Here is a 72,089-nt window from a genome sequence, read left to right as displayed (position 1 = left end):
CACGTTCAGGACTTTGTACGCAAATAGCGTACAAAGTGCGTAGCACGTGTAGTCAGTTTAGCAGCTCCACGGTAATAGGGTATCTCTAGAGGTATAGCTTTGCAGTCTAAGGTAATATCGACATTATCAGGCAGTTTACGTATGCCACCGTTGTTACATTGCCGACTGAATCAGGACAGGTAGACCTCGAAGGTGGTATTCCGCCTGCAGAAGGCCGTTGTAAATGGCTCTTAACTCCAGAACGTTTATGTGGAGACAAGTTTCCTGGCTTGACCACTTTCCCTGGAAACTTCTTCCCCGTGTGACTGCTCCCCAGCCTCGGAGACTTGCATCCGTGGTTAGCAGGACCCAATCCTGGATCCCGAACCTGCATCCCTCTAGATGGTGAGGACTTTGCAGTCACCACAGGAGAGAAATTCTGGTCCTGGAAGATAGACTTATTATCCCGGTGCAGGCGAGACCCGGACCATTTGTCCACCAGGTCCCACTGAAACACTCGTGCACGAAACCTGCCAAACGGAATAGCTTCGTAAGCCGCATCCATCTTCCCTGGCACTTGAGTGCATTGATGAATCGACACTCTTGCCGGTTTCAGAATCTCCTTGACCATGCATTGGATTTCCAGAGCATTTTCCGCCGAAAGAAACACTCTGCAGTTCCGTGTCCAGGATCATGCCCAAGAAAAGCAGCCGAGTTGTCGGAATCAACTGAGACTTTGGCAAATTTAGAATCCAACCATGATGTTACAGAACAGTCAGGGAGAGTTACACATTTCTTAGCAACAGCTCCTTCGATCTCGCCTTTATCAGGAGATCGTCCAAGTACGGGATAATTGCGACACCCTGCTTGCGTAGGAGTACCATCATTTCCGCCATCACTTTGGGCTTTCCACGGCCCGAGGGTCTTCACCAAACGGCAACGTCTGAAATTGGTAATGATAATCCTGCACCACAAATCTCAGGAAAGCCTGATGTGGAGGATATATCGGGACGTGCAAGTAGGCATCTTTTGTGTCAAATGACGCCATAAAATCCCCCCCTTCTAGACTGGAGATCACTGCTAAATACAGATTGAGGGATTTTAAGTTCAGGATCGGTCTGACCGAGCCGTCCGGCTTTGGCACGACAAAGAGGCTCGAATAAAACCCTTCTCCGATACCGGGACAATGACACTCTGGAGACACAGCTTTTGTATCGCAGCATTCACTACCTCCCTTTCTGGGATAGAAACTGGCAAGGCTGACTTGAAAAATCGGTGGGGGGGGCACCTCCTGAAACTCCAGTTTGTACCCCTGGGACACTGTTTAACACCCAAGGATCTAGGCCCGAGTGAAACCAGACCTGACTGAAGAGTCAGAGACGCGCCCCCACCGGCAGGGACTCCCGTAGGGGAGCCCCAGCGTCATGCGATTGTTAAAGCCTACTGATTTATCCTATATTAAACACTCTAAAAGGTTAAGAGACTCAGTACGCTATTGGAGTATGTGGTACCGTAAGGGTACGCACTTAGCATAGCGGACGCTTAGCCGTGGACGAGACGCACGAGCGGCACGTTCGCTCACGGCTTAATGCGTAGAGGCAAGCACGCTATAGGCTGCCGACTACCGTAATGATACGCTACCAGCGTAGCGGACGCTCGAGACCACGAGGAGATCACAAGCGGCGCTGACGCTCACAGAATTAAACCTTAATAACTATACCATAAGTAATGTACTTATACTGTAAACCTTTGTGCAGTGATAAGGTGTAAATGTAACGCAGTGTAACCTTGTTAGTTTAAAAGCTGTATGAGCGTCCGTGACGCTCTGAGAACACTTAGCAATATAATAAACACTCAAATACCGGTCTAAGGTTCTAACACCTTTTAAGGGAGAGAATGAACGTTCAATTGCAAAAGAATACACAGTACAATTTATACACTACCAAACTAACATAAACACCTAACAGAATTACTACACGCTAAAATACAATAGCAACACTATTACATTTAAGGGGAAGGAGAGAGAGAATGGCTTACAACAAATAGGAGGTAAAATGGCTGCAGAGAACTTACGCACAAGGGGAAACAATCGCAAGCGCCTTCCTGGATATCGAGCTCCCGATTATCAGTGATGAGAACCGTTGAGAAGAGTAGAGTGGGGCTGGCCCAGGTCGGCTTGTCTTTATATACACTTACACACAGTACAGTACAATGGTCCCTACATTCTTATTGTTCATTGGACACAGGAATCCGTCTCCGCATTACAACAAAAGGTCATAGGTTGATTCATACAGGTGGGCTGTGACTATTTCAAACTGCTCAAGTGGGAGGGAAACTCAGGTTTCCCGCCGCATGGGTAATAAACTGCAAATATAGTAAATGTCCATAAACTTCTTATAGTCATAACTATACGCACGAGCGATTAATCCGTTTCTAACCAACACCGGAATATTGCTAATTATATACCCTTCCGATGGATACTAAACACCACTGTGTAACCCCTGTCTGACCCTTCGTATCCAACAAAGAGGGATCTCTTTGTCTCTGAACATGCTACATTAACTAAACTTTCAGATTCTATCAAAGGGACCATAATCTACAAGATACATTATATGACTAAAATATGTAACGATTGAGTCACCCGCTAGACGCACACAAACTCTACCGTAAATGCGCATACCGTGCACATGCGAGTGCACGCGACTGCGAGTATATGCACGCACGGGAGGGCTCATGCACGTGCAGCGGGCACACGCATGAGGTGCATATATTGCAATGTGCAGCGTGATATTTTTCTGACTTTGAAAGTCACCAATAACTGCCACTTCCTAAAACAGTTCAAAAAGAGAAAAATATATGTCATATATAAATACATTTCTATGATTGGGTAAGGGAGAAGAGAAGAAGGTGGGAAAAAGGTATGACCTAGTGAGATAGTAGAAGCATGTATGTATGAGTCCATGTTTGAGGGGTCATGTATCATCGTGCCGTACGTGTTTTAAATCAAGCTTCGAGGTATTGCGAAGTATACATTTGAATTCCTTCTTATCCCGTGGTACGGGTCTGTGGATGGGCTGTCAAACTTTACCGAGCTCTTTTCGGCTTTTGGTTGCAACAAAATGGGGGAGCACATTTTAGTTGATGATACATGAATGGGGGGGATATGTGAGTGCTGATATCTGTGCCTATATTCCCTATCAACTATGTGTGTCATTACCTGAAGGTTGTAGAGATGAAGATAAGGAGCAATTATGGTAAATGCAGTCATAAACTATGTGAGTTTAATATACATTTGTTGATTGAAGTCTTGTCTGGTGTCTTGTCTTGATGTACATGTTGACTGTAGTCTCCCGATGCTTTTGCTATAATTGCTTGAGCAAAAAGCTTTCTCAATGTCCATAGACTTACAAAAGTGTTGGGCTATCGTAAAATTTTAAAATCGCTAGGGATATTGGGGGTCTATGGCATTGTCCATCAATGGTCTGTGTAAAAGGTTGTCAAATTCTTCTTCCAAGCGGATGTCTTTTTACCTTGGAGGAAAACAAAGGAGAAACGGGTGAAAGAAACGGACCGTGGAATCACATTTTCATCACAACATTGTCTCAATGGTTGGGTCGTAAATCAAATCAGTCGTTGTTATTACAGTATCTTCACTTCTTAAACTCATCACTTGGGCGCTACGTTTACACTTTGTTAAAACCCGAATGCATCTAAATATCAGACCGACCAATATGATGACACCCAGAATACACAAAAGAAAAGAAATTTACCTACATCCATTATAATTCCTTGAGCCCATTCTCCTAAACCAGAGAACCAATTTCGTGGGTTCAACCATGACACCCAAACGGTCAGCTCATTACCCACAGCAGTAAGGGTGAGATTGTGTTTCCTTCGGAACTCCCATTTTAATTGCAAAATGTCATCCATCTTTTGGTCTATGACCTCGGCTGGGTCCTCAGTGCTGTTTGTAATATACGTGCAGCACTTTATTCCATACTGATTCGCTAGGGTAACACAATACCCGCCTGTCACAGCCGTGAGATAATTGAGAATCATCCTATGCTGAACCAGTTCTGTTTTGTAGGCTTGTAACTCTCTCCCAGTATACCTGAATGTGTCATCATACATTTCAGTGATATTGTCTAATAAATTTGCAAGCGCAGATATATATTTATAATTTATCACTCCTCTGGCGGTACGAGTGATATCTAACGCGATTAGGAATTGAATCCCGGTGGATTCATGGATCAGGTCAGAAGCCGGATGCTCTGTTCTTACTATCAGGTGCCGTTTAAAGATGTGCTCGTAATGAGTGTGAGTATAAGGAGCTTGGGCACTGCGGTAAATATCTTTCATTTTAGTGTGGGATGCAGTCATTACCTCAGGCAATACTTTTCCAATATAACACAATCCCTCTGAGTTTGGGGCAAGCCACTTATATGCCTTTCTCCCGCATATGAAATATGCATCATCGGGGAGAACATATGGGACTGAATATGTTAGAACCATGTTACAAATCTTCCATGTGAACCCTCCTAACCCTAATTCTCCCATCTGTCTAGTACACGTATCCGGTTGTATGATATGTGCACAGTATCCTGGTGATACTTCTCCAACTCTCATGGGCCTACTTCCTAGGGTATACCTATATCGGAAATATTTTCCACTATCGGCTATGTGGCGTATAAGCTCTGTATCTGTAGGCATTCTATCGGCTCTATATGAAAAGGTCATGGTTTTGTTATTCCATGACACTTCCCAATTTCCCGGCTTTCGGGGATTGGAAATGTTAAAGCACACTAAGGACCTATCCACATGGTATTGGTGGAGCTTCAAACTAGGAGGACTAGAGATATTAAACCTCTTGTCCACCGGCCTCCCACCACTTAACTCAAGTACCTCCCCTATCGTTAAAGGAAATGGTACTAGTCCTGACTTGCTGTGACCTTGAGGTACTTGAGAGCATACCCAACAGTCTGTTTGGTTTAACACCTTACCCACTAATGAGTGATAGCCACCCAATGGATGCCGGTCCATGTTAATGTTAAAATTGGACTGACATTTCTTGATGCACCCATCCTCAACTAAGTTATCACAATGCCTACAGATGCAATTCTCTTTAGCTAACAATCCTTTACAATGTTTACGAATAACATGGCTGCTAGATCGTTTTCCGGTACTCGCCTTTGCTCGGTGATTGTGTTGTTATTGGAAATTTACACCTCCGTCTCAGTCATCAGAAACCCATTCTGGATCCTTTCTCGACCTCACTGGTACTCTCACCGAAACAGACTGCTCTGGTCAACATCATGGTCAACAGGAAAATCCATATCACAGTCTCTTGGGGCAAGTCCATCTTACAGGAGGAGAAAAGGAGAAATTTGTAATGGGGGTACAGAAAAACAGTTTGAGGGGGAGAGAAACTTGTTACGATAATTAGTTCTCTAGTCTTGTTGTTCTTCTTGTTCTGCTGTCATCTCAAAGATGCTGTCTCTCAGTCTTCTAATCATTCTGGTGATACAATATTCCTTCTAGCTCAGTGCTCTTTCTGTAAGGAGAATAAATCTTGCATTACCATTTATCCAACTGATGTGTGACATACCATCTGTAAAGTATGAGAACATGAGAAAGAAGAAAAAAAAACAAAAGAGAGAGAGAACAATTCATATATATATGTTACATAAACCAACAATAAACAACAGGAAAAAAAACATTTTCAGGAAAAAAAAAAACATTGTCAGATCTTCCGTTCACCATCCGGCTGTCACATCTACACGCCCAATGGTATCTTTGCATAGTCTCTCCCACCAGTATTTCCATACTCCACCCTTTGTATCTGGCCAGGATACATCAATGCTGGTAGGTCATACTGGGGTTTGGTAGACTTCTGAAAAGGTCAGGTAGTCAGGTGATGTTGGAGCTGTTGTGGTGAACGTCAGAGATGGGGAAAAAGAAACATTTTACAGATACATTACAAATTTTTACCCGGTCATTCCTGTGTCTTCAAGGAATGACCTCCCAATTTATTAACTGTTACCTCAGGCTTTATCAAGGTTAATGATCAACTTTCCTAATCATAAATTATATGTGTGGACCAAAATTTGACATGTGTGATACCTGATTATACTTCCGAGTGTCGTAACTCTGCTCGTGTTTCTGTCTAGGGGGTCTGACTTTATGTGGGCTGTTGCAGTTGTTGGCATAATGCCCTTCTCTTTTACAAAGATAACAAACCCTTGGCTTCCTCCATGTGCCAGCGGCCTGGGGTTTTGGTTGATTTGATGCCTCCTCTACTGCTTGGATGCTCATCACCATCAACCGCTCTCCCTGTGCTTCCCTGGTTGACTATTATGGTCATGTCGTTGTCTAGGGGGTGTATATACCTTGTGTGTGTTTTTAGACCTACAATCTCGTGCAACATGACCTTCCCTTAAGCAGTTGTAACACCTTCTTACTTTTGACCTATTCACAGGGGTTTGTGGCTTGCTTTTGATGTTCCGGTCATGATTAATAGCGGACTCTTTCAAATCGGCCACTGAGATATCTCTCCAGTTAGGTAGAGAGGCTTGTATATTCGTTCTTAATACTTCCTTTAAACCATTTATTAACAAATAAACTGCTACTTTCCTGTAGTGTACATTTGTTTTAATATATTGTGTTCACCCTGACAGGATTTTGTTCCATTATGCTATTTTGTGTTAACTCTTTGGTGTAAGATGCATTTGTCTGTGAGTAACATACAATACCGTACTTACCTGTTGACACGACCTCACCTGACCCTCCGTTAGGGGGTTCTGCTATTGCCTTTACCAACTTGGCCGTGTCCCTCTGGGTGTCTCGTATGATGACTGCTGGGTAGAGTGTTGACATCGTGTTGGTTTCACCTTCTCGCTGGTAATCCTGAGGGGAGTTTAACATGGGGTGCGACTTGCACGGGATAACATTTGTAATTTTGACACTTTCATTTTTATAAACATTATTGCATTTGTTACTTTCATTCTTAATACAGTTACTAAGTGCATTTTTATCGTACACCATCGCGCCATTCTCTGCAGCCATAATCCTCTCCATTGCCATGTCTCTCTTCCCAAGATGAGAGTCAGATATGTAAGTTAAATTTCTTTGCATTTCACTTTCCCGTTGCCACAATTTTAAATAGTCATAATGTCTAATACGCCTTTTTGAAGATTTAATCAGGCAAACTCTTCTCTTTACATTCTGTAACACTTCTGGGTTAAAAGTACCTACCCGGGGAAACTTCTCCCCGTCATCCACAGTCATCCTTTCCCATTCATTGCACAACATTTCTGTGTGATGACCATATTTCTCACACGATATACCTTGCCGACCCGATTGGTCAGTTTACCAAATCAACCTGAACCTCGGTTGATCGCCCCTTACCTGAACAACTGGCCCCCATCTTTGCAGGTGCTGCTTTCACTACCTCTGACTTCAAATCAGGGTCTTCGGCAACCCTTACAAAAACCAAGATGCCCGGGGTAAGGCTGCGGTGGGGGTTTTGCCTCGAGGTCCGCCCACTTAACTCCGCCCACGCTGGCCAATACGGCGACCAAAGTTCCCAGAGGTTCCGTACCCAACCTAGGGCCCCTATGAACGTCTACTTGCTCGGGCGTGTGGGAGTAGGTTACCCTCCCCAGCAAGTATCAGTCGTTGGAATGTCCCTGAGTGATCAGGCTACTTCCCTTAAAATAAAAAAATTACACAAATCACGTTAACAATGTGCAAGTAGCGTTCTTATGAATATTCAAGACACGCTAATGCACATAATCACATGCGGAACAATCGTATCTGCACACAAGCAACTAATCTTATGTGCGGAACGATCAACGGAATTGAAAATTTCGGCTGCAAATTCCTTCAGCAATGAGCTTTGTTGGCCTATATGGGTCTCGCACCAACCCTCTTCGGTTGTGCTCTCTACTTCTAGTCTACTGTACCTGAACCTCCTGGTTCGTGACCTCCTGATCTGTTATGTACAGCGGACTCTACAGCTCTTTATATGTCGAGACTAACAAGGGACGCCTCCCAAGCCACCCCGCGCTATCACTTTCGCTGGTGTACCTCTTTCTAATTTCCTATGGTTCCCACGTCCGTAAAAAGAGAGAAATCTTATATATACACACTCTTACATTCGAACACTCTTATTTCTGTACAGAATTCCTTTCATTCAGTAATAGTCTAACCCAGAAGAATTGCAACAGAGAAAGTTTTTCTTTTAACTTTAACTTTTGGATTTGAGATAGATTTGCATTATTATCGCGTTACTTCCTTATCGCCTACTAAAACAATACTATCGTGCGGTTTGTATTATGTGGGCGTATCCGTACGCTCCGTTGCGTAATATACGCTCCGTGCGTCGACCCTTGCGTCGTGTACGCCCCGCCCTTGTAAGGACACGTGTACACAAACCAAGTACGTCCACAGTAACACAACTACACGTTTATCAATGTAAATGATTTTTAACTGTAATCATTCACTGAACACCACCCAAATCTCCCTTGTATTTCTAGGCGAGACTGTGTGCGTGCCTTTACAATTATTCCCTTAAATATAACTTTTTATCTTTTAACTATTAATAACAACAAATCTCTCAGCACGTTGTCACTAGTATGTGGCAATCAGGAGAATGAGATACGGACAAATACTACTAAGCAAGAAATACAGGAGTGTGTGCTTATGCGTACGTACGCAAAACAGAAACTAAACAGTTATAAAAGACAATAACGTACTGTTCCTACCTTCCGGTTCCGGATTCCATCAGCACTCCTTACTAAGCGAAGCAGACGCTTATCTGATCAGCACTGCGAGGGATACCACCTTCCCGCCCTTTGCTGACCGATAATGTCTGCTAAATTTACCTAGTGCAGATATGTGAAGAGCGGCCGAGCCCCCAATTGTTAAAGCCTACTGATTTATCCTATATTAAACACTCTAAAAGGTTAAGAGACTCAGTACGCTATTGGAGTATGTGGTACCGTAAGGGTACGCACTTAGCGTAGCGGACGTTTAGCCGTGGACGAGACGCACGAGCGGCACGTTCGCTCACGGCTTAATGCGTAGAGGCAAGCACGCTATAGGCTGCCGACTACCGTAATGATACGCTACCAGCGTAGCGGACGCTCGAGACCACGAGGAGATCACAAGCGGCGCTGACGCTCACAGAATTAAACCTTAATAACTATACCATAAGTAATGTACTTATACTGTAAACCTTTGTGCAGTGATAAGGTGTAAATGTAACGCAGTGTAACCTTGTTAGTTTAAAAGCTGTATGAGCATCCGTGACGCTCTGAGAACACTTAGCAATATAATAAACACTCAAATACCGGTCTAAGGTTCTAACACCTTTTAAGGGAGAGAATGAACGTTCAATTGCAAAAGAATACATAGTACAATTTATACACTACCAAACTAACAAACACCTAACAGAATTACTACACGCTAAAATACAATAGCAACACTATTACATTTAAGGGGAAGGAGAGAGAGAATGGCTTACAACAAATAGGAGGTAAAATGGCTGCAGAGAACTTACGCACAAGGGGAAACAATCGCAAGCGCCTTCCTGGATATCCAGCTCCCGATTATCAGTGATGAGAACCGTTGAGAAGAGTAGAGTGGGGCTGGCCCAGGTCGGCTTGTCTTTATATACACTTACACACAGTACAGTACAATGGTCCCTACATTTTTATTGTTCATTGGACACAGGAATCCGTCTCCGCATTACAACAAAAGGTCATAGGTTGGTTCATACAGGTGGGCTGTGACTATTTCAAACTGCTCAAGTGGGAGGGAAACTCAGGTTTCCCGCCGCATGGGTAATAAACTGCAAATATAGTAAATGTCCATAAACTTCTTATAGTCATAACTATACGCACGAGCGATTAATCCGTTTCTAACCAACACCGGAATATTGCTAATTATATACCCTTCCGATGGATACTAAACACCACTGTGTAACCCCTGTCTGACCCTTCGTATCAAACAAAGAGGGATCTCTTTGTCTCTGAACAAGCTACATTAACTAAACTTTCAGATTCTATCAACGGGACCATAATCTACAAGATACATTATATGACTAAAATATGTAACGATTGAGTCGCCCGCTAGACGCACACAAACTCTACCGTAAATGCGCATACCGTGCGCATGCGAGTGCACGCGACTGCGAGTATATGCACGCACGGGAGGGCTCATGCACGTGCAGCGGGCACACGCATGAGGTGCATATATGGAAATGTGCAGCGTGATATTTTTCTGACTTTGACACGGTGGACTTGGCAGAGGCCGGGGAGGACTTTTGGTCCAGGGAGCCTGACACAGCAGGCGACATTTTTCCCCTTCCTCTGCCTTTTGAAGCAAGGATGGACGAGCCTCTTCCTTTTTTGTATTTATTAGGCCGAAAGGACTGCATCTGATCAAGGGTTGCCTTTTTCTGTTGTGCTGGAACATAAGGAAGAAAAAATTACTTACCCGCTGTAGCGGTAGACACCAGGTCAGCGAGGCAGTCACCAAACAAGACACTACCTTTATAAGGGAGAGCTTCCATAGCTTTCTTGGAGTCGGCATCAGCATTCCATTGATGAATCCACAGCGCTCTCCTGGCCGAGACTGCCATGGCATTGGCCCTTGATCCCAAGAGGCCAATATCCCTCGCCGCATCCTTTAGGTAAGCTGTAGCGTCCCTAATATAAACAGAGAGTCAAAAATAAGATTTTACTTACCGGTAAATCTATTTCTCGTAGTCCTTAGTGGATGCTGGGGACTCCGTAAGGACCATGGGGAATAGACGGGCTCCGCAGGAGACATGGGCACTTTAAGAAAGAATTTAGATTCTGGTGTGCTCTGGCTCCTCCCTCTATGTCCCTCCTCCAGACCTCAGTTAGAGAAACTATGCCCGGAAGAGCTGACAGTACAAAGGAAAGGATTTTGGGAATCCAGGGTAAGACTCATACCAGCCACACCAATCACACCGTATAACTTGTGCTAACTTTACCCAGTTAACAGTATGAACAATTACAGAGCATCAGATAAACCCTGATGCAACTATAACATAACCCTTATTTAAGCAATAACTATATACAAGCATTGCAGAAGAAGTCTGCACTTGGGACGGGCGCCCAGCATCCACTACGGACTACGAGAAATAGATTTACCGGTAAGTAAAATCTTATTTTCTCTAACGTCCTAGTGGATGCTGGGGACTCCGTAAGGACCATGGGGATTATACCAAAGCTCCCAAACGGGCGGGAGAGTGCGGATGACTCTGCAGCACCGAATGAGCAAACACAAGGTCCTCCTCAGCCAGGGTATCAAACTTGTAGAACTTTGCAAAGGTGTTTGAACCTGACCAAGTAGCTGCTCGGCAAAGCTGTAATGCCGAGACCCCTCGGGCAGCCGCCCAAGAACAGCCCACCTTCCTCGTGGAATGGGCCTTAACTGATTTAGGCAGCAGCAAACCAGCCGCAGAATGAGCCTACCGAATCATGTTACAGATCCAGCGAGCAATAGTTTGCTTTGAAGCAGGCGCCCCAAGCTTGTTGGAAGCATACAGGATAAACAAAGATTCTGTTTTCCTGACCCTAGCCGTTCTGGCTACATAAACCTTCAAAGCCCTGACCACATCAAGTAACTCTGAATCCTCCAAGTCAGTAGTAGCCACAGGCACCACAATAGGTTAGTTTATATGAAAGGATGAAACCACTTTTGGCAGAAATTGTGGGCGGGTCCGCAATTCTGCTCTATCCGCATGGAAAACCAGATAAGGGCTTTGATGTGACAAAGCCACCAATTCTGACACACGCCTAGCCGAAGCCAAGGCTAATAGCATGACCACCTTCCACGTGAGATATTTTACTTCCACCGTTCTGAGTGGTTCAAACCAGTGTGATTTCAGGAAACTCAACACCACGTTAAGATCCCAAGGTGCCACTGGAGGCACAAAAGGGGGCTGAATATGCAGCACTCCCTTTACAAACGTCTGAACTTCAGGCAGAGAAGCCAGTTCTTTTTGAAAGAAAATGGATAAGGCCGAAATCTGAACCTTAATGGAACCCAATTTAAGGCCCAAAGTCACTCCCGACTGTAGGAAGTGAAGAAAACGGCCCAGCTGGAATTCCTCCGTAGGGGCATTCCTGGCCTCACACCAAACCACATATTTTCGCCATATACGGTGAAAATATTGAGCTGTCGCATCGTTCCTAGCCTCTATCAGCGTAGGAATGACCTCATCCGGAATGCCTTTTTCTGTTAGGATCCGGCATTCAACCGCCATGCCGTCAAACGCAGCCGCGGTAAGTCTTGGAACAGACAGGGCCCCTGTCTTAGAGGCAGAGGCCACGGGTCCTCTCTGAGCATTTCTTGCAGATCTGGATACCAAGTCCTTCTTGGCCAATCCGGAACAATGAGTAATGTTCTCACTCCTCTTTTTCTTATGATTCTCAGCACCTTGAGGAAGAGGAGGAAATACATAGACCGTCTGGAACACCCACGGTGTCACCAGTGCGTCCACAGCTATCGCCTGAGGGTCTCTTGACCTGGCGCAATATCTCTGCAGCTTTTTGTTGAGGCGGGATGCCATCATGTCCACCTGTGGCAGTTCCAACCGACTAACAATCTGCGTTTAGACTTCTTGATGAAGTCCCCACTCTCCCGGGTGGAGGTCGTGCCTGCTGAGGAAGTCTGCTTCCCAGTTGTCCATTCCCGAAATGAACACTGCTGACAGTGCGCTTACGCGATTCTCCGCCCAGCGAAGAATTCTGGTGGCTTCTACCATCGCCGCCCTGCTCCTTGTGCCACCTTGGCGGTTTACATGAGCCACTGCGGTGATGTTGTCTGACTGAATCAGAACTGGTTGGTCGCGAAGCAGGGACTCCGCTTGACGTAGGGCGTTGTATATGGCCCTTAGTTCCAGGATGTTGATGTGAAGGCAAGTCTCCTGATTTGACCACAGCCCTTGGAAATTTCTTCCCTGTGTAACTGCCCCCCACCCTCGGAGGTTTGCATCCGTGGTCACCAGGACCCAGTCCTGAATGCCGAATCTGCGACCTTCAAGAAGGTGAGCACTCTGCAGCCACCACAGGAGAGACACCCTGGCCCTGGGTGATTAACCGATGCATCTGAAGATGTGATCCGGACCATTTGTCCAGTAAGTCCCATTGGAAGGTCCTCGCATGGAACATGTCGAAGGGAATGGCCTCGTATGATGCCACCCTCCTTCCCAGGACTCGAGTGCAGTGATGCACTGACACCGGTTTTGGTTTTAATAGATTCCTGACCAGTGTCCTGAGCTCTCTCTATCGGGAGATAAACCCTTCTCTGGTCTGTGTCTAGGATCATGCCTAGGAGAGGCAGATGAGCTGTAGGAACCAACTGCGACTTTGGAATATATAGAATCCAGCCGTGTTGCCGTTACACTTCCAGAGAAAGTGATACGCTGTTCAGCAACTGCTCTCTTGATCTCGCTTTTATGAGGAGATCGTCCAAGTACGGGATAATAGGGACACCTTGCTTCCGCAGGAGCACCATCATTTCCGCCATTACCTTGGTGAATATTCTCGGGGCCATGGAGAGACCAAACGGCAACGTCTGAAATTGGTAATGACAATCCCGTACCGCAATTCTGAGGTACGCCTGATGAGGTGGATAAATGGGGACATGAAGGTATGCATCCTTTATGTCCAGAGTCACCATAAAATCTCCCCCTTTTAGGCTTGCAATGACCGCTCTTAGCGATTCCATCTTGAACTTGAACCTTTTCTGGTATATGTTCAGGGATTTTAAATTCAATATGGGTCTGACCGAACCGTCCGGTTTCGGGACTACCACATGGTCGAATAATAACCCCCTCCTTGTTGAAGGAGGGGAACCTTGACCACCACCTGTTGAAGATACAATTTGTAAATTGCAGTTAACACTGTTTCCCTCTCGTGGGGGGAAGCCGGCAGGGCCGTCGGTGAGGGGGCATCTCCTCAAAGTCCAGCCTGTATCCCTGAGACACAATATCTATTGCCCAGGGATCTAACAGGGAGTGAACCCACTTGTGGCTGAACTTACGAAGGCGTGCCCCCACCGGGCCTAGCTCCGCCTGTGGAGCCCCAGCGACATGCAGTGGATTTTGTAGAGGCCGGGGAGGACTTCTGTTCCTGGAAACTAGCTGTGTTGTGCAGCTTCTTTCCTCAGCCCCTGCCTCTGGCAAGATAGGACGCACCTCGGACTTTCTTGTTTCTTTGTTCGAAAGGCTGCATTTGATAATGTCGTGCTTTCCAAGGCTGTGGAGGAATATAAGGCAAAATATCAGAATTACCAGCTATAGCTGTGGAGACCAGGTCCGAGAACCCTTCTCCACACAATCCTCAGCCTTCCATATGCCTCTTAAGTCGGCATCATCTGTCCATTGCATATTCTACAGGACACGTCAAGCAGAAATCGACATAGCTTTGACTCTAGGACCCAGTAGACTCATGTCACTTTGGGCATGTTATATATATATATATATATATATATATATATATATATATATATATATATATATATATATATATATATATATATATATATACACATACACATACATACACACACACACACACACACATATATACGTACACACACATACATACTAGGGTCTCAATCTCTGCTGATAAGGTACCTGTCCATGCTGCCACAGCGCTATAAACCCATGCCGACACAATCGCCGGTCTGAGTAGTGTACCAGAATGTGCACGCTATCTGCAGGATCCCTGAGGATAGCGGTTACATCAGGGCTACCTTTTGGGCAAACATGACACCCTAGGGGAAGATTCCCATCGTATCCTGGCCCTAGTAGGGAAAGGATACTCCCTGAGAATTCTTTGTGGGAAACTGCAGTCTCTTGTCTGGAGATTACCACTCTTTTTCATCATGAGGAGAGGGAAATTTACCTCAGCTTTCTTCCCCTTAAACATGGGTACCCTTGTGTCAGGGACAGATGAGTCATCAGTGATATGCAAAACATTTTATTACAATAATCATATATTGAATACTTTTCTGCTATTTTGGCTGTAACTTTGCATTATCGTAGTCGACACTGGAGTCAGACTCCGTGTCGATATCAGTGTCTATTATTTTGGATAGTGATCATTGAGAGACTCTGAAGGTCTCTGCGACATAGGGACAGACATGGGTAGATTCCCTGTCTGTTCTCTAATCTTTTGTGCAATAAATTCACCTTAGCACTCAATTACACATATCCAAACAGGTGTCGGCGTTGTCGACGGAGACACCCTCTCACACACATATATTTGCTCCATCTCCTCCTTAGGGGAGCCTTTTACCTCAGACATGTCGACACACCACACACTCAGGGAATGCTCATCTGAAGACAATTCCCCCATAAGGCCCTTTGGGGGGGAGGGGGGGGGGCGGGGGGGAAGAGAGAGAGAGAGAGAGAGAGTATGCCAGCACACAACCCAGCGCTATTAACCCAGGAATAACACAGTAACTTAATGTTAACCCAGTAGCTGCTGTTTATATTGATTTTTGCGCCTAATTATGTGCCCCCCCTCTCTTTTTACTCTCTTCTACCATGTAACTGCAGGGGAGAGGCTGGGGAGCTTCCTCTCAGCGGTGCTGTGGAGAAAAAACATGGCGCTGGTGAGTGCTGAGGAAGAAGCCCCGCCCCCTCGACGGCGGGCTTCTGTCCCGCTTTCATGTACAATTTTTGGTGGGGGCTCATACATATATACAGTGCCCAACTGTATATATGCAAACTTTTGCCAAAGAGGTCTCTAATTGCTGCCCAGGGCGCCCCCCCCTGCACCCTTACAGTGACCGGAGTATGTGGGTGTAGTGTGGGAGCAATGGGGCACAGCTGCAGTGCTGTGCACTACCTTAGTGAAGACTGGAGTCTTCTGCCGCCGATTTCGAAGTCTTCTTGCTTCTTTCACCCGGCTTCTGTCTTCCGGCTCTGCGAGGGGGACCGCGGCACGGCTCCGGGATCGGACGACGAGGGTGAGATCTTGTGTACGAGCCCTCTGGAGCTAATGGTAGCCTAAGAAGCAGGACCTATCTGCAGAGAGTAGGGCTGCTTCTCTCCAGTCCCACGATGCAGGGAGTCTGTTGCCAGCAGAGCTCGCTGAAAATAAAAAAAACTAACAAAATACTTTTATAGCAAGGTCAGGAGAGCTTACTAAACAGCACCCAGCTCGTCCGGGCACAGATTCAAACTGAGGTCTGGAGGAGGGACATAGAGGGAGGAGCCAGAGCACACCAGAATCTAAATTCTTTCTTAAAGTGCCCATGTCTCCTGCGGAGCCCGTCTATTCCCCATGGTCCTTACGGAGTCCCCAGCATCCACTAGGACGTTAGAGAAAGAATGTTATCCCTATCCAGTGTATCCATGTCCGATGCCAAATTATCAGCCCACTTAGCAATAGCACTACTCACCCAAGCCGACGCCACGGCAGGTCTGAGAAGTGCACCCGTAGTGACATAAATGGCCTTTAATGTCGTTTCCTGCTTACGATCCACAGGATCCTTGAGGGCAGCAGTGTCAGGAGACGGAAGCGCCACCTTCTTGGACGGCCGGGACAGAGCCTTGTCCATATTGGGAGATGACTCCCACTTTTCCCTGTCGTCAGAGGGGAAAGGATATGCCATAAAAAATTCTCTTGGGAATCTGCCACCTTTTATCAGGCGATTCCCAAGCTTTTTCGCAAAGAGCGTTCAGTTCATAAAGGGGGAAACGTCACCTCAGGTTTCTTTCCCTTATACAAACAAACCCTTGTATCAGGAACAGCAGGTACTTCAGAAATATGTAAAACATCTTTAATAGCCACAATCATGTACGGAATACTCTTAACCAATTTTGGATGTAAACTGGCCTCACTATAGGTCGACACTGGAGTCAGAGTCTGTGTCGGTACCCATATCAGCTATTTGGGTAAATGAACGCTTTTGTGACCCTGAGGGGGCCTGTACCTGGGGGACAAGGCGTCCTCCATGGATTTTCTCCACGTTTGTGTCTGAGAATCAGATTTATCCAGCCTCTTAGTTAACGCCACATTTGCATTCAATGTACTCAACATATTCACCCAATCAACAGTCGGCGGTGCCGACAGTCACTCCCAAATCCTTCTCTGCGCCCCCAGTAACTTCCTCCGGGGAGGAGCACTCAGCCTCAGACATGTCGACACACCGTACCGACACACTCACACAGGCTATAGGGGACAGACCCACAGGGAAGCCTGTTAGAGAGAACAGAGGGAGTATACCAGCTCACACCCCAGCGCCCATATAATACTGAAAAATAATATATGATGTCTGCGCTGTTTAAATAGCACCAAATTACTGTGCCCCCCCACCCGTTTTTCTCCCTGTACTTGATAAGGAGTGGAGGTCCAGGCCAGCATCTCTGCAATGTCTGTGAAGAGAGAAAATGGAGCTGGTAAGCTGTGAGGGCTAAGCCACGCCCCCTCCCAGCGCGCTGTAGTCCCGCTCAATTTAAAATATTTATACTGGCGGGGGCTTATATTTAGTGCCTAGGCACTTATGTGTCTTTCTGCCAGTTTTATAGCCTCAGTAACATGCTGCCCAGGGCACCCGCCCTGCACCCTGTGAGTGCCGTTGGAAGTATGTGTGGGAGCATGGGGCGCAGTGCGACCGCTGCGCAGTACCTCGTTACTGAAGTCTTCTTTCTTCTGTATACTCACCCGGCTTCTTTCTTCTGGCTTCTGTGAGGGGGTTGACGGCTCAGCTCTGGGAACAAGTAGCTAGGCGCACCAAGTGATCAAACCCTCTGGAGCTAATGGTGTCCAGTAACCTGAGAAGCAGAGCCTTTGAACTCCGAAGAAGTAGGTCTGACTTCTCTCCTCTCACTCCCACGAAGCAGGGAGCCTGTAGCCAGCAGGTCTCCCTGAAAATAAAAAACCTAACAGAAAGTCTTTTCAGAGAAACTCAGGAGAGCTCCCCTAGTGTGTGTCCAGTCTCTCTGGGCACAGAATCTAATTGAGGTCTAGAGGAGGGGCATAGAGGGAGGAGCCAGTTCACACCCATTCAAAGTCTTATAGTTTGCCCATGTCTCCTGCGGATCCCGTCTATACCGCATGGTCCTTTTGGAGTCCCCAGCATCCTCTAGGACATAAAAGGAAGGAAAAAAAAAAAAAAAAAAAAGTCTAACCAAGAGTTAAAATCCCTGTTAGTACGTTGTGGCCAGTGTGGGCATCAGCGGAGGCTCAGCGCGCCCCTCACAGCAGGACACACAGTCATCGTGCATCTGTCTGAGACTCGTGAAGCACAGCCTGCAGGCAGCTGTGCTCCAGCCCTTGTGCCGCCATTCCCCGCTAACCAGGACACCAGCGTTGCACTCACCACTCTTCATCTTTTGGCTGTTAGGAGGGGGTGGCGTGCTGCGGGAGGGTACACTGCACTGTGGGGTGCAGTATGGTATGCCGGCGGTCGGGCTCCCGGCGACCAGCATATCTGCGCCGGGAGCCCGACCGCCGGTTTACCGACAGTGTGGCGAGCGCAAATGAGCCCCTTGCGGGCGCTACGCGCACCACGCTATTTTATTCTACCTCCAGGGGGGTCGTGGACCCCCACGAGGGAGAATAAGTGTCGGTATGCCGGCCCCCCCCTTAGTCCCACAAAGTAGTCAGGCTGTTGCCAAACAGCCCTGACTGAAAAAAACAAACAAAAAAAAACCCATTTAAAATAAAAGTAGAAAACTCTTCAGGAGCTCTCTAAAGCGTGACCGGCTCCTCCGGCCACATTTTCTAAACTGAGTCTGGTAGGAGGAGCATAGAGGGAGGAGCCATCCAACACTGTTCTTAAAGTGCCCATGGCTACTAGTGGACCAGTCTATACCCCATGGTACTAATGTGGACTTCAGTATCCTCTAGGACGTAAGGGGGGGGGGGGGGGGGGGAAGCCAAAATGTAATCTAGCAGCTAAATAGCCGACAGCTTGCAGGCTATTATGTATACTCCCAAGGGAAAACAAGAGCATGGGATTACATAAACAAAACAAAAAAAAATAAGAATTTACTTACCGATAATTCTATTTCTCGTAGTCCGTAGTGGATGCTGGGGACTCCGTCAGGACCATGGGGAATAGCGGCTCCGCAGGAGACAGGGCACAAAAGTAAAAGCTTTAGGATCAGGTGGTGTGCACTGGCTCCTCCCCCTATGACCCTCCTCCAAGCCTCAGTTAGGATACTGTGCCCGGACGAGCGTACACAATAAGGAAGGATTTTGAATCCCGGGTAAGACTCATACCAGCCACACCAATCACACTGTACAACCTGTGATCTGAACCCAGTTAACAGCATGATAACAGCGGAGCCTCTGAAAAGATGGCTCACAACAATAATAACCCGATTTTTGTAACAATAACTATGTACAAGTATTGCAGACAATCCGCACTTGGGATGGGCGCCCAGCATCCACTACGGACTACGAGAAATAGAATTATCGGTAAGTAAATTCTTATTTTCTCTGACGTCCTAAGTGGATGCTGGGGACTCCGTCAGGACCATGGGGATTATACCAAAGCTCCCAAACGGGCGGGAGAGTGCGGATGACTCTGCAGCACCGAATGAGAGAACTCCAGGTCCTCCTCAGCCAGGGTATCAAATTTGTAGAATTTTTCAAACGTGTTTGCCCCTGACCAAGTAGCAGCTCGGCAAAGTTGTAAAGCCGAGACCCCTCGGGCAGCCGCCCAAGATGAGCCCACCTTCCTTGTGGAATGGGCATTTACATATTTTGGCTGTGGCAGGCCTGCCACAGAATGTGCAAGCTGAATTGTACTACACATCCAACTAGCAATCGTCTGCTTAGAAGCAAGAGCACCCAGTTTGTTGGGTGCTTACAGGATAACAGCAAGTCAGTTTTCCTGACTCCAGCCGTCCTGGAAACCTATATTTTCAGGGCCCTGACAACATCTAGCAACTTGGAGTCCTGCAAGTCCCTAGTAGCCGCAGGTACCACAATAAGCTGGTTCAGGTGAAACGCTGACACCACCTTAGGGAGAAACTGGGGACGAGTCCGCAGCTCTGCCCTGTCCGAATGGACAATCAGATATGGGCTTTTGTGAGACAAAGCCGCCAATTCTGACACTCGCCTGGCCGAGGCCAGGGCCAACAGCATGGTCACTTTTCATGTGAGATATTTCAAATCCACAGATTTGAGCGGTTTAAACCAATGTGATTTGAGGAATCCCAGAACTACGTTGAGATCCCACAGTGCCACTGGAGGCACAAAAGGGGGTTGTATATGCAGTACTCCCTTGACAAACTTCTGGACTTCAGGAACTGAAGCCAATTCTTTCTGGAAGAAAATCGACAGGGCCGAAATTTGAACCTTAATGGACCCCAATTTGAGGCCCATAGACACTCCTGTTTGTAGGAAATGCAGGAATCGACAGAGTTGAAATTCCTCCGTGGGGGCCTTCCTGGCCTCACACCATGCAACATATTTTCGCCAAATGCGGTGATAATGTTGTGCGGTCACCTCCTTCCTGGCTCTGACCAGGGTAGGGATGACCTCTTCCGGAATGCCTTTTTCCCTTAGGATCCGGCGTTCAACCGCCATGCCATCAAACGCAGCCGCGGTAAGTCTTGGAACAGACATGATCCTTGCTGAAGCAAGTCTCTTCTTAGTATCTCTTGAAGTTCCGGGTACCAAGTCCTTCTTGGCCAATCCGGAGCCACGAGTATAGTTCTTACTCCTCTCCGTCTTATAATTCTCAGTACCTTGGGTATGAGAGGCAGAGGAGGGAACACATACACCGACTGGTACACCCACGGTGTTACCAGAGCGTCCCAGCTATTGCCTGAGGGTCTCTTGACCTGGCGCAATACCTGTCCAGTTTTTTGTTCAGACGGGACGCCATCATGTCCACCTTTGGTCTTTCCCAACGGTTCACAATCATGTGGAAGACTTCCAGATGAAGTCCCCACTCTCCCGGGTGGAGGTCGTTCCTGCTGAGGAAGTCTGCTTCCCAGTTGTCCACTCCCGGAATGAACACCGCTGACAGTGTTATCACATGATTTTTCGCCCAGCGAAGAATCCTTGCTGCCATTGCCCTCCTGCTTCTTGTGCCGCCCTGTCTGTTTACGTGGGCGACTGCCGTGATGTTGTCCGACTGGATCAGCACCGGTTGACTTTGAAGCAGAGGTCTTCCTAGGCTCAGAGCATTGTAAATTGCCCTTAGCTCCAGTATATTTATGTGGAGAGAAGTCTCCAGACTTGACCACACTCCTTGGAAATTTCTTCCCTGTGTGACTGCTCCCCAGCCTCTCAGGCTGGCATCCGTGGTCACCAGAACCCAGTCCTGAATGCCGAATGTGCTGCCCTCTAGTAGATGAGCACTCTGCAGCCACCACAGAAGAGACACCCTTGTCCTTGGAGACAGGATTATCCGCTGATGCATCTGAAGATGCGATCCGGACCATTCGTCCAGCAGATCCCACTGAAAAATTCTTGCGTGAAATCTGCCGAATGGAATCGCTTCGCAAGAAGCCACCATTTTTCCCAGGACTCTTGTGCATTGATGCACTGACACTTGGCCTGGTTTTAGGAGGTTTCTGACTAGCTCGGATAACTCCCTGGCTTTCTCCTCCGGGAGAAACACCTTTTTCTGGACTGTGTCCAGAATCATCCCTAGGAACAGCAGACGTGTCGTCGGAAACAGCAGCGATTTTGGAATATTTAGAATCCACCCGTGCTGTCGTAGAACTACTTGAGATAGTGCTACTCCGACCTCCAACTGTTCTCTGGACCTTGCCCTTATCAGGAGATCGTCCAAGTAAGGGATAATTAAGACGCCTTTTCTTTGAAGAAGGATCATCATTTCGGCCATTACCTTGGTAAAGACCCGGGGTGCCGTGGACAATCCAAACGGCAGCGTCTGAAACTGATAGTGACAGTTCTGTACCACGAACCTGAGGTACCCTTGGTGAGAAGGGCAAATTGGGACATGGAGGCAAGCATCCTTGATGTCCAGGGACACCATATAGTCCCCTTCTTCCTGGTTCGCTATCACTGCTCTGAGTGACTCCATCTTGATTTGAACCTTTGTATGTAAGTGTTCAAAGATTTCAGATTTAGAATAGGTCTCACCGAGCCGTCTGGCTTCAGTACCACAATATAGTGTGGAATAATACCCCTTTCCTTGTTGTAGGAGGGGTACTTTGATTATCACCTGCTGGGAATACAGCTTGTGAATTGTTTCCAATACTGCCTCCCTGTCGGAGGGAGACGTTGGTAAAGCAGACTTCAGGAACCTGCGAGGGGGAGACGTCTCGAATTTCCAATCTGTACCCCTGGGATACTACTTGTAGGATCCAGGGGTCCACTTGCGAGTGAGCCCACTGCGCGCTGAAACTCTTGAGACGACCCCCCACCGCACCTAAGTCCGCTTGTACGGCCCCAGCGTCTTGCTGAGGACTTGGCAGAAGCGGTGGAGGGCTTCTGTTCCTGGGAAGGGGCTGCCTGCTGCAGTCTTCTTCCCTTTCCTCTATCCCTGGGCAGATATGACTGGCCTTTTGCCCGCTTGCCCTTATGGGGACGAAAGGACTGAGGCTGAAAAGACGGTGTCTTTTTCTGCTGAGATGTGACTTGGGGTAAAAAAGGTGGATTTTCCAGCCGTTGCCGTGGCCACCAGGTCCGATGGACCGACCCCAAATAACTCCTCCCCTTTATACGGCAATACTTCCATGTGCCGTTTGGAATCTGCATCACCTGACCACTGTCGTGTCCATAAACATCTTCTGGCAGATATGGACATCGCACTTACTCTTGATGCCAGAGTGCAAATATCCCTCTGTGCATCTCGCATATATAGAAATGCATCCTTTAAATGCTCTATAGTCAATAAAATACTGTCCCTGTCAAGGGTATCAATATTTTCAGTCAGGGAATCCGACCAAGCCACCCCAGCGCTGCACATCCAGGCTGAGGCGATCGCTGGTCGCAGTATAACACCAGTATGTGTGTATATACTTTTTAGGATATTTTCCAGCCTCCTATCAGCTGGCTCCTTGAGGGTGGCCGTATCTGGAGACGGTAACGCCACTTGTTTTGATAAGCGTGTGAGCGCCTTATCCACCCTAAGGGGTGTTTCCCAACGCGCCCTAACTTCTGGCGGGAAAGGGTATAACGCCAATAATTTTCTATCGGGGGAAACCCACGCATCATCACACACTTCATTTAATTTATCTGATTCAGGAAAAACTACAGGTAGTTTTTTCACACCCCACATAATACCCTTTTTTGTGGTACTTGTAGTATCAGAAATATGTAACACCTCCTTCATTGCCCTTAACATGTAACGTGTGGCCCTAATGGAAAATACGTTTGTTTCTTCACCGTCGACACTGGAGTCAGTGTCCGTGTGAGGTAAATGGGCGTTTTAAAGCCCCTGACGGTGTTTGAGACGCCTGGACAGGTACTAATTGGTTTGCCGGCCGTCTCAGGTCGTCAACCGACCTTGCAGCGTGTTGACATTATCACGTAATTCCCTAAATAAGCCATCCATTCCGGTGTCGACTCCCTAGAGAGTGACATCACCATTACAGGCAATTGCTCCGCCTCCTCACCAACATCGTCCTCATACATGTCGACACACACGTACCGACACACAGCACACACAAAGGGAATGCTCTGATAGAGGACAGGACCCCACTAGCCCTTTGGGGAGACAGAGGGAGAGTTTGCCAGCACACACCAAAACGCTATAATTATACAGGGACAACCTTATAAAAGTGTTTTCCCTTATAGCATCTTAATATATAATAATATCGCCAAATAAGTGCCCCCCCTCTCTGTTTTAACCCTGTTTCTGTAGTGCAGTGCAGGGGAGAGCCTGGGAGCCTTCCTAGCAGCGGAGCTGTGTAGGAAAATGGCGCTGTGTGCTGAGGAGAATAGGCCCCGCCCCCTTTTCGGCGGGCTTCTTCTCCCATTTTTCTGACAACCTGGCAGGGGTTAAATACATCCATATAGCCCCAGAGGCTATATGTGATGTATTTTTAGCCAGCATAGGTACTTTCATTGCTGCCCAGGGCGCCCCCCCCAGCGCCCTGCACCCTCAGTGACCGTTGGTGTGAAGTGTGCTGAGAGCAATGGCGCACAGCTGCAGTGCTGTGCACTACCTCATGAAGACTGAGAAGTCTTCAGCCGCCGATTTCTGGACCTCTTCTCTCTTCAGCATCTGCAAGGGGGTCGGCGGCGCGGCTCCGGTGACCCATCCAGGCTGTACCTGTGATCGTCCCTCTGGAGCTAGTGTCCAGTAGCCTAAGAAGCCAATCCATCCTGCACGCAGGCGAGTTCACTTCTTCTCCCCTAAGTCCCTCGTTGCAGTGAGCCTGTTGCCAGCAGGACTCACTGAAAATAAAAAACCTAACAAAACTTTTACTCTAAGCAGCTCTTTAGGAGAGCCACCTAGATTGCACCCTTCTCGGCCGGGCACAAAAACCCAACTGAGGCTTGGAGGAGGGTCATAGGGGGAGGAGCCAGTGCACACCACCTGATCCTAAAGCTTTTACTTTTGTGCCCTGTCTCCTGCGGAGCCGCTATTCCCCATGGTCCTGACGGAGTCCCCAGCATCAACTTAGGACGTCAGAGAAAAAAGGTATAAGGAATATTACACCTAGCTATAAGAGAGTCTCCTAGAAAATGGCGTAGCCCCATTGCACTGATCAGTAAACCAGACAGTAGTACTCTATTTTGCACAGATGTCCATAAGGGAAAATAGTTTGTAGCAATGGACTTCTATTAGGTGTTGCTGACAGCCCACACAAAGACATTAGGACAATTATCTACTGTTACAAACAGCTTCCTGAAGCACTTTGCAAATAAAAGTAAACCTTTATTTATGCTGTGTTTTCTTTAGCGGTCAGCACACTGATCCAGCTAATACAGTCAAAGGCCTCTAACAAAGTTGGTCTCCTTTGTTAGCAGACCGTCTCTGCTGACTTTGCACAATCCTATCTGTGAGAACCAGCCCAGCATGTCTTCCAGCCAATGTCTGCAGGGAAATACCACAGATTGTATGTGCAGCATTTACAGTAGAACGAGCAGGGGACGTACATAGTACATTTTATGCAATTTGCTCATCAGGTGTAAAATATGAGAGCTCTTACAAGTATAAGCCGTTTTGAATATCACAGGTGTTTGTGGGCGAGTGACATAGAGTGTTAACTCAGAAGCAGACAGGTCTCATTCAGAATCAGCCAGCTTGAAGTAATTGGGTTTATTTTGGTGTCAGAACCAATCAGCCAAGCTCCAGGACACAGCTCACGCACTGGTGCATTACACCGATAGGTAGCAAAGCTGCGTTGAGTGGCCTCAAGTTCTCCACCATATTACACCCTGCTTTCCCCATGTCCCATAATTTTCTAGTTTACACTACAGGTGAAACTCAGAAAATTAGAATATCATGCCAAAGTTCATTATCTTCAAGTGATCCAACTTAAAAAGGTGAAACTATTATATAGACTCATTACATGCAAAGTGAGATATTTGAAGCCTTTGTTATAATGTTGATGATTGTGGCTTCCATCTTAAAAAAACCCAAATCTCAGAAGATTAGAATATTGTGAAGAGGTTCAAAATTGTAGGCTCAAAGTGTCACACACTAATCAGCCAATTAATCAAGCCACCTGCAAAGTGTCCCTGAACCTTTAAATCATGGGTCTCCAACCTGCAGCACTCCAGCTGCTGTGGAAGTACACATCCCAGCATGCCCTGCCTCAGTTTTAGCATACTTTAATAGCAAAACTGTGGCAGGGCATGCTGGGATGTGTAGTTTCACAGCAGCTGGAGGGCCACAGGTTGAAGACCCATGCTATAAATGGTCTCAGTCTGGTTCAATACAATTCACAATCATGGGGAAGACTGCGGACCTGACAGTTGTGCAGAAAACCATCATTGACACCCTCCAAAAGGAGGGAAAGCCTCAAAAGGAAATTGCAAAAGAAGTTGGATGTTCTCAAAGTGCTGTATCAAAGGACATTAATAGAAAGTTAAGTGGAAGAGAAAAGTGTGGAAGAAAAAAGGTGCACAAGCAGCAGGGATGACTGCAGCCTAGAGAGGAGTCAGGAAAAGGCCATTCAAAAGTGTGGGGGAGATTCACAAGGAGTGGACTGAGGCTGGGGTTAGTGTATAAAGAGCCACCACACAGATGGATCCTGGACATGGGCTTCAAATGTCGTAATCCTCTTGTCAAGCCGCTCCTGATCAACAAACATCAGTAGAGTCTTACCTGGGCTAACCAAGGTCCCAAAATATGAAGAAAGAATGGAGAGGCATACAACCAAGATTTTTTAAGTCCAGTGTGATGTTTCCACAGTCTGTGTTGATTTGGAGAGCCATGTCATCTGCTGGTGTTAGTCCACTGTGCTTTATTAAGTCCAGAGTCAACGCAGCCGTCTACCAGGACATTTTAGAGCGCTTCATGCTACCTTCAGCAGACAAGCTTTATGGACATGCCGACTTCATATTCCCAGCAGGACTTGGCACCTGCCCACACTGCAAAAAGTACCAAAACCTGGTTCAATGACCGTGGTATTACTGTGCTCGATTGGCCAGCAAACTCGCCTGACCTAAACCTCAGAGAATCTATGCCAAGGGAAAGATGAGACATGAGACCGAACAATGCAGAAGAGCTGAAGGCCACTATTGAAGCATCCTGGTCTTCCATAACACCTCAGCAGTGCCACAGGCTGATAAAATCCATGCCACGCCGCATTGAGGCAGTAATTCATGCAAAAGGGGCCCAAACCAAGTACTGGGTACATATGCATGATTATACTTTTCAGAGGGCCAACATTTCTGTATTTAAATTTTTTTTATTGATTTTATGTAGTATTCTAATTTTCTGAGAATTTGGGGTTATCTTAAGATGTAAGCCACAATCATCAAAATTATAACAAATAAAAAAGGCTTGAAATACTGTATGTCACTTTGCATGTAATGATTCTATATAATATATTAGTTTCACCTTCTAAGTTAAATTACTGAAATAAATGAACTTTTGCACAACATTCTAATTTTCTGAGTTGCACCTGTATGTGCACTGGGCTATCACTTTACCTAGCTTTCAAGTCAAGGTGTCCTACATTTATGGAATCTGGAAAATAAAAGTATACTTAAACCCGTCGGGATTCTCACCACCAGGATACTGCCATCAGTCTAACCTCCAGCAGCCAGACTGCTGGTCACGCCTATGTATTTAATAGATTTACCCTCTTAACATATTGCAGTTTATTTTTTGACCTAACCACACCAATGATATTACTCATCCTCGCTGGATCCTCTTAACTATAGAAATATGCAGTATATAATTTCCAAAGTTTTGATTGCGGAAAAATGAGGCTATTACATTTTCTGTTTGTTTAACACAGATAGGGGCTAAAGTTCAAAGTAAATATCAAACCTTCATCATGCCTCCTACACTTATAGTTATCCCATCTCAAAAAGCTGCTTCATCTGCAGAGAGACTTTCAGAAGCGCAAGATACTGCCTCTGCTTCTCCTGCGCTCCATTACAATGAGTTGGCACCAAGTGTAGGAATTTGTACCATCTGCAGGGAAAGTTCTCCCTGATGCTGCTTCTCCGCTGGCTCCAGATGAAGTTGATCACCTTGGTGGAAACTTTAGTCACAGGGCTCCCCTATGTCCCCTCTTCCCCCCTGCAACCAGTGTGGACAAGAGCTGCTGCAGGTGCCATGGATCCTGGAGGGTAGGACACATGAGGCTGAAGGTGCCCTGGAAAGATCCCTCTGCTACACAAGCTGTCATGTAACCAGCAGCATGAGAACACATTTGGGGTCTGTACCCCATCTTCGGCTGGCATAGAGTAACATTAAAGAAAAAAAACCCCAAAACCCCCACTTTCAGACTGGCAGAATTTCTACATCCCATACTAAAGTATAGGGACCATAGTTCAAACTTAATTCTACGAAGGTACAATTTTCACCTTTTGTAGAAATTAAAGGATGATAAACAGACTAGTGTTCAGTGCTTGAACTTGTTACCATGAGTTCTGCATTCATTTGTATTAGTGACAAGTGGGTAGTCTACTGGTCTAAGGCAAAACTGTGTTAAAGGTGTTCCAATGACCCATGGTGAAATTCAGGAGAGAGATTACCTTGAATTGAGATGAACTTTAGATAACCCAGTTAACAGTGGCCCTTGATACTCCCTGATGCCCATCAGTAATACATGATATTGTTAGCAAGATTAGAAGTACCCAGAGAACAGAAGACTTAGTGCTGATCTATTGGAGCAGTCAAATTTAGTCCTGATTTTTGACAATAAACCCTTATACCAGGCCACTGACTTAAATGTGAGGCTGATTAGTCAATTACCTTCCTCTTTTATTTGTACTTGCATGCTGGTATTCTTCATATGTTACATGCTCATGATGGTCCTTGCATTCAGATCAGCACAACAGACTAAGGGGTATATGCAATTGCGGTCATAATCCCAAAAATCGGGACATTTTCACACCACCACCCCCAAAAAAAAAAAAAAAAATTGACAATGCAATATAGTACTTTCCCCCCAAAAAACAGCCATTCCAAATTCGACTATTTGTCAAATTCGACATTTCTGCAACGGCACAAATGCGGCATTTTGACAAAAGTATATTCAATTGAAGATTGTAAATTCGACAACAGTGCTTTTAAACAGTAAATTCGTCATTTTCAATCTGCCACACTTTGCTGGCGGAATCTAATAAAAAAATTTAAAAACAAGTTTTTTTGTGTGTTTTTTTTATTGGTAATAGCATATCTATTTATATTAGAAGGGATTAGGTACTTGGTTTGTCTATTTAGGAGGCACAAGTATTTTTTAAAATATTATTATTATTATTATTTTTTTTTTTAATGGAATGGAGTAAATATCATTTAAAAAAAAAAAAAAAAAAAATAATGCGTGGGGACCCCCCTTCCTAAGCATAACCAGCTCGGGCTCTTTGAGCCGGTCCTGGTTGCCAAAATACGGGGGGAAAAAGATGACAGGAGATCCCCCGTGTTTTAACAACCAGCACCGGGCTCTGGTCCTGGTGCAATATTTTTTGTACCATCACCGGGCTCCACTAGCTGGACAGATAATGCCACAGCCGGGGGTCACTTTTATACAGCGCCCTGCGGCCGTGGCATTAAATACCCAACTAGTCACCCCTGGCCGGGGTACCCTGGAGGAGTGGGGACCCCTTCAATCAAGGGGTCCCCCCCATCCAAGAGCTGCGGATGGGGGGCTGATAGCCATGTGTAAAAATGTAAGAATATTGTTTTTTGCAGAAGAACTACAAGTCCCAGCAAGCCTCCCCCGCAAGCCGGTACTTGCAGAACCACAAGTACCAGCATGCGGGGGGGGGGGGGGGGGGGGGAGAAACGGGCCCGCTGGTACCTGTAGTTCTACTGCAAAAAAAGATACTCAAATAAAAACAGGACACAGACACCGTGAAAGTATAACTTTATTACATACATGCCGACACACACTTACCTATGTTGACACGCCGACTCTGGCCTCGTCTCCAATGTCGATGTCCGGGGTACCTGAAAATAAAATTATACTCACCTGATCCAGTGTCCAGTTCTTTTATTATAACCCACGTACTTGGCAAAACAAAAAAAAACGCATTTACCCAAACCAGACGGCCTGAAAGGGGTCCCATGTTTACACATAGGTCCCCTTTCCCCGAATGCGGAGACCCCCCCGTGACTCCTGTCACAGAAAGGTCCCTTAAGCCATTCAGGAAGCGCAACTTCGTGGCACTCTCCTGATTGGCTTTGCGCGTCTGAGCTGTCAGACGCGCATCGCACAGCCCCCTCCATTATCTTCAATGGTGGGAACTTAGCGGTCAAGTCACCCACGGTCAGCGGCTGACCGCGGGTAACCCCACCGCTGACAGCAAAGTTCCCACCATTGAAACTAATGGAGGGAGCTGTGCGATGCGCCGTCCGCCAGCTCAGATGTGCATACAGCCAATCAGGAGAGTGCCACAAAGTTGCGCTTCCTGATTGGCTGAAGGGACCTTTCTGTGACAGGAGTCACGGGGTGGGGTGGGGGGGGTCTGCATTCGGGGAAAGGGGTCACATGTGTAAACATGGGACCCCTTTCAGTCTATGTGGATCGGGTAAATGCGTTTTTTTTGTTTTGGTGACTAGTTGGGTATTTAATGCCACGGCCGCAGGGCGCTGTATAAAAGTGACCCCCGGCTGTGGCATTATCTGTCCAGCTAGTGGAGCCCGGTGCTGGTACAAAAAAAATAATAAGATTTTACTCACCGGTAAATCTATTTCTCGTAGTCCGTAGTGGATGCTGGGAACTCCATAAGGACCATGGGGAATAGCGGCTCCGCATGAGACTGGGCACAACTAAAGAAAGCTTTAGGACTACCTGGTGTGCACTGGCTCCTCCCTCTATGACCCTCCTCCAGACCTCAGTTAGGATACTGTGCCCGGAAGAGCTGACAATAAGGAAAGGATTTTGAATCCCGGGTAAGACTCATACCAGCCACACCAATCACACCGTATAACTCGTGATACAACACCCAGTTAACAGTATGAAATATAACTGAGCCTCTCAACAGATGGCTCAACAATAACCCTTTAGTTAAACAATAACTATATACAAGTATTGCAGACAATCCGCACTTGGGACGGGTGCCCAGCATCCACTACGGACTACGAGAAATAGATTTACCGGTGAGTAAAATCTTATTTTCTCTGACGTCCTAGTGGATGCTGGGAACTCCGTAAGGACCATGGGGATTATACCAAAGCTCCCAAACGGGTGGGAGAGTGCGGATGACTCTGCAGCACCGAATGAGCAAACTCTAGGTCCTCCTCAGCCAGGGTATCAAACTTGTAGAATTTAGCAAATGTGTTTGACCCCGACCAAGTAGCTGCTCGGCAAAGTTGTAAAGCCGAGACCCCTCGGGCAGCCGCCCAAGAAGAGCCCACCTTCCTCGTGGAATGGGCTTTTACAGATTTAGGATGCGGCAGTCCAGCCGCAGAATGTGCAAGTTGAATCATGCTACAGATCCAGCGAGCAATAGTCTGCTTTGAAGCAGGCGCACCCAACTTGTTGGGCGCATGCAGGATAAATAGCGAGTCAGTCTTTCTGACTCCAGCTGTCCTGGAAACAGATTTTTAGGGCCCGGACTACGTCCAGCAACTTGGAGTCCTCCAAGTCACGAGAAGCCGCAGGCACCACAATAGGCTGGTTCAAATGAAACGCTGAAACCACCTTTGGGAGAAATTGGGGACGAGTCCTCAATTCCACCCTATCCATATGGAAAATCAGATAAGGGCTTTTACAAGACAAAGCCGCCAATTCTGACACACGCCTGGCCGAAGCCAAGGCCAACAGCATGACCACTTTCCACGTGAGATATTTTAGTTCCACGGTTTTAAGTGGTTCAAACCAATGCGACTTTAGGAAATCCAACACCACGTTGAGATTCCCAAGGTGCCACTGGGGGCACAAAAGGGGGCTGAATATGCAGCACTCCCTTAACAAATGTCTGAACTTCAGGTAGTGAAGCCAGTTCTTTTTGGAAGAAAATCGATAGAGCCGAAATCTGGACCTTAATGGAACCCAATTTTAGGCCCATAGTCACCCCTGACTGTAGGAAGTGCAGAAATCGACCTAGCTGAAATTCCTCCATTGGGGCCTTCCTGGCCTCACACCACGCAACATATTTCCGCCATATGCGGTGATAATGGTTTGCGGTCACTTCTTTCCTAGCTTTAATAAGCGTAGGGATAACTTCCTCCGGAATGCCCTTCTCCTTCAGGATCCGGCGTTCAACCGCCATGCCGTCAAACGCAGCCGCAGTAAGTCTTGGAACAGACAGGGCCCCTGCTGCAGCAGGTCCTGTCTGAGCGGCAAAGGCCATGGGTCCTCGGAGATCATTTCTTGAAGTTCTGGGTACCAAGCTCTTCTTGGCCAATCCGGAACAATGAGTATAGTTCTTACTTCTCTCCTTCTTATTAGTCTCAGTACCTTGGGTATGAGAGGCAGAGGAGGGAACACATACACCGACCGGTCCACAGCTATCGCCTGAGGGTCCCTTGACCTGGCGCAATATCTTTTTAGCTTTTTGTTGAGGCGAGACGCCATCATGTCCACCTGTGGCCTTTCCCACCGGTGTACAATCATTTGGAAGACTTCTGGATGAAGTCCCCACTCTCCCGGGTGGAGGTAGTGTCTGCTTCCCAGTTGTCCACTCCGGGAATGAACATTGCTGACAGTGCTAACACATGATTTTCCGCTCATCGGAGAATCCTTGTGGCTTCTGCCATTGCCATCCTGCTTCTTGTGCCGCCCTGTCGGTTTACATGGGCGACCGCCGTGATGTTGTCTGACTGGATTAGCACCGGCTGGTGTTGAAGCAGGGGTCTTGCCTGACTTAAAGCATTGTAAATGGCCCTTAGTTCCAGAATATTTATGTGTAGGGAAGTCTCGTGACTTGTCCATAGTCCCTGGAAGTTTCTTCCCTGTGTGACTGCCCCCCAACCTCGAAGGCTGGCATCCGTGGTCACCAAGACCCAGTCCTGTATGCCGAATCTGCGGCCCTCTAGAAGATGAGCACTCTGCAGCCACCACAACAGCGACACCCTGGTCCTTGGAGACAGGGTTATCAGCCGATGCATCTGAAGATGCGATCCGGACCACTTGTCCAACAGATCCCACTGAAAGATCCTTGCATGGAACCTTCCGAATAGAATTGCTTCATAAGAAGCCACCATCTTTCCCAGGACTCGCGTGCAGTGGTGCACAGACACCTGTTTTGGTTTTAGGAGGTCTCTGACTAGAGATGACAACTCCTTGGCCTTCTCCTCCAGGAGAAATACTTTTTTCTGTTCTGTGTCCAGAACCATCCCCAGGAACAGTAGACGCGTTGTAGGAACCAGCTGCGACTTTGGAATATTCAGGATCCAGCCGTGCTGTTGTAGCACTTCCCGAGCTAGTGCTACACCGATCAACTGTTCCCTGGACCTCGCCTTTATAAGGAGATCGTCCAAGTACAGGATAATTAAAACTCCCTTTCTCCGAAGGAGTATCATCATTTCGGCCATTACCTTGGTAAACACCCTCGGTGCCGTGGACAGACCAAACGGCAACGTCTGGAATTGGTAATGACAGTCCTGTACCACAAATCTGAGGTACTCCTGGTGAGGAGGGTAAATGGGGACATGCAGGTAAGCATCCTTGATGTCCAGTGATACCATGGAAACCCCCTCGTCCAGGCTTGCAATCACCACCCTGAGCGATTCCATCTTGAACCTTCTTATATAAGTGTTCAAGGATTTTAAATTTAAAATGGGTCTCACCGAACCGTCCGGTTTCGGTACCACAAACATTGTGGAATAGTAACCCCGTCCTTGTTGAAGGAGGGGTACCTTGATTATCACCTGCTGAGAATACAGCTTGTGAATCGCCTCCAGCACTGCCTCCCTGTCCGGGGGAGCTGTCGGCAAGGCAGATTTGAGGAAACGGCGAGGGGGAGACGTCTCGAATTCCAGCTTGTACCCGAGATACTACTTGTAGAATCCAGGGATCCACCCGTGAGCGAGCCCACTGGTCGCTGAAGTTCTTGAGACGGGCCCCCACCGTACCTGGCTCCGCCTGTGGAGCCCCAGCGTCATGCGGTGGACTTAGAGGAAGCGGGGGAAGACTTTTGTCCCTGGGAACTGGGTGTATGTTGCAGCTTTTTCCCTCTACCTCTGCCTCTGGGCAGAAAGGACGCGCCTCTAACCCGCTTGCCTTTCTGGGGCCGAAAGGACTATCTGATAATACGGTGCTTTCTTTGGCTGTGAGGGAACATGGGGTAAAAATGCTGACTTCCCAGCTGTCGCTGTGGAAACGAGGTCCGAGAGACCATCCCCAAACAACTCCTCACCCTTGTAAGGCAATACTTCCATGTGCCTTTTAGAATCTGCATCTCCTGTCCACTGCCGAGTCCACAATCCTCTCCTGGCAGAAATGGACATTGCGTTTATTTTAGATGCCAGCCGGCAAATATCCCTCTGTGTATCTCTCATGTACAAGACAGCGTCTTTAATATGCTCTACGGTTAGCAATATAGTGTCCCTGTCTAGGGTATCAATGTTTTCCGACAGGGAATCTGACCACGCAGCTGCAGCACTGCACATCCATGCTGAAGCAATAGCCGGTCTCAGTAGAATACCTGAGTGTGTATATACAGACTTTAGGATAGCCTCCTGCTTTCTATCTGCAGGCTCCTTTAGGGCGGCCGTGTCCGGAGACGGTAGTGCCACCTTTTTTGACAGACGTGTGAGCACTTTATCCACCCTAGTGGATGTCTCCCAACGTGACCTGTCCTCTGGCGGGAAAGGGTACGCCATTAGTAACTTTTTAGAAATTACCAGTTTCATATTGGGGGAAGCCCACGCTTCTTCACACACTTCATTTAATTCATCACATGGGGGAAAAACCACTGGTAGTTTTTTCTCCCCAAACATAATACCATTTTTTGTGGTACCTGGGGTAATATCAGAAATATGCAACACATTTTTCATTTCCATAATCATGTAACGGGTGGCTCTGTTGGAATGTACACTAGTCTCATCATCGTCGACACTGGAGTCAGTATCCGTGTCGACATCTGTGTCTGCCATCTGAGGTAGCGGGCGTTTTAGAGCCCCTGATGGCTTTAGAGACGTCTGGGCAGGCACAGGCTGAGAAGCCGGCTGTCCCACATCTGCTATGTCGTCAAACCTTTTATGTAAGGAGTCGACACTGTCACGTAATTCCTTCCACATAACCATCCACTCAGGTGTCGACCCCGCAGGGGGTAACATCACATTTATCGGCACCTGCTCCGCCTCCACATAAGCCTCCTCATCAAACATGTCGACACAGCCGTACCGACACACCGCACACACACAGGGAATGCTCTGACTGAGGACAGGACCCTACAAAGCCCTCTGGGGAGACAGAGAGAGAGTATGCCAGCACACACCAACAGCGCTATATAACACATGGATTAACACTATAACTGAGTGATTTTTCCCAATAGCTGCTTGTATACACAATATTGCGTCTAAATTTAGTGCCCCCCCTCTCTTTTTTACCCTATGTAGTCTGGAAACTGCAGGGGAGAGCCTGGGAGCGATCCTTCCAGCGGAGCTGTGAGGGAAAATGGTGCCAGTGTGCTGAGGGAGATAGCCCCACCCCTTTTTCGTCGGACTTCTCCCGCTTTTTTCTATGTATATCTGGCAGGGGTATTTTACACATATATAGTCTCTATGACTATATTATGTGTTATTTGCCAGCCAAGGTACTCAATATTGCAGCCCAGGGCGCCCTCCCCCCCCCCCCCCCAGCACCCTGCACCCATCAGTGACCGGAGTGTGAGGTGTGCATGGGAAGCAATGGCGCACAGCTGCAGTGCTGAGCGCTACCTTGATGAAGACCGAAGTCTTATGCCGCCGATTTCCAGGACCCTCTTCTTGCTTCTGGCTCTGTAAGGGGGACGGCGGCGCGGCTCCGGGACCGGACGACCGAGGCTGGGCCTGTGTTCGATCCCTCTGGAGCTAATGGTGTCCAGTAGCCTAGAAGCCCAAGCTAGCTGCAAGCAGGTAGGTTCGCTTCTCTCCCCTTAGTCCCTCGTAGCAGTGAGTCTGTTGCCAGCAGATCTCACTGAAAATAAAAAACCTAAAATAAACTCTTTTTCTAAGAGCTCAGGAGAGCCCCTAGTGTGCATCCAGCTCAGCCGGGCACAAAATTCTAACTGAGGTCTGGAGGAGGGTCATAGAGGGAGGAGCCAGTGCACACCAGGTAGTCCTAAAGCTCTCTTTAGTTGTGCCCAGTCTCCTGCGGAGCCGCTATTTCCCATGGTCCTTACGGAGTTCCCAGCATCCACTAGGACGTCAGAAATACGGGGGACCCCTACTCTTTGTCCCCTGTATTTTTTGCACCAGGACCAGAGCCCGGTGCTGGTTGTTAAAATACGGGGGATCCCCTGTCATTTCCCCCCCCGTATTTTGGCAACCAGGACCGGCTCAAAGAGCCCGAGGCTGGTTATGCTTAGGAGGGGGGACCCCACGCAATTTTTTTTTCGGGTTTACCGTTTAAACATTTTTAAAAACCTAATCAAAATCCGTTAAATCGGCCGTTTTTCGACAGCGGGACTGTCGAATTAGTTTATTGAATATGTCGAATTCCGGCACCCACCTGCCGGAATTCGACGGTCGAATTGTGTCGAATTTAAAAACGGGCGAAAAAGTGCCGCAATTCGCCTGGAATTGCATATACCCCTAAAGCTCACATTAGTCTTTATAGACCCTCCTTCTAGTTTGTATTTAAAAATGACTGAAGAGGAAGAAGGTCAGCCATAAGTAGGTAGAAACCAACCAAGCACACAGTACTATTTGTACTCCCTTTATTAATGTTCACAAAGAAAATATATCTTACATCTCAACTGCCATTCACACATCAGGGAGAGTTACAGTGTACAAGTAACATAAATACAACATTGTAAACTCACAACCAAGTCAAAAAAAAAAAAAAGGGTCCTGTCACCAGCATATGTGCAAAACAATGAGTAGGGGGAAAGGTCTGCTGTACAGGGGGTGCGCTTCCAGGAGGGTCTGCAGTAGAGTTTGGAGCTTTGTGTTCTAGCACAAGACAGCAGCAAAAAGGAATGATCACGTCACTAAACCTGAAGGTGCAGGGTGAAGATGTGGCCTTTACTTTAGGCCTGCAGGAAGGAGAAAGTGTTAACATGCTGTTTACCTCCCTCACAGATACACTCAATCGTTAACTTCTGCTGTGGGGATAGATACATCTATGTAGAGTGTACTCCATTCTAAATAGGGAGCCCATAGCACTTACAGGGAAATGCCCTATCATTTCTAATTCTGTAGAAAGTTACACCCCAGCCAAGTATAAATAACAGAAGCCAATAATCATTTAATTCAGGAGATAACAGTCCTCACCCACTATGTCCAGAACATTGACCACCCACTATGTCCAGAACATTGACCAATCAGTGCTTAAATAGATCTAGGTTGGCAGGGATCCCTGGCATTTGACCGCTGTTCCAATAATTCATGAATAGAATACATATTTTAAGAAGGGAGTATTGGCCCAAATGGTACACCCCCATCTTCAATAACAGCTTCTACCTGAGACATCCCACAATTAGCAACTCTGCACTGTGCAACCCATAGGGCCTGTAATGTCCAGAATCACATCTATGGCACCAGATGGGGGCACCGACCAAAATTATAGGAACTACCAAAATACTCCAGCACTGAACTTTCACCGCTATAAAAGGGAAACTAGTCTCTGTATCAACTGGGTTAGACTAAGCTGAGCAAGCCCTGGAAACAATCAGGCATCTGAAGGAAACCTGTTCCTTTATGTAGTGAGAAGCCCAATCCAGAGACACTGCTTTATAGCAGAACAGAATACCATAGTCACCAAATAATCTTGAGCCAGTATTTTTACCCCATTGGTAATCTCTCTACACTCCAAACATACTACTTAAAAGGTGAGCAGTCTGCAGTCCATGCAGTGGGGGACAAGGAGCAAGAAAGGGTTGGTGGGTTATCTGATGACTGGTGGATTGCAGTTATAATTAGTGAGTGCCAGAAGCAAAAGGATTAATTAAGGCACAGCGCTCCAAACACAAGTGACAGCTAAAGGGTGCAAGCCTCCCTCCCAATGCCCATTATACTACAGTTATGTCTCCCACAGTGTGTATGCTAGGACAGCACCAGACAAATAGGCACTTCGGTAGGAAAAAAAAAAAAAAAAAAAAAAGGTCTACCCATCTCTGCATGCAGATGTCAGGAAGGTGCAGCCAGGAAAGTGAGGCACAGGAAAGGGACTTTATTGCAACCACTAGTCAGATATCCCTGAGACAGTAAGTGCAGGATTCAGAGCAGTGCCATGGTTAAGACCAAATGAACCCTTTTTATAGGTCCCCCCAGAGGTGATTGAAGAGAAGCAGAGGGAAGGGGAGTTTGTGTGGGTTTAGGATAGAAGTGAAGGATTGTGGGAGAGAAACACTGATGGGCCTGCAAAAGACCATTTAAGACTTCTCCATGTTAACAAGCGCTACATTGGAGGGGAGATGGAGGTTTTGGAGCTCAAGTCTTAAAATGGGACCATAAATGCAGGCACAGAACAGCTCACCTGACAGATTTGCAAGCACTTAAGGTGCTACCCCAAAAAGGCCAACTAACTTGAATATCATGAACAAATAAACTGGTTTCCTGCTACTAGCGAATAAGGGTGTTGCAACGTATTGCATCGAGGGTTAACCTACAGTTAGCATTAATTTGTATGCCACAATGCCCCCATATTGCCATCTTAATCCAGCTGCCTGGTAGAGGGTGCCCATATGATGCCAACAGGGTAATGCAGAGGAACTAGTCCCATGGTAGATATTGAGTAATTAGCACCAGTGATGGCCAAGGATATAGTAACCAAGCTCTAGTTTTATTCTAGAACACATCACAGATGATCCAGTCAACTTTCCAAGAGCAAAGAAGGGAGGCACAGTGTCCAGATCGCCAGAGACAGCACGAACCTCGATCCCATATTACACCTGAGAGAAAGAAGACAGTGTTAGATGAACGCAAGGAAAGATAGCAGTACAGTGACATAAGTAAATGGCCCTTGAGACCTCAAAAGTCACACATGTAAATTGCTATTACTATTTCCCAATAACTCCATGCTAGATGCTGAATCTTGTGCACAGAAACCCAAAGGACTGATTCAATTAGGTGTGATACTTTCTGTGCGAGGAAAAGGGCTTGTAGTAAGACTTCTCTGTCCAGAGCTATTCAATTATACAGTAACACCTTTACCTCATAGCAAATCTGCAGTCAATGCACATTAACCCCGAGATTGCAGAGTAAGGGCATGGAACTATGCGTTACCATGTTTGCAGCCTAGAGCAGAGCTGGCCAAACCAGTCCGAGATCTACCAACAGTTCACATTTTCCAGACCACCTAGCTGGTGCACAGGTGTAGTCATTACTAATTAAGATGTGCTGCATTCATTCCTAACTGACAGTTCTACAGATCTCCAGGAGGCCTGGAAAACATGAACCGTTGGTAGATCTCGAGGACCGGTCTGGCCAGCCCTGGCCTAGAGGGTTATTGCAGAATGCCGCAATTGAACAGCCCCAACCTCTGCTTCGGGGACAAGTAAAGCTGGCAATTCTACGCAGGGCAATGTCCAGTTGAGCAAATCTCTGCAGAATTACAGTAGCACAACAAATCCAGTTTCAAGCACTCCTCTATGGGAGATGAAGAAAGAATCTGTTAGTGGTTGTGAAGTTCAGCAATTCTCAGTCATTGCTCAGGACCAACTGTATCCCTTTGTGTGCTCACTAATTTCATTACAGTTTGTTTTTAGCATTCAATTACAACTACTTGCACAAGTTATTTTAAAGGCAAGATGTGGATGACACAACAGCTCAAAAGTAAAAACCAAAAAGGTCAGACAACAGGTTAAAAGTATTTGAGAGCACAGAATATAAAAGGTGTTCCTTAGCTGTAATGGCAGACCTGTCCTGCACAGCTGTGTACACAAGAAACTTCAGGATTACAGGATATATCTGGGATAGGACAGGATTTGGGCATTAGATTATCCAGGAAATAGCTTCAAGAAAGTGAAAGACAAGTGTCTGGGAATACAGTCAAATAGAGAACCTGCTCTTTACTAAATATAGGGTAGGAGCCCCATATGCTAGCCATTCTGCAGGTCTGTGAACAATATCCGTGTACCTTCCTGCAGGACCATATGATCTGCCCCAGGCAGGAAGCGGTCATACACCGATCCCCTTCAGTCTTCAGAGGGGGCCAGGGCAAAATACTGTAGCATTTAAGTGGCAAGACTATATAAACCCACTGGAACGCAGTCCAATATAATTAGTTTGGATTCTACTGTACGGCAACATACACATGGGAGTCTCTCCCTCTAAATAATTCACCTTTATGAGTTTATAGCTTGGTTTTAACAGCAATGTAGAACTATTCGCCATCCTACATCACACTGATCAGAGGAAGCATCAGCACTGCCTTAATGACTAGGTGACCCATTTCTGAGCTGGCACAGGTCACGTGATAAAGGTTTTCAGCACGTGTAAAGGGGGTAACGCGGCAGAGAGACACGTGAGGATTTAGGACAGGCAGTTCTGGGGACAAAGTGGGGAGGGGGTCAGTGTGAAGGAATGTGCAGAGATGGCAGCTCTCAGGAAGCATCTGTACACCAACTATGATCCATCCCACATCCCCAAGGCAAGTTATATAAGCTGCATTAGCAAAGCATGAATGGTCACAGATGAACTCATAACTGAGCGGCTGCAGATGCTCACTGCTTCAGCAAGAGACTAGTGTACCGGCACTGCCAATCTTACCCAACTAAGGAAGCCATGAAAAGCCTTTAATACAAGGATGGAAAAGTCCCAGGGTGACCAGACTTGCCTGCATTTTGTGCTCACGTCTACACAAGTTAGATCTGCATAGCACATTTTGGGGACACCAATTTCAGCTCATGTATGGTGTTTGCATACTGACACAAAAACAGCCATTATAAAACCAGAACATGTACCCCATAATACTGAGGAGGATAATGCCCGCATGAATCCCACCACCCTCTCTCCCATCTTACTTACGGGTGTGGTTCATCAAATACAGTGTCTAGGTCGACAATGTTTAGGTCGACATGGATGGAAGGTCGACATGTCTAAAGGTCGACATGAGGATTTTTTTTTTGTGTGTCGTTTTCTTCGTAGAGTGACCGGGATCCCAAATTAGTGCACCGCTTCGCTCGCCATGCTTCGGGCATGGTGCGTTCGCTCCGCTACCGCTTCGCTCGGCACACTTTACCGTTCCAATCGTAGTCCATGTGGATCGTTAAGTATGAAAAAATTCAAAAAAAGAAATTTTTTTTTGAAAAACTCATGTCGACCTTTAGACCTGTCGACCTAGCACATGTCGACCTAGAAACACTGTCGACCTTCCATCCATGTCGACCTAGTGACCGTCGACCTAGACACTGTCGATCTTCAGACCGGATCCCCTTACTTACAGAGGTAGCGCTCTATGCAAGATTAGAGCTTAGAGAGGGCAAATTGTTGGTGCCAAGGCGTTTAAATACTGGCAACCCAATTCACACCTTTCGCTTAAAAGTGCATGTTACCCTATGGTGTAGTTAACACTTTTGAATGAGATTAACACCGTAAAGTGCAGCAGGAGTCACAGGAATTTGGCTGTGCACACAAGTATGGAGTTACCTTCACAGAGGCATAACCACATTTTCATGTCTACTGTACAGCGTACCTGCACCTGTCTTAGGCATATAAGATCTCCCCACTAATGTGATCAGCATGAATACACCATTCGGATATAGAATGCCACATTGACCGGCAGATACTGGTATTCTACTTTTCAGGGATTGGCAGACTCACATTCATGTCATGTTTGTAGCATACCACCTATCCATATGGAGAACTTTTACAAATGAAGGGGTAGATGTAACATATTTGGGGAGAAATGGCATCAGTGCATGTTAAGTGCACCGATACAGCTTCTCCCCCAATGTATTACAACAGCAGTGTGTAGCAGCCCTGCCATCTAAAAGATGCAGGGCAGTGTATGAACTGTCAGTAGCACAGATCGTTCTGACAGCTGCAGGTGCCATCGCCTTACCTCCACCACAGCAGGGACAGCGCTGTCCCAGACTGCAGATTTCAGGCTGAACAGGAGATCTCGCAGGAGTAGCAAGATCTTGCGCATGCGCCCTAAAGCCGGCTGGGGGAGAGACGCAGCGCATCAGCACTAAGATGATGTGCTCTCTAGTGGGGAGTTTTCACTCCCCCTCTCCGGCAAAGTAGTGTTTCTTACACCGCAATGTACTTTCCTGCTTCGCCTTTGTAATGAGACAAAGCAGGGAGACCTATAGTGGCACGATATGTATCGCTATAATACATCAAGCGGGTGTGGATCATAGGGGTCAATAACTTAGGTCGGCAGTGTCTAGATCAACCACTATTGGTCAACAGTAAGTAGGTAGACATGGACAAGGTCTACGAGAATTTTTTTTTTTTTTTTTAAAGAAAATGTTATGTCGTTTCCTCCATAGAGCAGGGCTGGCCAAACCAGTCCGAGATCTACCAACAGTTCATGTTTTCCAGGCCTCCTGGAGATCTGTAGAATTGTCAGTTAGAAATGAATACAGCACATCTTAATTAGTAAGGACTACACCTGTGTACCAGCTAGGTGGTCTGGAAAATGTGAACTGTTGGTAGATCGAAGACTGGTTTGGCCAGCTCTGCCACAGAGTGACCAGGAACCCCAATTAGTGCACCGTGTCCCCTCGCATGGCTTGCTTCACTCGCCATGCTTTGGGCAAGGTTACCGCTCCAAATTGTAGTCCACGTGGATCGTAAAGCATGAAAAAGTATTTGAAAAAAAAAAAAAAAAAAAAAAAGTGGTCGACCAAGACTCCGGATACCACATCAAACAGTCAGTTACTATAAAATCTCTCCCCCACCTGTGTGTCTGTGTATTCAATTGTTATTATCACAGCAGAGACTAAACCCAGTATTTGGGCGTGACATGCATGAGCACCCAAATGAATAGTGACAATTGTCTGAACACCTACAAAGTCCCGTTTAGATGGGAGAATAGATGCCCAAAACAATTGCAAACCCCCAATATGGGAGTATCCAATAAAGAGACATCTTAATAGAGCCCTTTCAATAGTCAAATGCCTCTAAAGGTGGGTACACTCTAGGCAATGTGCTCAGTGAGCAACATCGCCTAGTGTTTCCCCTCCCGGGCGATGGCGGGCATACGCACTGTTCACACAGATGCCATGACACGGATGGAGCATGCAGGTTTGGACAAGGAGCCCAAATTGAGCTTCATGCACAGCCGAGACAGAGGGTCATTAACGACTCGCTGTGCCACGCAGCTGCATACACAGTGGGCGATATAGTAAACTATATCGCTCGGGTGGGGGGGGGCGGGGGGGTTTAACACTTCAACATTTAGGTCAGAATTCATATCTTATGATGGCGGCGGGCACTAGATGGTACCCAAACAGAGCTAGATAACCCAGGGGTATAGAGATGATATGCATGAAGAGTGACCCATTTGCCACCCAAGCGACACTTTTCGCTTCAGCACTTTACACAGCTAAACCCAAACTCTGTACTCAATTGAATATCACCCCCCCCGCAATCTCACGTCACTTTAGGCAGGAGATTGGGTGCAATAATCAATTGAATTCCACACCAAGTTAGTGAATGAGACTTACTTCAACTGTCTCAGCGTTACCACCATTTAGACGCAGACAGGACGATCAAATCTGCTGTTACTTTTCCTTTCATCAAGCATGAAGACCTGATGTATTACACAAGCCAACCAACCACATGCACGTATGCAAGACAGGCATGCCCTGCCTTCAGTGACAGTACTAACCCTTAGAGTTAATGAGCTTAATGACCTTTTAATACGAGTTCAGTCAAGAGGTCTATACTCAAAGTGGTTACCTGGTCAAGAATTTCTACCTGGTAATTTGCAGATCAGAACGGGTATTTTGTCTGTGTGAAAGTGGCAAGCCACGTCGAAATTCCCAGGTCTCCAAACCCCAGGAAAATTCCTGGATCGAAGTCCTAGGAATTTTATCCCGAGTGACCTTCTCACACAAAAAAAAAAAAAAAAAAGTACCAGGTAGAACTGCGTCACCTAGTAATTTTATTTTTTGTGTGAAAGGTGTATAAAATCACTTACAAATTATTAATTTATTTTTTGACAGTGGCAGAAGAGACCTAATCAATGAATGACTTGGTCCAGGAGATAACCTCTAATGGAATATACAGAGTAGGAGCTACTTTACTGAAGGCTTTATATACCTCACAAATTGCTTGCTTGAATTAGTCTATTTTTTGGAGAGCCTTACCAGCATTATGGCCCCTATTCATTAAGGGACAAATACTAAACTCACAATAGAGCAATTTTTCTATTTCTGTGCATGCACAGTGGCCACAGCTCACATACGAAAAGTGAGATCGCATCCCAGACAGATTCAATCACACTTTGCCAGCAGGTGCCATGGGGAGGGTGGCGAAGAAACGTTGCAGGGGGGAGTGGTTCCGTTTTCAGGGTGGCTGCGTGACATCACACAGATGCTCAGATAAAGAAAGCAGTAGCGGTGCAGCTGCATACGTGCAGGGGGCAGCCACAATTCCCAGGTCATCGATAAGATTTCAATTCAATTTCAATGCTGGGTGGGACTTGGCATGCTGGCTGGCCCCCAGCATGCCATCCGAGTAGCAGCTTCTGCTTTTTCGCAGAATCTGCTACTCAACCTGATTAGGGTAATAAGTCACTTGGGAAGAGAACTGCTTCTGCAACAAGCACATCTTTGTTAAAACAAAGACCTTTGTGTTAATTCTTTAATTTGCTTAAAATTAAAGGGGGCAGGGTCTGGAGCAAAGAGTTCACCAAAACACGTAAGCCCCCAGTGACTAGCCAGTGCTGAAAAACCAACAGATTGCTCTATTTTATATTAAATGGCCCTTATCCTCTGGCAAGGAACTAGATCTGTAGTGCATCGGCAGGTGTGTACATACACTAGGGTTGTGAACGACATTGAGACATAGGAGATAGATCTACATCAGCTGTGCTGCAGAGCCAATCTGAAAGATAGCATGTCTGGCTGTGTGTTTGGCCAATCCACCAACCGCCTGCTCACCCGTGATGTCTGGACAGACATACTGAGCGGACAATTAGAAAGAAAAGTGTGCATTGCTTACCTAAATGACCGCTCTGCTGGCCAATGGCAGACATACCACCCAGATGTGTACCCAGCTGTTATCTGCAAACAATCTGCCGTTCCTTCCTACAGTATTCTGCAAGCACCGCCGATGCTTTAATTTGAGCCATTTGTCATGCATCCAGCAACAATCAAGATAGGGATTGTATTGCTCATCCATTTACTAGTTTCCCCCACACTATATTATCTCTATTGGAGTTACAGTAGCAAAGTGAAAGAGGCAGCAGTCTCCAGATTAGGCAGAAATTGGTATGATGATTCAGTGTGTAGTTTGTGCCCTACACACTTTGCGATCCACCGCGGAGCTGCCCGACGGCGGATACAGCCGACCTGGCGGCAGTGAAGTTTCTTCACTTCCCCACCCCCAGGCTCCATAGCAGTGCAAGCAAATATGGACGAGATTGTCCATACTGGCCTCAACGCACAAGCGACGGGGCACCAGCGATGAACAAGCGCGGGGCCGCGCATCGTTCATTGCTGGTGCCTCCACCTTCAAAGATATGAAAGGTATCTTGCTCATTAATGAACGAGATCGTTCATATCTTTCAGTATCACCCAGTGTGTAGAGCCCATAAGGCTTAAAGATAGCTGCACAAAATACCACAAACTAGAGGTTAAAAAAAAAAAAAAAAAAAAAAACAAAAAAAAAAAAAAAAAAAACACACACCTCACGTTAGCAGATAGCAGAAGTGTCTAAACTGGTCTTCAACTTGGCTGCCGAATCAGCTCAGAACCGTCATGGGGAGGTCTTCAGTTTGCTGGCCGTCGGGATCCCGGCGCACAGTATGCCGGCGCCGGAATCCTGACAGCTGGCATACAGACACCTTTTCTCCCTCTTGGGGGTGCACAACCCCCCCCTGGAGGGAGAATAGATAGCATGGCGCACTACCGTGCCTGCAGCGAGCCCGCAAGAGGCTCATTTGTGCTCACCCAGCTGTTGGTATGCGGGCTGCCGGCATACCCTACTACACCCGTCATGAGGCCCTCAATCCACCAATCTTTCCACTCAGCAAAAGCTGGTCAGTAATAGACAGCAAAGCCCACTGTAACATTGCAGGCCGGCAGTTATACCTTCAATATTGCACACCCCTCTCCAGGACTGTACATTTCCATTAGGCAATCATAAGTCTCAAAATGTGATGCTTAAGTGCAGGCACTTCCTGTGTATTAGTGTGTCACCACCTGCAGGGAAAGCCCCTTTACCACCGCCAGGAGTTCCGGTGTATGTACATTTATGCCTAATGTAGCGATTTATTTACAGTTTCTTATACAACGCAGCATATTCAGAGTCCTAATGGTGAGAGAATTAAGTACTAGGACCTGTAACTTGGACTTTATCCTGTGATTCTGGGCACAACAAGGGACAATGAGGAGTGCCTAAAACAAGAGAATTTCTCCGTCAGGCTCCCATTAATTACTGCCGCCTAAACACTTAGCTCACCCCCCTAAAACCATAAACTTATTCCATGATTAGGCATATATCCTAGACTTATCAGGTTTCCAAGAGTATAAGGAACACACACCAACCTGTGCAGCCACTTACCAGGGCATTGCCTCAAGCAGCACATGTAACTTGGTCCATCCTCGTCTCCAGCTCAAAAGCATCTGGCCGATCCTGAGGATTAGCAGCCAACATGTCTTTAAGCAGCTGACGGATGCCCTCAGACATGGAAGTTCTGCGTTTCTGTGGGATGTGAAGTTCCATCTTTGGGTTCTCTAGCAGTGCTTCCCCTACAGGCACAATCTCACTGCCCTGCTTGATGTAAGTCCCCAGAATCTCCTTCTTGGTCTCTGCATCTACAAAGGTGATCCGCTCTATCATGGCCCAGATGATTATTCCCAGAGCAAATATGTCAGCTTTTGCTGTATAGTGTCCTTCCCACACCTCAGGAGCCATGTAGAAGTCTGAGCCACAAGCAGATGATAGCCAGTACTTGTTGACATTTACAGTCCTGTTTTCATTGCTACCACCACCAGTACTCTCCTTCCCCCGGGGAGCCAGTCCAGCGCAGACTTTGCTGAGGCCAAAGTCGGCTACTTTTAGCACTGGGGAACCCGAGCGCTCTGTGATCAGAATATTATCAGGTTTTAGATCCCGATGAACGATCTGGTTTTTGTGCAGGAAAGCAATGGCACTTGTCAGTTGTAGCATGAAGCTTTTGTTTGTAGCCGGGTCTGGGCTCCGGGACAAGACATACTGATTAAGATCACCCCCTTCACAGAACTCCATGACAAACCATAGGTAACAAGCTTCTTCTGTGTAGCCCAAAATTCGCTCTCCTACAATGAAAGAGTGCATTAGTAAACATCAAACATATACTGAACAGAAGTCTTATAACTGCTCCTAATTAAACTGGTTGTTTGTGTTATTATTTTATATAGAAAGATCAAGTAATTTTCAAGCCCTGATGACCACCAGATGCAAGCAACAGGATTACATCCATGAAAACCCCCTTTTTTCCCCATAGGTGTCAGACCCAACGGGTTGAGCATGTGGGTTAAATGGTTACAGTCAACAATGACTGGTCGATCCCAGGGAGGAGGTTAACTGGATCAGCATTACAAAGCTGCTGCCTAACTAACACCTGAATTCCAGGATTGACTGCCAACAATGACTGTTTATCCAGCATACCCATAACGGAGAAATAGGAAAGACCTATTGGTGACCTACTCTGAAGGCATTATCGTGGTGTACACCAAGCAGACTGCTCTCTAAACCCTTAAGCATTCTACTTCCACCACTTTACTTTGTGCTTCTTCAGGAATATTTGCAATACAACTAAACCCCAATAGACTGCAGTAGTGGACCCAAGAACACACAAGTGCCAGGATTGTATGACCACCACTAATTTGGAGCCTATGGTGTCAAAACACAAGTTAGTAAAACGTCTAGAAGATTCATATATGGGCATATAGATTAGTGAACACTCCATGATGTTGAGTCAGTGTGCCGATTACAACAGTAGCAGACTGCAGTAGTCAGCAGTTCATGCTTCCTGCCAGCCCCAATCACCATCCCATAGCGCGGCTGATAAGGACTGGCAGTCTGGTTGCCCACACAATTGGACACCCAATATGCTGAACTCATGAGCTGTATTAAAGGGATTATACACAAACCTGAACACGTGGGACCTTGGCCAGCAGTCATTATGTTCACTGTAAGAAGGGCAGATTTTAATTGTAACTTGTTCACTTTTTGGAATGCCAGGCTAACAGACAAACTGTGAATTAAGTGTTGGGTGGCTGTACAGTTGTCAGGCAGTCTACATTTTGATCAAGTTTTTGTAGTCAACATGCTGCTGCTCTGCTTCAGCCATAGGCTGAACATGCAGAGGGTGGTGATATCAATAGTGCACTGTTCTCCAGCCAAAGCGCAACATGGTGTGCTTCCCTTATGCCCACTTTCCACTTAAAAACTGTGTTTAGAGAAGAGGGTTGTATAGTCATAATGGGCACAGACAGCTTCATTGTTTACATAGTGTCACCAACTCATGCAGCACTGTACGTCATTCATTCCAGCCCCATTCGAGCTTACAGTCTAAATTCCTTAACAGACATACTAGGCTAATTATATCAGAATCCAATTAACCTACCAGTGTGTTTTTGTAACGTGGGTGGTACCTAGTGCACCTGTAACCCACACTCTACAAAAATACACCCACTCTTTACCAAAACTCTGGACAGGAATTTGCATTGAAAGATTTTGTACAGCCCTTTACATACAGCAATCTAATTTAAGTCACACAGAAACCCGATTGAACGCAAGGTTAATTTATCATAAAATGTTGCCTTTCCTGTGGTCATTAAAGTCTGAAGAATTATTTAAGGTGATCGTTGGCAAAGGAAAGACGCACTGGTCATGCAATCACCCAGAACCAATGGGGGTCATTCCGAGTTGATTGCTCGCTGCCATTTTTCACAGCGCAGTGATCAGGTCACTACTGTGCATGCACGTCGTACTGGTACAGAGCGGATCGTTGCTGGGCGATGGATTTAACAAAGAATCCATTCGCACAGCGGATCGCAAGGAGATTGACAGGAAGAAGGCGTTTATGGGCGTCACCTGACCATTTTCTGGGAGTGTTTGGGAAAACGCAGGCATGTCCAAGCATTTGCTGGGCAGGTGTCTGACGTCAATTCCAGCACCAAAAAGACTGAAGTGATCGCAAGGGCTAAGTCCAGAGCTACTTAGAAACTGCACAAAAATGTTTTTGCAGAGCTCAGCTGCTAAGGCGTTCGCACACCTGCAAAGCGAAAATACACTCCCCCGTGGGTGGCGACTAGGATTTTGCACAGCTGCAAAAAAATAGCTAGCGAGCGATCAACTCAGAATGAAGGCACTTTTACTAAGTGGGCAGCTTTATGATAGTTGCTGGATGTTTTTCATAAGCGGAAGGCTCCTGCCAGTGTCTGGGATGTTCAACTGATTAATACCCTGATGTTTGTCTACCTAGATTACCTTTGCTGCCCCACCATGCAGAGGGGAGATTATAAAAACATGATGCATTGTACATATCTAACCCATCCATTTAATGATTCAAAGGTTCAGTTTGTTTTCAGCGATTCCCATATACAGTACTATGAGAAGTTTCTGGTATTACTCAAAAGGTAGACTGAAACAAAACCACCTAGAAGCATGTTTTTGTATTCCTAGCAGTCCAGAGGCAGCCACACTTCACAATATCAGAGATTCAGGCTGTTTCTATAACCACTTAGATAACCCATAAAAATGAACTAGGGGACATGAACTCCCTGTGGTCTAAGCAACCACCTTCTAATAAAGGCCAATTATAGATAAGACTCAGCCGTTTCCTAGATATGAGGGGCTAAACCAAAGTCATGGATGTACCTGGAAACCCGACATATGAAGTCAACAGATGAGGTTTGATTTTTGTAATGAAGTGACAGATGTACGATTCATACCTTCTGCTCCTCTACGTAACGTGACTATGCTTGTAATAAACAGCCTCTAGGGACATGCATAATATAGGTGTTTACATGTTTGACTGTTCATGGACAGTCTCTGTAGAGTAATGAAATGCTTTTGCCTCAAAATTCCGCAGTAATCTCTTCACACTACAGTTTACCAATCTCACGAATCTAAACAGCAGGGTCACCTCCTGCGCTGATCAGGGGGATTACATTTTGTCACAGACCTTTATCCTATAGAGTTTATAAATGCTGCTCAGATTAAGTATAACCTACAAGAGGATGACTGAGCACACAGCCAGAGAGCAGATAATCCACTGTTTCCTTTCACCCAAGTGATCATTTTTTAGTGTAGTGGCCTTAATTATCACGCAAAGCCAAAAGGCTATCCCTGGTGGGAGTCGTCTCTTTACCAAGCCTCAGATGGAAATAAAGTCCCAACCAACTCTTAACTGTCACCTGTATCATGGCAGTTAGAAGACGATTGGCTGCTCCTTTAGCTCCCTCAAAGGCTTAGTAAATAGACCCCATAGTATTTAATGGGAAACATCACCTAGATCAAATAGGAACGCTTTAGATTTAAAGGTGCATACACACTTGCCCCTTCCTGAGCGACGTCTCATTTTCTCTACAAGAGTGTATGCTGCCAGAGACTAGCAATGAGCAACCCAGCAACGACCCTCGCTGTCGGCCGTGCACACATACTCAATCTGAATTGTCGTCCAGGTGCTGCTTCCACGGCCCGGTCGCTGTGTGACATCACTGAGCGATCATATCGTTCAGTGTGTACGGCCATACACCGACCGCCCAGCCACATCGGGGGGGAGACACTAGGCGACATCGCTCAGAGTACATCGCCTAGTGTGTATGCACCTTAAGAATACATGTAACGATTTACAGCTGAAATTCACATGAACAGAAAAAAAATGCAGCATTTCCAATCAAGTGCTATATTCCACAACTCAGACACTCTGTAAAGCATCCAGGCCTGCCCTACATTGTGCCTAAACTTTAACTGCGTACCTCACCAGCTGCTCATCTCTATGATGTGCGGGATAGAGGAAAACAAAGATCCAACTGGGCTGTGGAGACTACAATTGTGGTCCAAACACATACAGCACCTGCACAGCTGATAAAGGTTACTGTAGGAGCATTAGGGCGTTTGCTGGACACCAGGCAAATACTGCATATACAGTACTGTGGGTCTCATTTATCAAAAAGTGATAAAACTCGTGAATAATAAATTGTGCTCCAGCCAATCAGCTCCTGTCATGTGCGCAGTGCCTAAAATGTCATGTGTTTGAATAAAAAAAAAAAAAAAAAAAAAAAAAAAAAAGACAGTTCAGAGCAGACTGGATGGGGCACCATTTATTATTCACAACAAGTTTTATCACTCATTGATAAATGGGCCCCTGTGTCTGAAACAGTTTCGTCAGGGCTTACGGCAGACGAGAGAGAGAGAGAGAGAGAGAGAGAGAGAGAGAGAGAGAGAGAGAGAGAGAGAGAGAGAGAGAGAGAGAGAGAGAGAGAGAGAGAGAGAGAGAGAGAGAGACACAATTAACTCCTAACTGCCATGTTACAGGCTGTGTTTGAAAAATGCCAGTTAGGAGACGGTTGGTACCTTACCTCTGTCCACTTTATCTCTCCCCAAATCTTATTACATAAACCCCAAAGTCAGCAGTAGGGCCAACTACGAGTCTCCACCACACTAGCCTGGTGTACTGACCGCTACACGGGAACCAGCACCCAACCTTGTGCCTCCTGCACTGGCACCTCTATAGCCTCCAGGCCTACCTCTGTGGCCAGATACGTGCAGGAGACTCAGCCTCCCCTGCGAGAGCCCATGCTCAACTCCCATCTGCCAGTAACACTCGTCTCACTCCCCGCTGGAAGGCCTCGTACAGCATAACGCTCCCCAGGCCTCTCACTGACAGGACCTCATCCTCCCCACATCCGAGCCCGGATCCCCGACACACCCACCCGGGCCTGCACACTCCCGTCCCCCCGCTACCTTTCAGCGAGGTCTCCACCAGGCGCAGGTAGAGATGGCTGCTCTTGTTGCCGTGGCTCATCTTCTGGGCCAGGCCGTTCCGCTGCAGCACACACTCCTCGAAGCGCACGATGTTGGGGTGGCGGCGGCGCAGGCTGGTCAGGGCCCAGAACTCGGACAGGGCCAGCTCCACGTTCTCCGGGGCGTCGCAGCGGATCTTCTTCACCGCCACCCGGGCTCCACTCTTCCGTGCCACCGCCTCGTACACCACTCCGTAACTGCCGCGCCCGATCTCAGACAGCAGGCTGTAGCGGGGCCGGAAGCTGCCGCCGGGGAGCCGCGGCCTGCTCACCTGCCCCGCCTCCTTCTCCTCCGGGAGCTCGGCTCGGCGGCTGCCGTTGATGGGCTGCACGTTGAGGGGGGCGGGGAGCCGCTCTCTCAGCGGCCGCACTCCTGGGCTGCGTCGGCGCTTTCTTTCGGGACTCTTAGCGGTCTCCATGACGGTTCCGCAGACCCGAAACCGTCATCCCTCCTCCGCCGCTCTGACGGGTGGCTGCTGGGTGCACGATGGAGCAGAACGCGGGGAATAGCAGCCAAGAGTAGGCCTCATCTCCTCCCCGGGGCCGAGCTCGTAGCCGGCTCCTCACTCACTGAGCAACAACTGCCTGTGTGTTAGAGGCACTACACGGTGGGGCGTACCAACTCAGCAAGTCTGAGGGGGGAGACGCTACGGCCGAGATAATCCGCGGAAGCCACCAAGAGATACGGCCCCGCCGCTATCTCCACTCTGCATTGTGCAGCTCCCGCACCAAACCCATCTATTCTTTGGCGCATTAGCGGCTAAGTATAGCCTGAGTGTGTAAATTAAAAAAAAACAACCTGCCCTAGAGAGATGGCACATGCCAGAGCTGGCAGAGTGTAAACACTGACTGTTGGAAGAAACCAAGCGCTCCGGGAGGGGTGGTCAGGAGTCACATGTGCCGACAAAGAACGCATCGTTATTATCGTATGTTCGCGGTTGTAAAGAAGAGAACGAGACCTGTAGGTAACACCCGGGGGAGACATATACAGCTGCCTGTGAAGGTGTGTAGGGGACATCGGGCTCCCCCTTCGAGGTGTTTGTCTGGTTCCACTTGCTTTGGAATGGATCACGTGACGAGAGTGCGCGACCAATCTGACAGCAGGCTGAGCGTGCCCATTGTCTGTGTGGTGTGCTAGGGATGTGGGGGTGTCAGGGGAGCTGTGCCACAGTGCCACCTGTGAGGGGTACGCTAGTGGCTTACAAACTTTTTTGAATCACGGCACCCTAGAGTATCACGTTTTAATTTTCACAGCACCCATAGGCAAAAGGTTTCTTATTGTTAAATTCAGGGGGCAAAAGAAGCCAATTACGTTTATATGTCATGCTGGATTCAGTTATGTGGCCTCGCCTTTGTCCACATATTTAATGGCTGATCGGGAAATGCTTCAGGGCCATTTATTCCGGGATAATGTTTACAAGCACCCGGCTCTTTACACCCGCTACTTGCTTTGTAGGTAAATGCAGGTGCGAGTGCAGAGAACTGGGTGCCTCTAAACCAGGCATGTCCAAACTGCGGCCCTCCAGCTGTTGAGAACTACACATCCCAGCATGCCCTGACACAGCTTTAGCATTCACTGACAGCAAAACTGTGTCAGGGCATGCTGGGATATGTAGTTTCACAACAGCTGGATTGCCGCAGTTTGGACATGCCTGCTCTAAACATTGTTCTGACATATGAAACATGAAGTTACGATGGTACACTAGCGTAACCCTCCTATGCAGCCTGTGTTGGATACTATGGTCTCCCCAAGACCAAGGGAACATAGGATGTGAAGGTGGTAAGTATATACCCTGGGGCACTGGAGTGTTTTTCAACAAACATTGAGCTTTTTTAATACATAAAAAAAATAAGAATTTACTCACCGGTAATTCTATTTCTCGTAGTCCGTAGTGGATGCTGGGGACTCCGTCAGGACCATGGGGAATAGCGGCTCCGCAGGAGACAGGGCACAAAATTTAAAAGTTTGACCACTAGGTGGTGTGCACTGGCTCCTCCCCCCATGACCCTCCTCCAAGCCTCAGTTAGGATACTGTGCCCGGACGAGCGTACACAATAAGGAAGGATTTTGAATCCCGGGTAAGACTCATACCAGCCACACCAATCACACCGTACAACTTGTGATCTGAACCCAGTTAACAGTATGATAACGTAGGAGCCTCTGAAAAGATGGCTCACAACAATAAACAACCCGATTTTTTTGTAACAATAACTATGTACAAGTATTGCAGACAATCCGCACTTGGGATGGGCGCCCAGCATCCACTACGGACTACGAGAAATAGAATTACCGGTGAGTAAATTCTTATTTTCTCTGACGTCCTAGTGGATGCTGGGGACTCCGTCAGGACCATGGGGATTATACCAAAGCTCCCAAACGGGCGGGAGAGTGCGGATGACTCTGCAGCACCGAATGAGAGAACTCCAGGTCCTCCTTAGCCAGGGTATCAAATTTGTAGAATTTTACAAACGTGTTCTCCCCTGACCACGTAGCTGCTCGGTAGAGTTGTAATGCCGAGACCCCTCGGGCAGCCGCCCAAGATGAGCCCACCTTCCTTGTGGAGTGGGCATTGATTGAAATATATATTTTCAATGCTCTGACAACGTCCAGCAACTTGGAATCCTCCAAATCGCTAGTAGCCGCAGGCACCACAATAGGCTGGTTCAGGTGAAACGCTGATACCACCTTAGGCAGAAAATGAGGACGCGTCCTCAATTCTGCCCTGTCCGAATGGAAAATCAGATATGGGCTTTTATACGATAAAGCCGCCAATTCCGACACTCTCCTGGCTGAAGCCAGGGCCAGTAGCATGGTTACTTTCCATGTAAGATATTTCAAATCTACCGATTTGAGTGGCTCAAACCAATGGGATTTGAGAAAATCCAAAACTACATTGAGATCCCACGGTGCCACTGGGGGCACAACCGGGGGCTGTATATGTAGTACTCCTTTTACAAAAGTCTGGACTTCAGGAACTGAAGCCAATTCTTTCTGGAAGAAAATCGACAGGGCGAAATTTGAACCTTAATGGACCCTAATTTGAGGCCCATAGATAATCCTGTTTGCAGGAAATGTAGGAATCGACCCAGTTGAAATTCCTCTGTCGGGGCCTTCCTGGCCTCACACCATGCAACATATTTTCTCCAAATGCGGTGATAATGTTGTGCAGTCACCTCCTTCCTGGCTTTGACCAGGGTAGGGATGACCTCTTCCGGAATGCCTTTTTCCCTTAGGATCCGGCGTTCAACCGCCATGCCGTCAAACGCAGCCGCGGTAAGTCTTGGAATAGACACGGTCCCTGCTGAAGCAGATCCCTTCTTAGAGGTAGAGGCCACGGATCTTCCGTGAGCATCTCCTGAAGTTCCGGGTACCAAGTCCTTCTTGGCCAGTCCGGAGCCACTAGTATCGTTCTTACTCCCCTTTGCCGTATAATTCTCAGTACCTTGGGTATGAGAGGCAGAGGAGGGAACACATACACTGACTGGTACACCCATGGTGTTACCAGAGCGTCCACAGCTATTGCCTGAGGGTCTCTTGACCTGGCGCAATACCTGTCCAGTTTTTTGTTGAGGCGGGACGCCATCATGTCCACCATTGGTCTTTCCCAATGGACTACAATCATGTGGAAGACTTCTGGATGAAGTCCCCACTCTCCCGGGTGAAGATCGTGTCTGCTGAGGAAGTCTGCTTCCCAGTTGTCCACTCCCGGGATGAACACTGCTGACAGTGCTATCACATGATTTTCCGCCCAGCGAAGAATCCTTGCAGCTTCTGCCATTGCCCTCCTGCTTCTTGTGCCGCCCTGTCTGTTTACGTGGGCGACTGCCGTGATGTTGTCCGACTGGATCAACACCGGCTGACCCTGAAGCAGAGGTTTTGCCAGGCTTAGAGCATTGTAGATTGCTCTTAGTTCCAGTATATTTATGTGAAGAGACGTTTCCAGGCTTGACCACACGCCCTGGAAGTTTCTTCCTTGTGTGACCGCTCCCCAGCCTCTCAGGCTGGCATCCGTGGTCACTAGGACCCAGTTCTGTATGCCGAATCTGCGGCCCTCTAACAGATGAGCACTCTGCAACCACCATAGCAGAGAGACCCTTGTCCTTGTCGACAATTTTATCCGCTGATGCATCTGCAGATGCGATCCGGACCATTTGTCTAGCAGATCCCACTGAAAAATTCGTGCATGGAATCTGCCGAATGGAATCGCTTCGTAAGAAGCCACCATTTTTCCCAGGACTCTTGTGCATTGATGCACAGACACTGTCCCTGGTTTTAGGAGGTTCCTGACGAGTTCGGATAACTCCCTGGCTTTCTCCTCCGGAAGAAATACCTTTTTCTGAACAGTGTCCAGAATCATCCCTAGGAACAGCAGACGTGTCGTCGGGATCAGTTGGGATTTTGGAAAATTCAGAATCCACCCGTGCTGTTGGAGCACTACTTGAGTTAGTGCTACTCCGACCTCCAGCTGTTCTCTGGATCTTGCCCTTATCAGGAGATCGTCCAAGTAAGGGATAATTAATACGCCTTCTCTTCGAAGAAGGATCATCATTTCGGCCATTACCTTGGTAAAGACCCTGGGTGCCGTGGACAATCCAAACGGCAGCGTCTGAAACTGATAATGACAGTTTTGTACCACGAACCTGAGGTACCCTTGGTGTGAAGGGCTAATTGGGACATGAAGGTAAGCATCCTTGATGTCCAAGGACACCATAAAATCCCCTTCTTCCAGATTCGCTATCACTGCTCTGAGTGACTCCATCTTGAACTTGAATTTTTTTATGTACAGGTTCAGAGATTTCAGATTTAGAATAGGTCTTACCGAGCCGTCCGGCTTCGGTACCACAAATAGCGTGGAGTAATACCCCTTTCCCTGTTGTAGAAAGGGTACCTTGATTATCACCTGCTGAGAATACAGCTTGTGAATGGCTTCCAATACCGTCGCCCTGTCTGAGGGAGACGTTGGCAAAGCAGATTTTAGGAACCGGCGAGGGGGAGACTTCTCGAATTCCAACCTGTAACCCTGAGATACTACCTGCAGGATCCAGGGGTCCACCTGCGAGTGAGCCCACTGTGCGCTGAAATTCTTGAGGCGACCCCCCACCACCCCTGAGTCCGCTTGTAAGGTCCCAGCGTCATGCTGAGGCCTTTGCAGAAGCCGGGGAGGACTTCTGCTCCTGGGAAGGGGCTGCTTGCTGCAGTCTCTTACCCTTTCCTTTGCCTCGGGGCAAATATGAATGTCCTTTTGCTCGCTTGTTCTTATAGGAACGAAAGGACTGCGGCTGAAAAGACTGCGTCTTTTTCTGCTGGGAGGGGACTTGAGGTAAAAAGGTGGACTTCCCGGCTGTTGCCGTGGCTACCAAATCCGATAGACCGACCCCAAATAATTCCTCCCCTTTATACGGCAATACTTCCATATGCCATTTGGAATCCGCATCGCCTGACCACTGTCGTGTCCATAGACTTCTTCTGGCAGATATGGACATCGCACTTACTCTTGATGCCAGAGTGCAGATATCCCTCTGTGCATCTCGCATATAAAGGAATGCATCCTTTAATTGCTCTATAGTCAATAAAATACTGTCCCTATCCAGGGTATCAATATTTTCAGTCAGGGAATCCGACCAAGCCACCCCAGCACTGCACATCCAGGCTGAGGCGATTGCTGGTCGCAGTATAACACCAGTATGTGTGTATATACTTTTTAGAGTATTTTCCAGCCTCCTATCAGCTGGATCCTTGAGGGCGGCCGTATCAGGAGACGGTAATGCCACTTGTTTGGATAAACGTGTGAGCGCCTTGTCCACCCTAGGGGGTGTTTCCCAGCGCGCCCTAACCTCTGGCGGGAAAGGGTATAACGCCAATAACTTCTTTGAAATTAGCAGTTTTTTATCAGGGGTAACCCACGCTTCATCACACACGTCATTCAATTCCTCTGATTCAGGAAAAACTACAGGTAGTTTTTTCAGACCCCACATAATACCCCTTTTTGTGGTACTTGCAGTATCAGAGATATGCAAAGCCTCCTTCATTGCCGTGATCATATAACGTGTGGCCCTACTGGAAAATACGTTCGTTTCTTCACCGTCGACACTAGATTCGGTGTCCGTGTCTGGGTCTGTGTCGACCGACTGAGGCAAAGGGCGTTTTACAGCCCCTGACGGTGTTTGAGACGCCTGTACAGGTACTAACTGGTTTGCCGGTCGTCTCATGTCGTCAACCGACTTTTGCAGCGTGCTAACATTATCACGTAATTCCATAAACAAAGCCATCCATTTCGGAGTCGACTCCCTAGGGGGTGACATCACCATTACCGGCAATTGCTCCGCCTCCACACCAACATCGTCCTCATACATGTCGACACACACGTACCGACACACAGCAGACACACAGGGAATGCTCTGATAGAAGACAGGACTCCACTAGCCCTTTGGGGAGACAGAGGGAGAGTTTGCCAGCACACACCAAAGCGCTATAATTATATAGGAACAACCTTATATAAGTGTTGTTTCCTTATAGCTGCTTAAATATATATAATATCGCCAAAAAATGCCCCCCCTCTCTGTTTTTTACCCTGTTTCTGTAGTGCAGTGCAGGGGAGAGCCTGGGAGCCTTCCTAGCAGCGGAGCTCCCGGTTTTTCTGAGACCTGGCAGGGGTGAAATACATCCATATAGCCTCATGGACTATATGTGATGTATTCTTTTTAGCCAGAAAGGTATTAACATTGCTGCCCAGGGCGCCCCCCCCAGCGCCCTGCACCCTCAGTGACCGCCGGTGTGAAGTGTGCCTGAGCGCAATGGCGCACAGCTGCAGTGCTGTGCGCTACCTCATGAAGACTGAAAAGCCTTCAGCCGCCGTTTCTGGACCTCTTCTTACTTCGGCATCTGCAAGGGGGTCGGCGGCGCGGCTCCGGTGACCCATCCAGGCTGTACCTGTGATCGTCCCTCTGGAGCTAGTGTCCAGTAGCCTAAGAAGCAAATCCATCCTGCACGCAGGTGAGTTCACTTCTTCTCCCCTAGGTCCCTCGTTGCAGTGAGCCTGTTGCCAGCAGGACTCGCTGAAAATAATAAAACTATCAAAACTTTTACTCTAAGCAGCTCTTTATGAGAGCCACCTAGATTGCACCCTGCTCGGACGGGCACAAAAACCTAACTGAGGCTTGGAGGAGGGTCATGGGGGGAGGAGCCAGTGCACACCACCTAGTGGTCAAACTTTTAAATTTTGTGCCCTGTCTCCTGCGGAGCCGCTATTCCCCATGGTCCTGACGGAGTCCCCAGCATCCACTAGGACGTCAGAGAAATAATGTAAAAATTACATCACAGTAGAAGCATGGAAAAAGATTATTTTGAGAAAAAGAAGGCGGTAGTGGATCCTCCTTTAAATAACTTGTACCACAGGATGTACTTATTATGTGGTGGTGACATCCTGTGGTATGAGTTATTTAAGGGAGGATCCACTACCACCACCTTCTTTTTCTCAAAAGAACCATTTTCCATGCTTCTACTGTGATGTAATTTTTAACTTTTTTTTATGTATTAAAACTTTTTTTATTGAAAAACACTCCAGCGCCCGGTGTATATACTTACCACATTCACATCCTTTCAGCATGAATGGACTGGAAGCGGTTCCCCGGTCAGCCAGTCTGAAGCAGCCTGCAAGTGTCCAGAGGCACCAAAGGGTGCCAGGGAACCCAGTTTGAGAACCACTGCTGTACACTATAGAAGTAACTTCACAATTAATACCATCTTTAATCTAGCTTTATGCACCCTGTCTTCAACTGTTATGGACCAAGAAGACTGGCTGGGGTGTGTAGTTTTGCAACAGCTGGAAACCACAGTTTGCATATATCAGGTTGATTTATTAAGGTTTCAGGAATAGATTGATATTAAAATCATATGGTGTTGCCTTTAAACCCACTGTATTTCCAATTGGCATGATTCAATTGTGTGGGGTCCTCAGGGTCCTACTTGAAAAAGGTCTACAGTAATTAGGTCGACCACTAATGGTCAACATGCATGACAGGGTCAAAAGGTTGAGACGTGAAAAGGTCGACATGATAATAAGTAGATCTTAGGATATGATGACGGGTAAAAGGTCAACATGAAAAGGTTGACATGAAATAAGGTCAACACAACATTTTAAATTTGTTTTGGAGTTTTTTCATCGTCAAAGCACATGGAACTCCAATTAGTGTACTACATCTCTGCATGGCTTGCTTTGCTTGCAGGTTGCTATTCTCAGTTGCAGTCCACGTGGATGGTAAAGTATGAAAAAGTTGATCAAAATGCTAAAACCATATAAAAAACTGTCGACCATATGTGTGTCAACCATTTGCACAGGAGGCCATCACTAGACCGCCTTTCAGGATCCCGGCGGTCACAATGCCGATGACGGCTTTTCTCCCTCTGTGGGTGTCCACGACACCCACAGAGGGAGAAAATAACCTGTGGCGAGTGCAGCAAGCCACTGTGCCCGCAGCATGACGAACACAGCAAGCCCGCAAGAGGCTTTCTAGTGCTCGCCCTGCTGCCGGCATACTGGTGGATGGGATCCCCCTGTCAAGATCCTGACAGCAAGGATCCCGGCCGCTGGTAAAACATATATATTCTGTTTGCACCTGTCAACCTTTTTGTGCCTGTCGATTATAAGCACTGTTGACCTTTTACATGTCGACCTATTGTCCATGTCGACATTTTGACCATGTCGACCAAATGCATGTCAACAATTAGTGGTCGACCTAATGACGATCTTTATATGGTCAACCTAGAGCCCAGATACCATTTCCAGCCACCAGCACCGGGCTCAACCAGCTAGGGGTTATTTCCATAGCAGAGAGACACACATCACTAGGTCCACCTATAATCACATTATCCCGCCTCAAACTGATCACTCCAAGCTTGAGCTTCCTCAGGAAGTGGGGACCACCCCAATAAAGAGGTATTTCCTCCAGGGTATACGTATATCCCGGGCCTGGAGCGAAGCCCGGGGCATGGTCCATACCCCTGGTGGCGGTAGGTGTGGGGTTCATAGTGTGAAAGTAGAAATAATATTGTTCTTTACAATGAGACTACAGGTCCCAGCAAGCCTGTCCTGGCATCCTGGCACTTGCAGAAACGTAAGTACCAGGATGCCCGGACAGTAATGGGCTGCTGACACCTGTACCCCCACTCTAAGGGAAATATAAAAAAAAAGACAAAGCTCAGGGGAGTAAATCGAAATTTGTGGGCCCCATAGCAAAATCTTGAAAGGCCTCCCCCCCCCCCCCCCCCCCCCATTGTCACTGGGAGGTAAATAAAACACACATTTACCCCAACATGGAGAAAAAGGCATACCGAGCACCAGCACTGCAGGCTCAGTCCTTCTATGCGCTACACCACTCTGTGCTGCTCTGCACCCCCATGGCGCTTTCCATCCCTTTGTAATTCTCTGTACTCTTCTATACTCTTCTGCTTCCCTGTTTGCTGCTCTGCGCCACTCTGCTCCTCTACATCCCTTATTAATAATAATAATAATAATAATAATGTTATTCATATAGCACTTTTCTCCTAATATGACTCAAAGTGCTTTACATTTGCAATACAGCACAAAATACAGAACAAGCTTGACAATGGATATTAGTGAAATGCTTCAGTATACTGCTCTACACCACTCTGTGCTCCACTACATCCCTCTGTACTGCTTAGCATCCCTTTGTGCTTCTCTGCACCCTCGTTTGCTCCTCTGCACTGCTGTACACCCCCCTATGCTCCTCTGTATCCATCTGTGTTCCCATGCACCCTCTATGATCATCTGAACTGGTATGTGCTCCTCTGAACCCCTATGTCCTCTACTGCACCCCTCTGTGACCTCTGCATCCCCCCTGGCCCCTGTGTTCTTCTTGGTGGGCAGCATGCGCCTGGTGATGACATTGGCCCCGCTGAATGGTGCGTCCCCATCTAACCAGTATACATTGCGCCCAAATCTGCCCTGCATACTGACCAGCGTCCCCATAAATGAGAATATTCCATGCAGTACAATGGTGGAATCTGGGTGTGAGATAAATTATATAAATAATTTTCCTTCATTGACAGAATGGGAATGAGCTGTGTTTTGGGGTACTCAGACTGTTGTGGTGCCCCCCAATCCAGTACATCATGGCTTGGTTGTGGGCTGAGTCTCCAGTCAGGAGGAAGCTGGTGCTGTCTCAGCATCTCCATCCTGGCTCATTTTAACTTGACTACTTCTCTGGAGGCCTTTTCTTCAGATCTCTTCATCTTCTGTCCATCTGAGGGGAGACTAGCCAGGGGGTCCTCTTCATTAGGATCAGTGGGTAGCATCATCTCGTTGCCCAGTTTGCCCACTACACTACCTAGGGAAGCACCACAGTGCAGGCAGTTTCCTGCATGGCCGGCTACTGGTACTGCACTGTGGGAGATGTCATGACATCTCTGCACACTGTGTGGGAGCCAGCAGCTATCCTCTATTCGGACTGAGAGATGAAGGCACCTGGCGACTATAGTTATTGCAGAGGCGGGTGAGCATTTTGAGTTGGGGCACTGGCCGCACAGCCCTACTTATGGCCCTGGGCTGATGGGTGGCTCAGGGTGGCGTGCAGAATCTGTGCTTGACTGGGTGCTGGGGGAACGGCGAGCCCTAGAGACAACTCGGCCCCATAGCAGCTGAATCCCCTGCACCCATGGTACAGTAGTTACGCCAAAGCTCACTTACCAAATGTTGACCCTTTATTAGCCACTCATGCGCACTCACACTACATACCTACTTCATGATGCTGGTCAGGTCCCCTCCCCACAGTTGAGATGGTGGTGGACTGCAGAAGGAAACCCAGTGCCATGCAACCACTCATAATAGCCGACAGCGTGGTTTCAGGGGTCGACTCCTTCAAATTACTGGGGTCAAAAATTTCTCGAGACCTCAAATGGGGACCCAACATAAGCACTGGCGTAAAGAAGGCCCAGCAGCGGATGTTCTTTCTGAGGCAACTCAGGAAATTCATCATTCCGCAGAAGCTGCTGCTCATCTTCTACACAGTGATCGTAGAATCGGTCCTATGTTCCTTGATCACAGTCTGGTATGGAGCAGCCAATGAGAGTGACAGACGGAGGCTGCAAAGGGTGGTGAGGACAGCTGAAAAGATTGTTGGGGCTGACCTCCCTCCCGTCCAGGAATTATGCCAGTCAAGGGTCAGGTAGCGAGCGGAGAAAATCGTGGCAGATATGCAGCACCCAGGTCACAAACTGAACAGCTTTCATCAGGCAGAAGCTACAAGTCCATTCCTGCAAAGTCGACCAGATCCATTGAAAGCTTCTTCCCATTAGATGTCCACCAGCTGAATAATATCTAAAAAGTCTAACGTATAATATGTCTAACATGTCGAGTCTATCATACAGTTGCAATGTGCAGTATGAACTCGGGTGTGGTATGGCTGACTGGCAGTCAGCATACCGATGCCAGGACCCCGGCAGCGGAATCCCGGTGGGGGGCGAGTGCAGCAAGCCCCTTGCGGGCTCGCTGCGCTCGCCACGCTGCGGGATTGGTGCAGTCGCCACAGGTTCTATTCCCACTCTATGGGCGTCGTGGACACCCACGAGTGGGAATAGTCCCTGTTGGTCGGTATGCCAACCGTCAGGATAGTGAGGGGGCAGGATGAACTCATACGTGTAATGTTTGTAATGTATGCTACGTTTTTCCCCCCCTTCTTATGCTACAGTATGTATTCCCCCTTCATGTTGCTACTTGGCAATGCACTGTACCGCAAAAAATTCCTAGTGTATGTGAGTACACCTGTCTAATAAAGCTGATTCTGATTCTGATCCCACAGACAAGCAAGCACTGTGTGTACATACTTTACATACAGCGCTTCCCGGAGAATTACATTTCTTACGTGGTTTCCTGCATCTTAGGGCTGATTGGTTAAGAGTAGAGATGTGTGTGTTTTGGTTTTTGTTCTAATTCATCGGCGGGTTTTGGTTTTCCCAAAATCACCCTCACTTGTTTTGGTTTTGGATCTGTATTTTTGCAAAAATATATAAAAACATTGCATAATTTGGGCCTGTTTTTGTTCCTACAGTATTATTAACCTCTATAGCAGGCTTTTTCAACCAGTGTGCCGTGGCACACTAGTGTGCCGTGACCAGTTACAAGGTGTGCCGCGGAGCCAGAGCAGCTTCGGCCGTGACCTATGCCTTGAAGACGCGCCGATGTGATATCATAGGTCACGGCCGCTGCGTCTCACCACCCAGCCAGCCCACCAGCCTGCATACACATCTTCCAGTTCCCGCCTGCATCCACAGCTTTCGTTGCCCACCCACATCCACACCTGCCCGACCGCCCGCTGCTCAGAATTTGCAGCACTCCACTATAAACAGCCCCCGCCACTGAGGGACAGGGAGGAGGACAGCTGACAGGTAGGGGCTAATATTTGTTATTTTATTTCTCCTGTGGGGAACAATAGGATTTCAATAGGATTTATGTGGAAAGAATAAGGATTTATATGGACTTATGGTAGGAACAATGTGAATAAATAATGTGGGGAGCAATAGGATTTATGTGGGGAGCAATGTGATTGATTTATGTAGACGCAACATGATTTATGTGGGGAGCAAAAAAAGGTTGAATATCACTGCTCTATAGCATTAATTTCCAGTAATTTCCACTCAGCTTTGACCCCTCACAAAATCTATAAAAAATAACAAAAACTGGAGCGTTATAGATTAGTTGAATCCAGTGTATGTTATTGAAACTGATAGTGAACCATGGGAGTAATTCAGAGTTGATCGCAGCAGCAAATTTGTTAGCAGTTGGGCAAAACCATGGGGGTAATTCTGAGTTGATCGCAGCAGCAAGTTTGTTAGCAATTGGGCAAAACCATGTGCACTGCAGGGGGGAAAAGATATAACATTTGCAGAGAGAGTTAGAGTCACTGGGGCATGTATTTTCTCTGACGTCCTAGTGGATGCTGGGTACTCCGTAAGGACCATGGGGAATAGACGGGCTCCGCAGGAGACTGGGCACTCTAAAAGAAAGATTAGGTACTATCTGGTGTGCACTGGCTCCTCCCTCTATGCCCCTCCTCCAGACCTCAGTTAGAATCTGTGCCCGGCCCGAGCTGGTTGCACACTAGGGGCTCTCCTGAGCTTCTAGTAAAGAAAGTATTTGTTAGGTTTTTTATTTTCAGTGAGATCTGCTGGCAACAGACTCACTGCTACGAGGGACTGAGGGGAGAGAAGCGAACCTACCTGCTTGCAGCTAGCTTGGGCTTCTAAGGCTACTGGACACCATTAGCTCCAGAGGGATCGAACACTGGGCCCGTCCACGATCGTCCGGTCCCGGAGCCGCGCCGCCGTCCCCCTTGCAGAGCCAGAAGCAAGAAGAACATCCTGAAAATCGGCGGCTGAAGACTTCGGTCTTCATTAAGGTAGCGCACAGCACTACAGCTGTGCGCCATTGCTCCCTATGCACACCACACACTCCGGTCACTGATGGGTGCAGGGCGCTGGGGGGGGGGCGCCCTGGGCTGCAATTAGAGTACCTTCTATGGCAAAAAGCACATAATATAGTCCAATAAGCTATATATGTGCAAAATCCCCCGCCATAATATAAATATAAGAGCGGGAGAAGTCCGCCGAGAAGGGGGCGGGGCTATCTCCCTCAGCACACTGGCGCCATTTCCTCTTCACAGCTCCGCTGGAAGACAGCTCCCCAGGCTCTCCCCTGCAGTTTCCAGGCTCAAAGGGTAAAAAAGAGAGGGGGGGCACTAAATTTAGGCGCAAATTGTATATGTGAAGCAGCTATAGGGAAAAATCACTTTGTGTTAGTGTACATCCCTGATTATATAGCGCTGTGGTGTGTGCTGGCATACTCTCTCTCTGTCTCCCCAAAGGACTTTGTGGGGTCCTGTCCTCAGTCAGAGCATTCCCTGTGTGTGTGTGCGGTGTGTCGGTACGGCTGTGTCGACATGTTTGATGAGGACGCTTACGTGGAGGCGGAGCAGGTGCCGATAAGTGTGATGTCGCCCCCTGCGGGGCCGACACCTGAGTGGATGGATATGTGGAAGGTATTAACCGACAGTGTCAACTCCTTACATAAAAGGTTAGATGACGCAGCTTTGGGACAGCCGGCATCTCAGCCCGCGCCTGCCCAGGCATCTCAGAGGCCGTCAGGGGCTCAAAAACGCCCGCTACCTCAGATGGCTGACACAGATGTCGACACGGAGTCTGACTCCAGTGTCGACGAGGATGAGACAAATATACAATCCACTAGGGCCATCCGATGTATGATTACGGCAATGAAAAATGTGTTGCACATTTCTGACATTAACCCGGTTACCACAAAAAAGGGTATTATGTTTGGGGAGAAAAAGCAGCCAGTGACTTTTCCCCCATCTGATGAGTTAAACGAATTGTGTGAAGAAGCGTGGGGTTCTCCAGATAAGAAACTAGTAATTTCTAAGCGATTACTAATGGCGTACCCTTTCCCGCCAACGGATAGGTCACGCTGGGAGACATCCCCTAAGGTGGACAAAGCGCTCACACGCTTATCAAAAAAGGTGGCACTGCCGTCTCAGGATACGGCCGCCTTAAAGGAGCCTGCAGATAGAAAGCAGGAGGCTATCCTGAAGTCTGTGTATACACACTCAGGTACTATACTGAGACCGGCTATTGCTTCAGCATGGATGTGTAGTGCTGCAGCAGCATGGTCTGATTCCCTGTCAGATAACATTGATTCCCTTGACAGAGATACTATTTTGCTAACTATAGAGCATATTAAAGACGTAGTCTTATATATGAGAGATGCACAGAGGGACATTTGCCGGCTGGCATCTAGAATTAATGCAATGTCCATTTCTGCCAGGAGAGTATTATGGACTCGGCAGTGGACAGGTGATGCTGATTCTAAAAGGCACATGGAAGTTTTGCCTTATAAGGGTGATGAATTGTTTGGGGACGGTCTCTCGGACCTCGTGTCCACAGCAACAGCTGGGACGTCGACTTTTTTACCTCAGGTCCCCTCACAGCCTAAGAAAGCACCGTATTATCAAGTACAGTCCTTTCGGCCTCAGAAAGGCAAGCGGGTCAAAGGCGCGTCCTTTCTGCCCAGAGGCAGGGGTAGAGGGAAAAAGCTCCACCAGACAGCCAGTTCCCAGGAACAAATATCCTCCCCTTCTTCCACTAAGTCCACCGCATGACGCTGGGGCTCCACAGGTGGAGCCAGGTGCGGTGGGGGCCCGTCTCCGGAACTTCAGCGACCAGTGGGTTCGCTCACAGGTGGATCTCTGGGCTCTACAGGTATCTCAGGGATACAAGCTGGAGTTCGAGACGTCTCCCCCTCGCCGTTACCTCAAATCAGCCTTGCCTGCTACTCCCAAGGAAAGGTAGGTAGTACTGGCGGCAATTCACAAGCTGTACCTCCAGCAGGTGATAATCAAAGTTCCTCTCCTTCAACAGGAACGAGGTTACTATTCCACAATGTTTGTGATACCGAAACCAGACGGTTCGGTGAGACCCATTCTAAAATTGAAATCCTTGAACACTTATATAAGGAAGTTCAAGTTCAAAATAGAATCGCTCAGGGCGGTTATTGCAAGCCTGGAAGAGGGGGATATTATGGTGTCACTGGACATCATGGATGCTTACCTTCATGTCTCCATTTACCCACCTCACCAGGAGTACCTCAGGGTTGTGGTACAGAACTGCCATTACCAATTCCAGACGTTGCCGTTTGGTCTGTCCACGGCACCGAGGGTGTGTTCCAAGGTAATGGCCAAAATGATGATACTCCTTCGAAAGAAGGGAGTTATAATTATCCCGTACTTGGACGATCTCCTTATAAAGGCGAGGTCCAAGGAGCAGTCGTTGATCGGAGTAGCACTATCTCAGGAAGTGCTACAACAGCACGGCTGGATTCTGAATATCTCAAAGTCGCAGCGGGTTCCTACGACGCGTCTGCTGATATTGGGCATGTTTCTGGACATAGAACAGAAGAAGGTGTTTCTCCCGGAGGAGAAGGCCAAGGAGTTGTCATCTCTGGTCAGAGACCTCCTGAAACCAAAACAGGTGTTGGTGCATCATTGCACGCGAGTCCTGGAAAAGATGGTAGCTTCTTACGAAGCAATTCCCTTCGGCAGGTTCCATGCAAGGAATTTTCAGTGGGACCTGTTAGACAAGTGAGGATCGCATCGCAGATGCATCGGCTGATCACCCTGTCCCCGAGGGCCAGGGTGTCTCTGCTGTGGTGGCTGCAGAGTGCTCATCTTCTCGAGGGCCGCAGATTCGGCATTCAGGACGGGGTCCTGGTGACCACGGATGCAAGCCTCCGAGGTTGGGGAGCAGTCACTCAGGGAAGAAACTTCCAAGGACAACGGTCGAGTCAGGAGACTTCCCTACACATGAATATTCTGGACCTAAGGGCCATTTTCAATGCCCTAAGTCAAGCAGAACCCCTGCTTCAAAACCAGCCGGTGCTGATTCAGTCAGACAACATCACGGCTGTCGCCCATGTAAACCGACAAGGCGGCACAAGAAGCAGGATGGCGTTGGCAGTAGCCACAAAGATTCTCCGATGGGCGGAGTATCACGTGCTAACACTGTCAGCAGTGTTCATTCCGGGTGTGGAAAACTAGGAAGCAGACTTCCTCAGCAGGCACGACCTCCACCCGGGAGAGTGGGGACTTCATCCAGAAGTCTTCACGCAGATTGTGAACCGTTGGGAACGGCCACAGGTGGACATGATGGCGTCCCACCTCAACAAAAAGCTAAAAAAGTATTGCGCCAGGTCAAGAGACCCTCAGGCGATAGCTGTGGACGCACTAGTGACACTGTGGGTGTACCAGTCGGTTTATGTGTTCCCTCCTCTTCCTCTCATACCCAAGGTACTGAGGATAGTAAGTAAGAGAGGAGTAAGAACTATACTCGTAGTTCCGGATTGGCCAAGAAGAACTTGGTACCCAGAACTACAAGAAATGATCTCGGAGGACCCATGGCCTCTGTCTCTCAGACAGGACCTGCTACTGCAGGGGCCCTGTCTGTTCCAAGACTTACCGCGGCTGCGTTTGAAGGCTTGGCAGTTGAACGCCGGATCCTAACGGAAAAGGGCGTTCCAGATGAAGTGATTCCTACGCTGTAAAAGGTGAGGAAAGACGCTGCCTGAAGTTCAGACGTTGTTAAGGGAGTGCTGTATATTCAGCCCCTTTTGTGCCTCCAGTGGCACCTGGGGATCTCAACGTAGTGTTGGATTTCCTAAAATCATATTGTTTTGAGCCACTTCAGACCGTGGAGTTGAAGTATCTCACGTGGAAAGTGGTTATGTTTTTGGCCTTGGCTTCGGCAAGGCGTGTGTCAGAATTGGCGGCTTTGTCATGTAAAAGCCCTTATCTGATCTTCCATATGGACAGGGCAGATTTGAGGATTCGTCCCCAATTTCTCCCTAAGGTGGTATCAGCGTTTCATTTGAACCAACCTATTGTGGTGCCTGCGGCTACTCGGGACTTGGAGGATTCCAAGTTGCTGGACGTAGTCGGGGCCCTGTAAATCTATGTTTCCAGGACGGCTAGAGTCAGAAATACTGACTCGCTGTTTATCCTGCATGCACCCAACAAGCTGGGTGCTCCTGCTTCTAAGCAGACTATTGCTCGCTGGATCTGTAGCACGATTCAACTTGCACATTCTGCGGCTGGACTGCCGCATCCTAAATCAGTAAAAGCCCATTCCACGAGGAAGGGGGCTCTTCTTGGGCGGCTGCCCAAGGGGTCTCGGCATTACAACTTTGCCGAGCTGCTACCTGGTCGGGGTCAAACACATTTGCAAAATTCTACAAGTTTGATACCCTGGCTGAGGAGGACCTTGAGTTTGCTCATGCGGTGCTGCAGAGTCATACGCACTCTCCCGCCCGTTTGGGAGCTTTGGTATAATCCCCATGGTCCTTACGGAGTACCCAGCATCCACTAGGACGTCAGAGAAAATAAGAATTTACTCACCGGTAATTCTATTTCTCGTAGTCCGTAGTGGATGCTGGGAGCCCGTCCCAAGTGCGGATTTTCTGCAATACTTGTATATAGTTATTGCTTAACTAAAGGGTTATTGTTATGAGCCATCTGTTCAGTGAGGCTCAGTTGTTATTCATACTGTTAACAGGGTATAGTTATCACGAGTTGTACGGTGTGATTGGTGTGGCTGGTATGAGTCTTACCCTGGATTCCAAATCCTTTCCTTGTAGTGTCAGCTCTTCCGGGCACAGTTTCCCTAACTGAGGTCTGGAGGAGGGGCATAGAGGGAGGAGCCAGTGCACACCAGATAGTACCTAATCTTTCTTTTAGAGTGCCCAGTCTCCTGCGGAGCCCGTCTATTCCCCATGGTCCTTACGGAGTACCCAGCATCCACTACGGACTACGAGAAATAGAATTACCGGTGAGTAAATTCTTATTTTTACCTCCGTTAGCATTAACGGACAAATGTAATAATAAAAACTGTTCTGATTCAAATGGTTGTATAGCACTGCACACTGGTAAAACTCAGTCTCTCTAAGACCCAATACCTTCACAAAGCGCTTTGATCAGTTGTCTCCAATATTAGACGGCATCCCTATCACTCCATGGACCATTGCAGGGGTGCCCTGATATCTGGTGCTGTCTGTGCACTGAGAATCCTTCATTCACCTTGCAGTGTGAAACCTGAGCGTCCTCGGAAGCTGTAAGCTGGGTAGCACTGGTAAGAGATGCCAGGAGGATCACGGATCACTATTTATCCAGGCATGTGATGGAGGTGGAAGAGGAGGAGTGGAGTTCGAGGGGGCATTGGGGACAGCATTGAACATTGGACTTTTATTGTGTTTTATTTCAGTTGCTAGAAAATCCTACAGCTTTCGACTGAGGCCTCACACATGTTGATTTTAATTAATAATTCAATCAATCAAACAAACAAACATTCTGGTGTTCTGTTATGGCCTTTTCTCTCCTTAGTTGCTGCAAAATAGTCCTTTTAAAAAAATAAAAAATTACATAGTTTAACACAGGTCAACTAACCTAGCACTTCAGTGACATGGACTGCCACTTCTGTGGCTGAAGTGCTTGGTGTCAATGCTGCTAGGACTGGGCCCCATTTCTTACCTGTCCACTGCTAGTGAGGCACGCTGGCATACTCTGGTGGCCGCGTTGTTCTCCACAGATGTGGCTGTGTGTCTTGTGCGTGGTACACAGGCATGCAGTATGGCGAGCTTGGGGTGCTGCAGTGGCATCCCACGTGGTAATGCTCCCACTGGTCTGGCGGCATGGACAACGCAAGTTTCTCAGTGTCTGCTGACCAGTGTCTAACCAATTCCTTGCAGCCTCAGTATCAGCTGATGTTCCCAGCCAATCCTGTGATACCCAGGGGTATAAAGCTTCCTGCTCCCCAATGCTAAGGTTGCCAGTGCTCTGTGTGTGAGCTTTGAAGCTGTGCTCCTCCGGGTCTCCAGTTACTGCACAGTACCTGCATTCACTCTGAGCCTTCTACAACCTACACTACCATAGTCACCATTAGTTCCAGTTTGACAATACAGTCACCACACCATCTGTTCCAGTCTGATATTGCTTCACCAGGGGTGCCAACAGGTGAGCCGGGCCCAGGTAATCAGAGGGGGCATGGCCAATGCAGGGAGGTGTGGCCAGCCACCCTCCTTTGGAAATATATTTTTTAAAGTTTTCTGTGCTACTGCGGCACTGGGGGGGCCCCGGGTGGGTATCAGAGAGTGGAAGGGGGATCGCTCCCCCCCAATGCACGTCATGCAGGGACAGAGGACACTGCTGCAGCTGCCTCTCCCCAGTGCAGCACACACCATGTGTGCTGCGCTGGGGAGAGTGACAGCAGTGTCTCTCCCAGGTCCCAGCGGTCTACATTGGGAAGGGGGGTGGATAGGGAAGCCGGGGAGGGGGGGGGGAATCCCCAGCCAAGGGTGACAAGTTGGGGGGGTAATGCCACGGTCACTGGGACCTACATAAATGTGTCCCCCGGCTGTGGCATTATCTCCCTGGCTAGTGGAGTCCGGTGCTGGTTTAAAAAATATGGGGGACCCTTACATCTTTTGACCCCCGGGAGAAAACGCGTTTCACCAGTCCATCGGGCTTGTTCACTTCCATTTGTGCACAAGTCAACAAGCCCGATGGATGGGTGAAATGTGTTTTCCTACTGGACCCTATTCACCAGGAAGAACCATTGTGAGTACCAGGTACTCTGGCGCATCCAAGGACCTAGGCAACTAATGGTATCAACCTTGACACCATCTGTTATTCTCCCAG

At 47.6% G+C, this 72,089-nt stretch overlaps 1 protein-coding gene across 1 annotated transcript; it reads right to left on the bottom strand.

Annotated features, from left to right (window-relative positions):
• Positions 1–36,390: 36,390 nt before the first annotated feature.
• STK35 (serine/threonine kinase 35) lies at positions 36,391–52,413 on the bottom strand. Its single transcript, XM_063959138.1, has 3 exons — positions 51,766–52,413; positions 46,369–47,105; positions 36,391–38,579 (listed from the first exon to the last, which is right to left on the bottom strand). Exons 1-2 carry the CDS (start codon positions 52,241–52,243, stop codon positions 46,381–46,383), a joined length of 1,203 nt encoding a protein of 400 aa, XP_063815208.1. The 5' UTR covers positions 52,244–52,413; the 3' UTR covers positions 36,391–38,579; positions 46,369–46,380.
• Positions 52,414–72,089: the final 19,676 nt, after the last annotated feature.

Source organism: Pseudophryne corroboree, chromosome 3 (genome assembly GCF_028390025.1).
Source record: "Pseudophryne corroboree isolate aPseCor3 chromosome 3, aPseCor3.hap2, whole genome shotgun sequence".
NCBI lineage: Eukaryota > Metazoa > Chordata > Amphibia > Anura > Myobatrachidae > Pseudophryne > Pseudophryne corroboree.
Note: the sequence above shows the minus strand (reverse complement) of the source record. Positions and strands in the feature narration are given on the sequence as shown.

Bases quoted from the DNA above. Each gene is read 5' to 3' on its own strand.
- STK35 (XM_063959138.1), bottom strand. From the start codon at position 52,243: ATGGAGACCGCTAAGAGTCCCGAAAGAAAGCGCCGACGCAGCCCAGGA. The intron at 47,106-51,765 runs GTAGCGGGGGGA...CTTTCATTGTAG, and splicing joins GGTGGAGACCTCGCTGAAAG to GAGAGCGAATTTTGGGCTAC.